At 42.0% G+C, this 72,089-nt stretch overlaps 1 long non-coding RNA gene and 1 pseudogene across 2 annotated transcripts; one reads left to right on the top strand and one right to left on the bottom strand.

Annotated features, from left to right (window-relative positions):
• Nucleotides 1–11,846: 11,846 nt before the first annotated feature.
• On the bottom strand, nucleotides 11,847–56,520 carry LOC134473906 (uncharacterized). 2 transcript variants are annotated; one of them, XR_010044387.1, is made up of 3 exons: nucleotides 56,340–56,520; nucleotides 36,802–36,929; nucleotides 11,847–12,049 (listed from the first exon to the last, which is right to left on the bottom strand). It is a non-coding gene; the product is annotated as an uncharacterized LOC134473906 (long non-coding RNA). The 2 variants fall into 2 exon arrangements; XR_010044388.1 differs by lacking the exon at nucleotides 11,847–12,049 and adding an exon at nucleotides 20,792–25,261.
• LOC134473886 (large ribosomal subunit protein eL39-like) lies at nucleotides 38,406–41,057 on the top strand (annotated as a pseudogene).
• Nucleotides 56,521–72,089: the final 15,569 nt, after the last annotated feature.

Genomic DNA, 72,089 nt, shown 5'->3' with positions numbered 1-72,089 from the left:
AGTTATTCAATGCTTTTTCCTTTATTCCTTCGGATACGGAAATTGGGAATGTAGTTCAGTGGTATAATGCTTGTCCAACATAGTCAAGACCCTGAGTTGGTTTCTCAGTACCATTTAAAAAAAAAGTAGAGATACAGAAACAAAAGGATTTTCCTGCCCTATAAAACCCATGAAGTCCAGATTTTCTTTATCTTTTTGATTGCTCCTTGAATTAAGTCAAGCTCAATTTAGCCTAGGTTTACTTCTCTTATATGTAGTAACAATGAGAAACAAAGTTAAATCCCAGTCATTCAAATTTTTTTCAAACTCCTCCTCTAGAGAAAAGACTTATCTTTTCCTCCATTTCTGAGGATCAAACACGGACAGATCCTTGTACATACTAGTCAGTACAGAATAGGAATTTTTTGTTTCTAGTACCAGGGATCAAACCAGGACCTTGTGCTTTCCAGGGAGGCACGATGCTGCTAAACTAAATCCCCAGCCCTAAAACGGGTATTCCTGGCCTAGGAATTCTGAAAACTGGAAATGAAGAAAAGGCAGAATAATGATGAAGTGCAGATTTCAAGCAAAGTTCCGGAAGTCAGTTTGATTCTATAGAGGCATTTTGGAACATAAGTTAGACCTTAGCTTTGTGCCATTTCAAAGCAAAGAAGCTGAGTTTCACAATCCTACAGTTGTCTTGACTATGGACTGCTCTTAGGGAGCAGTTAAACATCAGTGCATTTCCAACTTTGTGGTTATACAGCGATATATCCCCATCAGAGACAGAAGATCAGGGCATGGCAAAACTGACTGGACTGCTAGTTATGACCTGTTAATTACAAAATCTCAGAACATTTGTGTAGAACAGTTTCCAAAGCCCTGCACATGGACTTCTCATGAGAACTCCAGCAGGGTCCACCCCACAAGCAGTGTTTGAGAGGACGGCCTGGACCTGATAGTAGCTTGGTGAGTGGGTGCCACAGAAAGAGAAAGTCTCCATTAAGAGCTGGCTATCGTGCCTCTCCATGATAGCCCACCCTAACCTGCTGTAGGTTGTATTTTTATTCTTCTTCCCTTTTTCTGAAGCCCAAACTTGCTCTGTGGAGCCTGTTTTTCCCCTATACTTCTCTTTTATTATTCCTACCTCTAATAAATGGGAAACTTTGTCACTGTTTATTCTTGTGTCTTTCTATTCTTTGTTTGGGTCAGAAAGGACCTAGAAATTACCTTTAAATGTGACTCTAGGGGCTGGGGATTTAGCTCAGTGGCATAAGCACCTGCCTTGCAAGCAGGCAGTTGTGAGTTCAATCTCTGGTACCAATAAAAACAAAAAAGACAAAAAAAAAATGTAACTCCAGCACCCCAGAATCTGCCAACAGTGAGGCTGACCCATAACATGGGCTATTATATTCCTCTAGTTTTGCTATACAGTATTTCATACATTAATCAAGTTGTAAATATATGTCTCACATTTGTTCTTAAACCATTTTGCTAAGCATTTATTAATGTAGTTGGTTTCTTTATAGTCTTGTGTATTTTGCTTTATTTTATACATTTGAAAACATTGTCTGAAATAGGTTCCATAGCTTCATTAAATTGCCAACAGGGCATATGGCATTGAAAAAAGGAATTAATTTCTCACTGGAGAATTCAATAACTTGAATAGGCAAACCATCATCCAAATTATTTCAAATTATTTTATCAACTATTTGTCACTCTACATATTTGTGTTCATTTTTCTAGTTGTGAGCTTGTGTTTCCTTGCCTCTCACTGCTGATGCAGAGATGATATACAACTTTTGAGTTTTTAATATGGCAGCGCTCCATTTCAAGTTACCGGTGTTCTCTATTGGGTAAGGTAGAGCCATTGCAATCACAATCATAATCTCTAATCTTAGTGTCTTAGCACAATAGAAGCACATTTCACATTCAGGTAACAGTTCACACTGTGTTTGCGGTGTGTGCCTTTCCCAGGTGATCCTCCTGGGCAGCTGCTGCTCCAGTGATGATCAAGGTACCCATGTTCCTTCATGTTGTGAGTCCATCACCTCCATGCTTTCCCTGTCTAGAAAGAAAAAGAAGTTTGGCTAGAACTCAGTCACAGAACTACCTGACTGTGAAGCTGGGAAACGTAATAAAGCTGTGTGTGCCCAGAGAGGTGAAAAGGCTTTGGTGTACAAGTGCCAGATAAAAAAAGTTAAAATTTAATTTCAGATAATCTTTTTCAAGCACAAATATACCTCATATTATAATATGATGGGGCCCTGTGCTTTTATTTGCTAAATGTGGCAGCATTAGTTTGGCGATCATTTAATGGTTTCTGCCATAGGACAGATGTCAGATGGACTCTTTTGAACTGCCCAAGGCTTTGATTTTCTGGAAAATTCAGGGGGAGAAGGGAGCTTACTAGGTAGCTCTCAAATTTCCTGATAATGTGGGAATTATTTGGCGCTGTCCTAAGATCATATAATTGATAGGTTCTGCTTATTTTTCCAGCCAGTTTTGTTACCCCCTACCTCCTCTATTTCTTCCTTGTAGACACATAAATCTTCTAATTGTTTTTTTTTTTTTTTTTTTTTTTTGTCGGTACCAGGGTTCGAACTCACGACTGCACGCTTGCAAGGCAAGCACTTATGCCGCTGAGCTAAATCCCCAGCCCTAAATCTTTTAATTCTTTATATGGCATTATAGGAGTAGTGGTCTCTGTCTTTTATAGCTTTTCTAAACTGAAAGAGGTTCTAGCCCCGGTCTTTTAGAGACTGTGTATTTTCTATCTCTCTTGGGGTGTTGTGGCTCACTGTCTGGCTTTAAGAAAAAAAAACTTGTCAGAAAATAACAAGAAAAGAGTTAATGATGGTTGAGCTGCCTGTTTGATCGAAAAAAAGGAACTATTATTAGCCCAAATGTGAGGAAGAAGGTCAGATTTGTATCTTCCTGCAGACAACAATGTATGTTAGAGAGGTATGTCAGACAAATTACAGAGTCTGAGAGCTGTGGCCTTAGCAAGATTTTGTTTATTTATATCAGCACTAGAGTCTTGTTTTTCTGAAGAGAAATCTCAAGTCTTTCAGAGGCTCACAGGAGTAGCTTTTTCCTTTTGTGTGATCTGGTTAGACACTGTAGGTGGGACTAGCTTCAATCTAGAAAGGTGACTAATTTTCTATCTCTGCCACCTTTATTCCAGTGGATGTTGCAAGTGATTGAGTGATTTGTACTCAATTTAGAGCAGCACAGAATATTAAAAGAGAGGAGGAAAGAAATAAGAATGTTTAATGGTGGGGGGAAACAGAAGGAGTCATCACAGAGAAGGCTGTGGTGGATCTTCCTGCAGACAAAGGGAAGGTTCAGCCTGATATAGGTTCTGATGAGGGCTGGGCTCTGCGGACTGATGTGAGCTGATTTATTTCATGAGAATGCAGGGGACTGGGTAAATCTTTACATGCCTGAGCTTTGGCAGGCTTTGGGAGGGAGAAGCTATTGAGGCTATGCATTATCATGGCATAGCTTTGAACTGTTGCCATGATGATTGTGCTGTCTTTCAGATGGGGGACCTAATATTCCCATCTCTTTGGTGTTAGGGGGCACTGTGAAGTCTCTCAGGCTGCTTCCTGCTGAGAGGAGGCCTTGTTGGGGCCTAGGGCAGAAGGGAATGGGATTGAGGGATCCGTTCTGTCTGAGTTTGTGATGTCGAGATGTCACTCAGTAGTAGGATTTGTTTGGTAGTGAACACCTGTATTCTGACCTGGATAAACTTTGAGAGGAACCCAAAGGCACAGAGGTAAAAAGCAAAAAAAAAATGTTGTAATAATTAAGGGACCCATAACGGGCATTAAGATGGAGGCCCATGTGTCTAGGGAGCCCCACCATGATGACCAAAAGGTAGATTTTAAAAAGTGGTGCCTGCTTCATATATCATGTGCCAATTTTTTGAATTTTGTACCTGGTCTTTTACTATATCTGACTGGTTAACAAAATAGCAGCATTCTTCTCCCAACATGGCATAGTATCCTCCTTTTTCTTCTGTGAGGATATCGAGTGCCCTTCCTTGTTGGAGAACTACCATGGCCAGTGAGCTTATTTGATCTTGGAGTGAATTAACATTTTGGGAGACTGATTTTATCACTGTTTTTAAGTCATATGACATCTGATAGTAGTATGTGATGCTGGTTTTTAATCTGAGATGAGTAGGAGCTGTTGGATGTAAAGTCCATGAAGTCCCTTAAACATGTTTGGGATTGAGATTACCAGGCAGCGGATGATATCTCTTCATCTGGGTGATGTGAAACCAGCATGGGAATCCTTCTACCTTTACCGTGGTTGGAGTCTCAAGGTATACCAAGTGAGGTCTGTTTTCCTTAGATTGAAGAAGTTGAACCTGTGGGCTTAGGAATTTTAATATAGATTAAGTCTCCTGGAGAAAAAGGAGGATGTGGTGTGTGTCCCTTGCAGGGTTGAGGGAGGCAAAGATCTGTGTATTATTGAAGACGGTATCGGAGGAACTAGAGAACCAGAATGCAGTCAGCTAAGGGACGAAGATTTAAAGGTGAAGGCAAGTTGTGTAAGACAAATGGTCTACTGTACTTAAGTTGTAAGGGGCTTAACTGAGTAGTTGGCCTGGGGAGAACTCGGAGTTTTGTAGAGGCTAGAAGTTAGCAGTAGAGAGGAGAATCACGTGTGTGTGGGAAGGAAGCGTGAGTTAATTGAAAAGCATCTGTGCAGTCATGTAGAGGACTCATCTCTATATCTGTTGTAGGACTGGGCAATAGGGTGGCTGGACTGAGGGTGTTGCTGGCTGAGATTGGACAATGGGGTCTTGTATTAGAGTTAGATGTATTTGTTATAGCTGTGACAGGGTCATTAGAGCTAGGAGTATCTTGTGAGAAATTAGATTGACTAGATGGTGAGGTGAGTAGACTATGATTGTCTGTCCTAAAGTGAACTTCTTGGCTTCTTGTGTTGGTGTGGCTGTCACTGCTATCACCTGAAGGCAGGGAGGCCATCCTCTGATTGCAGCTGTTTTGAGAGGTAGGCTATGGCCTGGAATGAAGGTATTTTACTGTGTCCCAATATTGCCATCGCGTTATCTTATCTGTTGCAGTGTATAGAATAACGGGTATACTAGGATTAGGAAATGTAAGTGCGGGGGCTCTAAGAAGGGCCTCCTTAAGCTTTGTGACGGGAGTGTCACTTGGCATAGTAGGGGTCTGGGGGTTCTGAAAGAGACCCTTTAGAGGCTTGGTATAGTGGTTGAGCTAAGGAAGAAAGTTGGGGATCCAGAGGTGAAAAAAGTTTGATATGCCTAAGAAGGATACTATTTGTTGTTTGGTGATCAGTGTCTGTAAGAGATAGAAGGAGGAAGAAGAAGGGGGGAGAAAAGGGGAAAAAAGAGGAGGGGGCTTCCACACGAGCTATGGCTATAGCGGGGTGGAGGTATTTCTTTTATCAGGTCTGAGAAACACAAGAAAGCAGAGAGTCACAGTGGTGAGCTGATAAAGGAGGAGGACCTGTGAAGTGAGCCAAGAGAATCTGGGAGGCCTTGCGGGGTGCAGCATCTGGATGTAAAGCATTTACCCCCACTAGCCGGTTCAGTAGTGAAAGTTAAGTAAATCAGCCTCTTTGGCCCGAGAGCTTGTTTTAGCCCACGTGTACCTAAGTGCAGCCCAGAGGACTGGTTTTGTCTGGCAATGACTGATGATTACCCATGTGTTCAAATTAGAAAGATGAGCTGGGGTTTGAAGGGCTGGGAATCAGGGGAGAATCATCACCCTCTGGTGAGGCACACCCAACGATGACTTCGCTGGTCGTCACCAGAGGAGGCACGAGGAAGTCCTGAAGGATGCAGAGGTCCCAAAAGGACGTAGAGTAGTAGAGGGATGTTCTGACATGGCCACGACTTAGGACAGGCACCCCAAAGTAGAGGAGAGGGGAGGCTCACCTTGGACCTGACGAGATGAAGGCCAGTGTTGGATGTGGGCTAGAAACAGCAAGGCTGAGAAGTCCCTAGTCCGAGAAAAAGAGAGAGACAGAGAAAGAAGGAGGAGCAGAGAGGAAAGGTCTGTAGGCCAGATTGGGGCTCAGACTAGGGGACAGACACCCCCCCAGGAGCCACACAGCCTCCAACCACTGGAGTCAATGGCACTGGCTGATGAGTGATTTGTACTCAATCTAGAGCAGTGCAGAATATTAAAGAGAAGACGCAAGAAGATAAGAACGGAGTTTAGTAAGGGAGGAGGGCACAGAGGGAGTCACCACAAGGAAGGCTGTGGCGGCTCTCCCTGCAGACAAAGGGCATGTTCTGTCTGATACAGGCTCTGACAGGGGTGGGGCTCCGGTGGCTGGTGTGAGCTGATTTATTTTGTGAAAGTACAAGGGTTTGGGTAAACTTTTACATTCCTGAACTTTGGCAGACTTTTGGGAGGGAGAAGCTGCAGGGGCTTCTGGGAAGAAGAAGGTGTGCATTATCATGGCATAGCTTTGAGCCATTGCCATGACGTTTGTGCAGTCCGTCAGACGGAGGACCTAACAGTAAGGAGGTCTTTCCATTTTGGCTTTAACTGGTCTGTTGGTGTTTTCTCTCTCAAGTTTTTGCAAACACTTCGTCTAGGGTAGACACTAGGTGATGTCCCTGGGCTGGGAGCTGTCACGACTCACTTTTTGTACATGTAGACAGCCTGTTGTACTTGGCCCACACTGATAAGACATTGTAAGAGTCTCATAGTCTCTGGATTTATTATCACATCAGAGGATAGAAATGGCCTTTCATGTAACACTTCAAATGGCCTGAAACTTAGCCCAGGTTTGGGTACGTTATGAAACTTTGTGAGCATTATTGGCAGCAATCAGAGCCAGGACTCAGATGTCTCTTGACAAAATTTTGTCGGAGCTTGCTTTAGGATCTGGATGGCTCTGTCTATTTTTTTCAGATGACCGAGGCAGCCAAGTGAGATGAAGGTAGAGTTTTATTTTAAAAGCCTTTCCCACTCCTTGAGTTACTTGGGAAGTAAAAGGAAGTCCACTGTCACTCTGGAGAGACTGGGGTAATGTAAATTTGGGGATGATCTTTTTTAAGTAGCACCTTGACTACTTCAGTAACCTTTTCAGAACAGGCAGGAAAGGCTTTAATCTAGCCTGTAGAACTGTCAATTAGGGCCAAAACCTGTTTAAACATTCTAAATGGTGACATGTGGGTAAAGTCTAGTTGTTAGTCCTCTCCAGGATAGGTCCCTCTCCTCTGTATGGGCTTTATTTTATTTAATTTTTTGGTACAGGTTATAATAAAGGAGGCAATTTGGGCTTGCCTGAGTTGCTGTGTGCACAGAGTGGGATTTGTAAACCTGCTGGATGGTTGTCATTATCCTAGTGCAGTAAAAACTTGTGTGAACATTTTTAATGTAGCATCTTTTCCCACATGGAAGGAATCATGAAAAGTGTCCCTTGAGGAAAAACCACTTTGTTTTTAAAGTACCACCAGAGTCTCCTTTTAATTTTTCCCTGTCCCCACTGAAGCTCATTTATTTTTCTTAGGGATATAGACTGGTTTTAATGGTTTCCCAGGAACTGGGAATAAGCCAAAGGTTTTAAGGGGGCTGTGCCAGGTGTTCTTTCTGTTTTCTTATCAACCTTTTGATTTCCCAATGAGACTTCAAATATGTCTCTCTGGTGTCTTTTATAGTGCAAACGTGACCTGTTTGGGAAGATAGACTGTTTCTAGCAGTTGTAAAATTTTCTTTCTGTATTTTATAGATGGATTTTTTCTTTATTAATTAATAAACTTCTTCTCCTTTTCCTTCTCCTCTCCTTCTCCTTCTTTTCTGATTATTGTTCCTGAGGGAAGAGGTTTAGTGTTAATGACCTGACAACTGCATAATTTGCCTTTGATATCCTTCTTGGACAAAGCTATTTCCATCAATGAGCCACACCTTTAGGATCTTGGCAGAGTAGGTCACTGATATCTTGTCTACTAGTATAGTTCTGGGAGATTACTTATTTATGAGAGTTGTTAATGATAGAACTGTGGGGGACCGGCGGCAGCTGAAAAGATAAGAAGTATGAAATATAAATGACCTTTATTTTGAGAATGCGGGGAGAGACACCCTCGATCCCCTGGGGTGCAGCATCTCCCCCAGGGTCAGGGATCTCTTCGTGGAACACGTGGAGTGGGGGCATACATGTAGCTGAGGTTGGGGGTGGTGCCTGAGGGGGCATTAGGGATGCACAAGTAGCCCATTGGTATTCTTTTGGTGCCATAGGTAAATTCCTAGGGGTGGGGGAGATGGAGCTCCTTGGTTCCTCTTGAGGCTTTACCGGCTACAGTGTCCTGTCTGGGCCAAAACTCTTTCATATCCCGTCTTATGATTATTATTATTATGAAAAGGGGCGAAGACTCCTCTCTTTACTGCTTCCTGCTGGCAGGGGGTGCTGTACTGGGGTCTAGGGGAGTCAACAGGATGATGGTTGATGCCCAAGTAGAAGCTGGTGCCAGGTGTTTTAGCCAGGACAACTTCACTGGTGAATGCACATATGTTAGACTAGAAAAACAAAGAAACAAGATGTTATGAGGAGGCATGGCAATGTCATATTCAAGGACCCAGGTGAGGTAAAAGAGAAGGTGCCTTTGATTTAGACATGTCATTATATCAGGACCACGTTGAGGTAGGATCATTGTCATAGTGAGGTAGACTTCGGAAAAATAAGTGTGGAGTTAGAAGGAGTGAAATTATGAGAAGTGATTACTCCCCCATCTGAAAGCATAAAAGTTAAGAGGGTAGGTGGGTAAAACTTGTCTCTGGTATGGATGACATTGGAGTCTTTAGGAAATACTGTTAAGGATCCTGCTGTAAAAGGAATAAGAAATTAGAAACCAAATTGGATAACAAAACATGACAGCCTGAGAGTTGTGGCTTTGGGGCCTTGCCAAGGCAGAGATGAGTAGGCAAAAGGATGGTGAGCTCTAGGGCTGGAAGGGCACCACTTAGCCTGAGTGATGTGAAACCAGGATGGCAGTCTAGCAACTTTGATCACTGTTGAGGTTTCCAAGAATATCAGGTACGGGTCGCTGTAACCTGGTTGTAGTCCTTGGAATGATTTGCTGTAACAGGACTTTAGTAAGTATATCAGCAGTCTCCCTGGTTGTGTGAAAGGCTTTTATGTATCTTGAAAAAGTATAAACAAAGTGAGAAGACAAAATGTATCTCTCAGTCTTGACCAGGGTTATCTGAGAAATTGGTGAATAAGAAAATAAGGAGGTGGTCTTATATCACTGAGGAGAGGTTTAGTAGCGATAACAGGTGTAAGCTGTTGAGGCCTCAGTGTGTCTAAATCAGTTTGTATAAACACAAGGTCATAAAAAGCATTTTTAAGATTTAGGACTATAGAGTGAGTGGTGGAGGGAAGATTCGGCACCACTGGATGGATTGGGAAGAAGCAGTCTGGAACCTGCACGAAATAGGCCCTGTTTGTAAATGGCATAGGTTGACCCTCAATACCCCCTAGAGCTTGAGAACTTATTATAGTGGCCTGAAAACTCAGGAAGAACTCTGTACATATGGCCTCTATGTCCACAAGTATAGAGAATGTCTTACCTGAGACTTTTAGTGGGACTTGGGACCCTGAGACAGGCACCCATAAAGGGGGCTGTGGTTGGCCCTGAGCCCCGTCAGTCTTTGGCAGCAAGTTTAAGCAGATCTGTCAGCAATGAATCTGGCAGTTTTGGCATTTCCTGTGAGGGCTAGAAGTTAGGATGGCTTACCCACTCTCTTATAGCTAGGACAGTCCAGTAGCCCTGGGGTAAGGTCTCACAGAACACCAGGATGGGGCACTCTTTTGCCCAATGTCTTCTGCTGCATTTGAACATGGTCCATGGAGGGGGTGGCGCCCAGGAAGCCCACCTTGTGTTGGTTTACCTGTCTCAGAACTCCAAGTGTCACACGTGTTATTGTTATCTCTGTTGTTGAAAACATGAAAAGCCATGTTAAGGTCTCTATAAGGTTTGAAGGTCAAGTTTTGCCTTTTTGTTTAGGATCTGGACTACAGTAGAAGGTATCTGTAGAATCAAGTAAGTATGTAGGAGTCAAATATAATCAACAGGGTATTTATAATTTTAGTAATGGCTTCTCATAAGGAGGACAGGTCCAGAGAATTTTAGGAACTGACATGTCATTTATGTCATATATATAAGTATCTCTTTATGTTATTAAAATGTCTAATGCCATCTGATTTTTGGAGGATGGCCTGTTTAATTAATTTTTTATCTTTTTATTTAGGAGAGAAATCAGCTACAGTATGTTTTAATATCAGTTGAATATAGTTAATTATAGCTCGGTGGAGGGCTGAGCCAGGGCAGGCAGACAGGCTGGGAAAAGGTTTAAGTTTGGCTTCTGCCACAGTGTTGGTTTTGTTGTTTTGCATGTATCATACAACCCTTGTCTTGGAAAAGAGCTAGTGGTTCCCAGCAAAAGGAATATATAATTATTTTTTAAGGTCAGTGACAATACAGTATAATATAGGCAGTAAGCCCACCAACACAGAACACCACTGGTGGTTTATAGCAAAAGGAATTCATAAATATCTCTTAATTTTAGTTGTTAAACAGGAGATTACTGAAGGCTTTGATTGATAAACAAGGCTGGTAAAATTACCAGGTGGCCACTGTCCCGTTTATCAGCCAAAGTCTTTGTCTATTGCTGGCTTATTTAACCTTGATTAAATGGTTTGAGAATGTAAAAAAATAGCATCTCTGAGCTGAGCCACCAAGCTGCTGTTTATGTGTTTGTGTTCCAGTGCGCCAGCAGAGCATGCCCAGCATGGGGGCGGGGCACGCAGAGGGAAGGCGGGGTGAGCATCAGGACATAGAGCGTGGGGCGGGCTGGGCTGGGACTGCCCCCGGAAACGTGCACAGGGCGGCGGTGGCGATGGCAGCGGAGGCGGGCAGCACATGGGCGCGCGGTGCACGGGGGGCGGAGCTGGGAGGCAGAGTTGGGACCTTACACGCTGGTGGACCGATACGGAGTTGAGCTGCCATGTGGAGCCAAATCTGCTCACGGAGTGTGCGGATTAAGGTGTGGCATTAGAGCCGATCCTGGAGCGCTGCATGAGAGCTGAGATACCGTGCGGAGTTGGGGGATGGTGTGAAAGCCTAACGCAGTAGTAGCTTCCAACACTGGGCTGGAGCGCCCTTGAGAGATTAAAGCAGCCCGTGCATATCTCTCAACACTGTTTGGGCTCATTTTTTCCATCTCAGCGGGGAATGGATCAGCGCACACAGCGGGGGGAGGGAAGCAGGGAGGAAAGGAGATGCTGAGAAAGCTCTGAAAGGCTGCAGAGAAAGACGCTATTATCTCTTTAAGTGTGGCGAGAGGGAGGGATCCTGGAGGAGGGGAAAGGACACACATTCCCAAAACAAAGGCTTAAAGATAGTTTTGTAAACTTGTCATCAGTGTGATAAGCCACAGATAGGTATGGTTTTTTTGGGGGGAGGGGACAGGAAGTGGTCCCCAAGATAAAATCTGGTGTGGGGTCTGGCCCAAGGAGTTATAGCCAGATGAGGCAATAGACCGTGGTCTGCTAAGTTTAAAGTCGTCACTTTTTACTCTAGACTGATCAGTATTATATGGTTCCAAAACTCATAATAATTGGCTGTCACCAATATATGAGTGGATTTCACGTGGGTTTAGTAACAACTCTGCCCGTGAGAACCTAAAAAGCTCTGAAAGACGTGAGAGTCTCTCAGTGTGGACACAGGCTGGCCCAGGAAAACCCTGCCTTGGGCTATCTAAGGACGTGAGAGTGTCATGTGAACCCACGGAAAGGGGGAGAAACCCGCCTGGGGCCTGGCCCAGCAGCAATCTCCAGGGCTTGCTCACCTGTGGTAAATTGAGTTGGTGTTGTTTGCGAACCAGCAGTGGCAAGTTTACAGCTCCCAAGTGTAGAAGTGAGGAATTAATGCAGGATGCAGTCCGGTCCTGGTCCTGAACAGCAGGGGACTCAAACTGGGAAAGCCCCAGGAATCTCTCGTCTGTTGTTCCCGGTCAGGGAACCATATGATAGAACTGTGGGGGACTGGCAGTGGCTGAAAAGATAAGAAGTATGAAATATAAATGACCTTTATTTTGAGAATGTGGGGAGAGATACCACTGATCCCCTGGGGCACAGCATCTCCCCTGGGGTCGGCGATCTCTCCGTGGAACACGTGGAGTGGGGGCATACATGTAGCTGAGGTTGGGGGTGGTGCCTGAGGGGCATTAGGGATGCACGGGTAGCCCATTGGTATCCTTTTGGCACCATAGGTAAATTCCTAGGGGTGGGGAAGATACAGTCACAGGTAAATTTCTAGGGGTGGGGGAGATGGAGCTCCTTGGTTCTGCCTGAGGCTTTACTGGCTACAGTGTCCTGTCTGGGCCAAAACTCTTTCAGTTAACTTTTGGGCAGAAGAGAAATAAAGAAACTCCAATTAGGTTTCATCTTGATCCCCTATTATGGCTATAGATTCAGAGGAGTTTTTAGAGAAGGAAATCAAAACAGAATGAAGTAATTGAACTGATTCATCCGTAATATCCAGGGTATCCAGGGTTCCACAGAGAAGATGGTGATGTTTGTGAACAGGGGCCTTGTAGATTCCTTTGGGCCTTTTTAGTAAATGAAAATTTTGACTGGCCCAGCCCTTCTCTGTGAGCAGAGACAGTTAACCCTTTGGTGCCATGAGTCAGGTGCCATAACTGTCTCACCTATGAAGCATGAGCCTAGGTGAAGGCTTGGTGCATCTCTTGCCCAGTGTCTAGGTTTTTTGCATTTGATATAGGAACCCTTTTCTTAGTTGTCCTTATTTTCTTCTCCTTCTCCTCCTCTTCTTTCTCCTCCACTTCTTCCTCCTCCTCCGTCTTCCCCTTCTTGTTCTTCTTTAGATAACCTGGGTAGGTTTAAGGTATTACCAATTTTTTTTCTGGTACTGGGGTTCAAACTTCTGACCTCATGCTTGCCAGGCAGGTACTTGTGCCATCGAGCTAAACCCCCAGCAGCCAGACAATGAGACACCCTACAAGGCAGGAGGAATTTGGTAAATTTCCCAATTTGGGACCTGGGGTCTGTTCATACTCATGTAGGGGTAAACTGATTCCTAAAAATAACTGTTCCACTGATTGATGAGTTCTAAGTCAATCTGAGTCTTAGTGTTTGTTTCTGGACTGGGGAAAGGTCAGGAGGCAAAGGGGCACATAGGGAGTAAATGTAATAATTTTATGAGACCAGTTTCCTCATGTACGTAGTATACAGTAAGGTTGTGGTAACTACACAACCCTCAGCCACCCTGGCTGTGTCCTATATCATCCCTCTCTACATCCTCCTCTAACTGTCCCTGTGTAGGACAGGCAAGAAAGAGGGAGACCTGTGCTCCTTAAGGCAGGATCTCACACAGAAGGAGGAGACCTGATGCTTGTCTATTAGATGTGAACACTTTCTGTAAGGCTTTCACACATCTTTGTCCAACCTAGGACAATACTAATATCAAAAACACAAAAGCACAGGAAAAAACCCCATGAAGGCTTTTGTATCTATATTGGGGACCCATTAGCTTCTTAGGAATAAAGGGACTGAGCCACCTATTGGCCTGCTTAATCCTTTAATGCCCATGAGGTTCAAGCAAAGCTTTTTTAACCACTTAGTTGAATCCCCTTGATGGCCCAACTTATGATATATTTGAAGCCTCTTGATGGCTTAGCTAGTATCTCTCTTTCTTTCTCTCTCTCTGTTTTTTTTTTTTTTAATGGGTACCAAGATTCAGACTCAGGTCAAATCTGTTGCCTGTTCAGCCACAGTAAAACACATGGGAAAAACATCTCTTGTATTTACTCTGATGGAAAAAGTACTAAGTTCAGGGATGGTTCTATTTTTATATACTCACTGCCCCTGCGATTAACTTTTAAATGTTAAATATGTTTTGTGTAGGCATCAGGCATAGGCCTTTAATTTATCATAATTTAAAAGGGGGAGACACAGCCGGGCATGGTGGCTCATGCCTGTAATCCCAGAAACAAAGAGAGAGAGAGAGAGAGAGAGAGAGAGAGAGAGAGAGAGAGAGAGAGAGAGAATGAGCAGCTGGTGGTACATGCCCACATAAAAGTTAGGCAAGAAAAGATGGCTGCTGAGCACATGGCAAGTAACATTGTTACATGCTGGCCTAAGACACAAACAGAAGAAAAGAAATTTGTAAACTGGAGTAAGTGGAGACCAGGTCTTTTTTTTTTAAATGGTAGCGAAATACAGAACAAACAAAGGCACAGACAGCGAGGCATACCCACAGAGTGAATGCAAGTTTCCTGACTGCCTTGAAAAGAGTCCCCTGAATTCCTGGCCTACCTAAGGAATGAGACAGAGAAGGAGAAAACAAATCTTTCAGCATTTTCTTCAGAGAGAAACAAAAAAGGCGCCCATATGGGCCTTACCTTGGGTTCCTGCTACTTTACTTCTCTCTTGAGACTGGCTATGCCAAAAATGTTCTAAAAAGTGTCTTCTGGCTGGTTTGCCAAAAGTGACATTGGTGGGTTTGTTGTTGTTTTTTAGAAATAGCTCGCCAATTAAATGTATTCCAGGTCTTTTTTTTTCATACAAAGAATTGGATGACACAAGCTAAAAACAGTGCCAAAAGTTTATTTGAAAACTAAGAGGTGAAGGTGTAAGGGAAAAAAACTGGCTCTGCAGAGCAAACTTGGGCTGAACAAGAGAGAAAAAGAGCAAAAATAAAAGCACATGCTTTCTAAAGGACACAGAGTGGACTGTCATGAAGAGTCTCCATGGTGGGTTTCTCATGTCATTTGGGTCACATGCTCTCTGCCTCTCATGGGAGCTCATGACAAGTTTCGAGTTGAAATCTGATTGTTAATGTCTCTCTCCTGAAGTCTAGAGAGGTCATATAACAATTTAATCTCAGTTTGATGACCTGGAGCTTTGGCATGGGTCATGCTAATTTGTCGTCTAGATTCTTAGGGCCCAATGCAGAAACTTGTTCCACAATGGACCCTGTAATTTTTATTTTATTTTATATTTATTTATTTATTTATTTTTAAGACTAGTCAAGTGCAGTAGTGAGAAGGGGGGAAAGAGTAGAACAAGGAGTTCAATCTGTACTGACTGTGAACAATCAATTGAGGTAACTCACTACCTTCGGACCAGCCTATAATTTTTATTTTAATGTGGGAAATAATTTTTAAGACAATAGCAAGAAAAATTTTAAAAATTTAAAAATAAGACAATGGCTATAATCATGCTGGCAGATTAGACTATACGGTTAGGTAGAGATCCTTTAAAATCTCTGCTCATGTGGAGGAGAGCCTGGTGGTCTATGGCATGCCAGAGTTTGAAAAGAGATTACACTCTAAACCAAGCAGATAGACATTCAGATAAGCTGCAGAGATAGCTCAGTGGTAGTCCTCTTGCCTAGCATGTGCGAAGGCCTGAGTTCCTTTCACAGCACTACAAAACAAAAACAACCACCAAGCCTACAGTCAAAAAACTGGGCACATAAAAGTGATGGACAGAATATGGAGCAGAGAAGGCATGAATTTCTTTGTTATCCACATCCCCAGGGAGTTTTGAGTCAGGGACATATTTAAAAGGTAATATCTAAAATTCCTAACTCAGAATTCTACATTTTTAAAAAAAAAAATACCAGCATTCTTCTTAAAGCACTGACTGTTGCCAGGCTTGGTGTATGAGAAAATGCTAATCAACCTGACCCTCGGCAAACAACCAAGAACATGCCCATGTTACATCGCAATAGTCCATGAGAAAGTCTAGCCTCTGGTGAAAAGAAAAATTTCTAAAATTTATGAACATTATCTAGGGGTAACTTTCTACCCGCCAGGAAAGAAAGAAATAAGATTTTAACCAGGACACGTTGCTAAAGTTTTACAAGAGAGGCTGAAATTATGTCAATGTAGCACTTTTAGTGTCAATGTAGCACTACAGCGGTGTTCCCATGGAAGTTCCCTGAGAAGAAAGTGCCCTTATCACAAAGGAAATACTTACAAAATCTTAAAAGTACTGGGGATATATATTTTCCCATATAAAACTTAAGATATAATTATGTATAGTAAAACCCTTTACAATACTATACACTATGTACAGTTTTGGATTTTTTTTTTTTTTTTTTTACTATCAACGCAAGAGCAATGCCATCTGTCTCCAGTTAGTGTAGAGTCTTAGACACGTGTAAGGTTAAAATTAAACACAAGTTGGTTCTTGAGCTCCTGATAACCATCTCCATTGTCTTCCCTCTTCTTCAGTACCCTTTAAAAAAATGAGTCCCTTTGAAAATGTTACTAATTACCCACGGGTTCTTACATTATCTGTATAGAAACTACAGATTGACAAAATATATTTGTTTTAGTGGTTAGGTTGTGAATGCCAGGAACTGTCAGTTCTTTTAGTGTTAGCAGCTCTCCTTAACACCCAGAGCAAGCAATTACCATACCGCAGGTTCTTCTGGGTGTCAGAGGTGGCAGCTCCCTAAATTTTCTTGTATAGATTCCATTGTATTCCACTACCAACTGCCTTCATTGTTAGCGGAGTTGGCTGCTAATGGCTTTGGGCACCAGTGGCTTTTGGTATTACTAGTTTAGTTTGCCAGCTTAGCATCTTCTACTTGAGGTAGGAATCATTAACAGCAAACATATGGTATCCATACAGAGGACTTATTAGGAGTTATACTGCAGACAAGGGGGGACAGTGTATGGACTGAACCTGTGTAAGGACTACGGAGGTTGCTTATATAAGAAGAAAAGATGTGTTTGTGCATGTGCAATTCAGTCTTTCTGTCTGATTATAATTCTTCTCAACTTGGCTACAGAGGTACAGAATCATTCAGATAAGCTGAGGACAGTCATCTGGGATATTGCTACTTCTGACGCTTGCTGAAGCCAAACCAAATATCTCCCATGTGGCTATGGGGCACATGAAGGTGATTGGGGTAGCTCTAAAAAAAATAAAATGTATCTCTGACAGAACATCAGTCTCCTCCCTTCTGTCTCACATCTTCCCCACCCCAAAACTCTCCTATTTCTTTGTATCAACCCATTCCCTAACCTCAGCCCCTACATTCATTGATTTTCTTTTCTTTAGTAGTGGTGATGGAACCCAAGGCTTCACATTAAGCTTACATTCACAAGTCTGTTTTTTTTTTTTTTCTTTCATTGCTAAGACAAAATAGCTGACACCCAAAGTTTAAGGAGGAAAGATTTATTTAGGTCACAGTTTGTGGAGGTTTCAGTCCATAACTGGCTGGCTCCAAGGTAGGGTGGTGCACGGCAAAGAGGCAACCGTTCTTGGTAGCAGAAGACAGCAAAAGCCACAAAGGAGAGAGGAGAGACAGGCCTCTTTCTGTAACTTACATTGTATCCATTTTCCTGGGATTAGGGCAGTGCCAATCCAGTCAGTGGATTCCTTAGCCAGCAATTACTCACTCTTAATTCCAGCACCCTAATCCTAGCATTGGACCATGAATCAAGTACACACTCTAGATTCAGCCAACTCTGAAAAAACTCCTGAGGCTTCAGGGGAACATCTAGACATAAACCATAACATTCATACTGGGTTCAAACTCACAGTTTTCCCTGCCTCAGCCTCCCAGAATGATCTGTTTCCTGTCCCCTTAGTTTTACCTTTCTCAGGATATCATATAAATGGAATCATAAAGTATATTTCTATGAGTGAGTCTGGCTTGTTTTATTTAGGATAATGTTTTTGAGATTCATCCATATTTTTGTGTGCATTATGATTTTAGACCTTAAAACTCAAAAACAAAACAAAACTTTTGAGGATATAGAGAATCATCAAAGCTTTCTCATAAAAATATTTAAGAATGGACTCAAGAGAAAGTATAATCCTCAAATTTTGTTTTTAAAAAATGTCCTATACATTTAAAGGCTTTATTTCTTTATGAAAACTTAAGTCATCATAACATGTACAAGACCTTCTGTATCTCACACACAGACACACACACACACACACACACACACACACACGTGCATGTGTGCCCATCGTCAGACACTGTTCCTTTAATGAGGCGTGGAGAAGACAACCGCTTCAGGATTTTGGAATTAAGAATGCTAATTCAGCCAGGCTTGATGGCTCAGATCCTATACTTGTAGCATTTGGGAGGCTGAGGCAGGAGGATCACTACAAGTGCAAGACCAGACTGGACTCCATAGTGAGTTCAAGGCCTGTCTGAACTACACAGTGAGTCACTGTCCCACACACAAAAAAAGGATGTTAATTATGATGCAGGAAGAGAAAAACGAGTTCCTTCATACGAGCCATCAAAATCTACCCTAGGGGTATGTGTCAGGAGATTAGCAGTACAAGGGCCTGGTTCAATTCTCAGTACCAAAAACAAACGAACAAGCAAAATAACAACCACAAAACCACCCAAGAACCATACCTAGGGCCTTAGCTTACTGGAAATGTTAACCATGGTCCATAATTTTGTTTGAAAATGATCACCTAAGTGCCATTAGGCCAGAAGGAACTGTTCAGCTGTGACCATGATTTTGTTTGCTCTGGAAAAGATGAGTACAGTCATACGTTGTATGGTAATTTTTGAGAAATGTATCATTAGTCAATTTCCCCACTGGGTGAACATCATAGAGTGTATCTACATTCTCAGATGGCTTTGGCATAGCTGGAATTTGTGCCATTTGGGGCAGTCCTTCAATTTGCTGTCCTCCAACGTATTTGAACATGCAGTGCATATTTGGCAGCTAGAGTTCCTACCAAAAAATGTGCTGCCTGGAGCAGACTGCCCCCCACCTTACCCCACTTCCAGCTAAGCCACTGAATATCGCTAACTGGATAATCTCACAAGGCCACCGTCTTATATGTTGTCCATCTTTGACGGAAAGCTTGTTATGTGGTAACTGACTGAATTACAGAGAACTGCACAAACAAGAACCGTGAAAGCTAAGGAATATTTAGAAATTTTCAGGAAATGCTGACGCGGTGGCATCGCCCTGTAATTCCTGGCACTTTTAGCTCAGTCTGGCAATTTAGTGATTTAGTGAGACCTTGTCTCAAAATAATGAAGGAGATAGCTCAGTGCAATTGCCCTGCACTAAGATTCAGTACCATAAATTTATTTATTTATTTATTTAAGGAAACCAGAGAAGGAGCATCCTCAGACCATCTTCCTTCTCTTCATAGGCTAAAGAGCAGATAGGAGGAAGAAGAGGTCGGGGCTGGAATGCTTCCCAAATAACAGAAGACAGGTCGTATGGGTCCCTGCTCACATCCAAACTAGACGTTCTTCCCTTTGCTGCTGAAAGGATACAGACTGTCCGTTCTTGGAATCTCATGGCAGGAGCCAGGGAAAGTGGGAAGGAGGATCCATCAGTGTAAATACAGAGCTGTTCTTTTCCTTCTACAGGACCCAGAGATTCAGATTCTGAAGATGAGAGGTTTGGCTAGATATTCAGGCTAGAAAATCAATATATCCTTCTGTTTACAGCTAACATTGAAAAAGGCTTTACGTCACTGCCAACTAGTAACCTACCAGAATCCCAAGGAGAATAGAACTATTAGCCAAAGCTGTGGGTCCAGGAAATTGAAAATACCTGTGCACACCCTGGTTCTGAGATCCAAGGCCAGCTGCTGACCATGAGGTAGCCGTGCCTGTGGATGAAAGGAGCACTCTCCCAGCGCCTGGCAGAAGCCAGAATAAGGACTGGCTCAGCATTCTCTAAAGTCTACCTGCCATTTGATTGTCAGCTTCCATTTCAATTAAGAGCAAGAAACTTTCACACTGATTACCCTGGATTCCCTGGATACTCTTAACAGTCCTTTGCCATTGGAATCATGCGTCACACTCTGGGGAAAACAGCATGAACAGACCCCAAGCTCACAGACAAGAAATACAATCTCTGCTTACATGTAATTTTATAATAGCTTGTCATGTGTTGTCACACACTCTTCACAATGCTCCCCTTCATTTCTCATTCAATTAAATATTTGTTGAATGCTTACTGTGTATAAGACTTTATTGGGGGAGATCAAGTATGTGCATTAATACATTTTGTCCTAGTCACTTAAATCCCTAGCTCTGGATTTAGAAAGTACAAATCACAATGATCTGTTCAACAAATCATTCCATAATTTCTCTAAGAATTATTCAATGAGCCGGGTGTAGTAGTACATGCCTGTAATTCCAGCACTCAGGAGGCTGAGATAGGAGGATGTCTATGAGTTTAAAGCCAGCCTGGGCTACAGAGTGAGTTCAAGGCCAGCCTGAATTGCATACTGAAACCCTATCTAGAGGAAGAAAGAGAGAGAAGGAGAGAGAGAGTCATTAGTGTGAGAAGTTGAAAGAAACAACATATGTATATGGTATGTATATGTATATAAAAATAGTTAAGGTAGTTACACTACTGATTTTTCTGAGTTCACTGAAGAGAAAGATTTGTGCTGGTATTGTTCAGACAATTGAACACAGATGTCTTGTGCTCTAGTGAACGATTTGGGGATGGCAATTCACAATGTATGTACCACTGTTGCCCCCTGATTGATGTGTTTTGAAATTTTGTTTCAGTTTTTTTTCTTTTTCTCTTTGAAATAAAATGGATTGTAAAAGAGAGAGGAAGAGAGATTCACTAAAGATTTAAGAGTCTAGATGCGAAGTGTTACTGTCTTGATCACTTTCTTTGTCACTGACACACAATACCCAACACCCACAACTTGAAGGAAGAGATTTATTTTGGCTTAGTTTATAGGGGCCTCAGTCCATAGTCAGCTAGTTCCGAAGCAGGGCAGTACGGCGAGGGGCATGGCAGAGGAGAAGCTGCTTATAGCGTGACAGCCAAGTCAGAGAGAGAGTCCTGGAGGCCAGGAAGGCAGGTAAACCCCTCCACTCCTTCCCCCAGCAAGCAGCTGTACAGCTCCCGGATCCAGTCACTTCCCAAAGCCCCACCACTGGTCACATGAGCTTTGGGGAAGGGAGACATCTAGACCTAAAACATAGCATCCATGCACTGGAGTCGGCTGAGGGGATAAACAAAGGAATATGTGACTTGTTAAACGACAAAATAACACCAGTTTTATTTAGAGATCTTAATTGTCTTTATTTATTATTCTAGAAGCAGGGTAATTCTTCATTCCATAAAGCAGAGTAAGTGCCCTGACGGGTTAGCCATGTGTGATGTGCATGCCTCTAATCCCAGCCTTCAAGGGGGTGAGGCAGGGGGATCATTGTGAATTCAAGATCAGCCTGAACACAGGCCCTCTTACTACCTCCAAAATAAGTGTCCAGATAGGCAAAGAAAGGAGGTTAATTTTATAGGCAAAGAAGGGCTAAAAAAATAGAGACATATCAAACATTACAAAGTACCCCATTTATATATGATTTTTATGCTTTTGCGTATCAATTAACAATTTAAGTTGGGTGTAATGTTGCACACCTGCAGTCCCTCAGGAGGCTGAGGCAGGAGACTCACTATGAGTTTGAGGCTTGCCTAAGCTACAAAGGGAGTTCAAGGACAGCTTGAACTGCATAGTGAAATCTTGTGTCAAAAAATAAATAAAATAAATTTTAAAAAATTTAAAATTAAAGTGAGAAAAGTCAGAAACAAAGAACAAAAAGTTTCTTTCTTTGTAAAGTGAGGACAGAGGCACAGAATAGAAAATAATTGACTGGTTGACACCAGATTAATTCATATAACTTTTATAAGGATTAAAGGATGTAAAGATTAAAGCAGAGACAAGTTCTCACCAAGTTGTCTAGGTGGGACTTGAACTTGTAATCTTCTTGCCTCAGCCTTCTAGAGCACTGGAGTTACAGGCATGCATCACCGTGTTCAGGCTAAATAAATTACTGACATAGGAATACTATTCTGTCTTTCTTATCTCCTTGACTGCCAAAAAGTTCAAAGCCAAAGGATGTTCAGTGATAGTTATATGCTGGCTGCGGCAGCTGGCATGTGTTCACTATCCTGGACCTTATTTTATACTTCTATTTATATATATCATTATTATTTTATGTAAAGTTACTGAATTAGGGTTCTCTAGAGAAACAGAATCGATAAAGACATATGTATAATTATGCAAGGAAATTTCTTATGTAGGCGTACAGGATCAGAGACAGGGGAGTTCACAATGGCTGTCTATAGGGTCAGACAGAATATCCTGCAGTGGGTTGCATGGTTGGATGAGTCCATAGCTGCTCAGCCCAAGATGATGGAAGCCACAGAACAAGAAGGATCAGGATGCAGTTCCAGTCCAAGTTTGAAGGCTCACTGTAGAGTTGCTGTGTGAGCCTGCACTGGGAGACTGGAGAAACTGGGGACTGATGTCCAAAGATGATGGTAAAGACTGGGGCTCTTCCAAAATGAACACACTTCCCTCTTCTTTCGCTGTACCCCATCCAAGTCTGTTGGCTGGCGCCACCCATATCCAGGTTGGGTTTCCCACCTCTCGCTTTGCTGGCCTACAGGTCAATTGTTCACAGCCACAGTACTGTACCTCAATAATTTGTTAGATGGTTCATAATCCATTCAAATCGACATGTCGTGATTACTGCTCACAATCCACTCTTTGTCACTTGACGACTGGACATGTCTTCTTAAACTATGCTTAACTGCCAAATGCAATAACAAGCTTGTAAATACCCTTAACATGATATACCTACCCTGTCACAAATGGAAACAATTATTTCCTTCCCAGAATAGAAGGCAAAAATTTTCTTTGAGTGAAGCCTCTTGACATTCTGTAATTTAAATATTGTAAGACAGATTTAATAATACTTAAGTATCAGCATATTAAGACAACAATGTTTTCCTGGTGGGGTGACTCTACCTTCATCTCAAAGGTTCTGAGCCATTTGTCATCTTTCCTAGGTTAGGTTGTTGTAGTTCTCCACTGACTTTAGTGACAGTACATGGTAATAGTATGAGAGACACGTTAAGGGATATCCTGCACTCAACACATTTTCTCCCTTATCTCCCTGGTGGAGTAGTTATCCAAATTTCCCCTGGTAATATGGATTGATCCAACACCCTAACTCCCCTTTCAGCTTGTTAATTCAGAGGCATGAGAATCCCAAATGGCCAGGAGGAAGTTCTGGTTCTAGTTCAATGTGTTTTCTCCTTTCTGGAACTAAGACCTCTAGGCCAGCGGAGCATAAGATCATTAGAAGAGGAAGCAAAAAGTTTGTTTCACCAGGGTGAGTGGTAGGATATCAATTTTCACCCCTGGTTCCTGAACCCATGAATCCTGGCTAAGGGAGAAACTTACCATATATCGGACACTGATGCAGAGCATACACAGTTTTCTGGAAAACTTTGACCTAGTTCTGCAAGTGCCATCTAGCTGGCACTGTAATGGTATCTTCAAAAGGCCTTTCCACTGAAGTCAATCTTGCTGCTTCTGGATGGTGGCAAATATGGTAAATGAAGTGAATTCTGTGAGCATGAGCCTATTGTCACACTTCTTTGGCTATGAAATGCATTCCTTCATCAGAAACAGTGGTGCATGGAATACCATGATTGTCCACGAGGTATTCGTAAGTACATGGTTGGTAGTTTTGGCAGAAGAGATATGTCGAGGCAAATTTATACCTACAACAAGTATCTCTCCCTTTAAGAACAAAATGCTGCTCGGGGTTTAGCTCAGTGGCATAAATGCATGTTTGACAAGTGCAAGGTCATGAGTTTGATCCCTAGTTTAAAAAAAAAAAAAGGAAAGAACAAGATGCTGCCTTTTCCAGGGTGGAAGTGGTCCAACATAGCCTGCCTCCAGGTCACAGGCTGATTTACCTGGGAATGGTGCCATATCAGTTTGTCTCAGCTCCTAGCAGATTGGGTACTCAGCAGTAGCTGTAACTAGATCGCCCTTGGTGATTAGAAGCCCATGTTACTGAGCATATGCATTCTTGCCACCGTGATAACTTTGTTCATGAGTTCATTGGGCAATGACAGGGGTAGCTGGGGAAAGAGGTTGACTGATAGCCATAGAATGAGCCATCTTATCCAATTGTTTATTAATGTTCTCTTCTGTGGAGGTCATCTTTGGTGAGGATTTACATGGAATACACATCCTTTCCATTTGGAGAAATTATTTACCTATCTCTTCCCCAGTGTCTGTATTGCCAATTTTCCAATCACGTTCCTTCCATGTCCTTGAACATCCAACCAGACCATTGGCTGTAGCCCATCAGTTTGTATACAGTTGCATGTCTGACAATTTTTTCTTCCAAGCAGAATATATAACTAGACATTCTACTCAAAGTGTGGCCTGCTGTGAAGATTTCCCTTTATTATTGTCCTTTAGGGTTGCCCCAGAAAGGGCTTGTAGGATTGCAGCTGCCCACTTTTGGATGGTGCCTGCACAAGGCCCACAAGCATCTGTAAACTAGGCCTTAGTCTTCCTGTCTCCTGTCAAACAGTGAACTAGTATATGGAGGGCACCATAGGTACGTGCTGGGGTGACAGAAGGCAGTGTAGCAGGAGTAGGAACCATGGGTTTTTGGACCACTTCTTCATGTAATTTAGTTTTACCTTCAGAACTCACCTGAGCCCAGTCACCTACTACCATTTCCATTTGGTGATGGGTTGTTGCTATACATGTCCAAATTTATGATTCAGTGGATCAGAAAGCATACAGTTCACGACGACCATGATAACCTATTGTCCCATGGTCACACACTTAGTTTACACTTACACCTTGTAGCAGGCCAGAAGCCATTTCTCAAAGGGAGAGTATTTTATGTAGGTGATGTAAAGTTTTGCTCCAAATTTGAGGACTTCCATGGTGACTCATCTTAGAGTCTGCCAGAACCCAAAAGCATCTGTATCTGTCAGAGTTAAGTTCCATTGTGTCTGGACTGCATTCTTAAGTGACAGGGCAGCTTATTGAACCTCCCAGACTACTGCAGAGCCTTTTCTTCTTCCAGGCACCATTCAAAGCTAACAGCTTTGTGAGTTACTCAACAAACAGTCCAGAGTAACACACACAGGTGAGGAGGACACATGTTGCCTTCAAAATCCAAATAGGCCCACTAGGCATTGTGTCTCCTGGGTGTAGGAGGGACTAGATGCAGCAACGTATTCTTCACCTTAGAAGAAGCATCTCTTCATGACACACAGCACGGACTAGTGTAAATTTCATGGAGGTAGAAGGCCCTTGAATTTTGTTGGATATATTTCTCATCTCTGACATGCAAATGCTTTACCAAGAAGTCTAATGGTTGCTACTTCATGATCACTTGCTTCAATCAGTATAATGTCATTGGTGTAATGGACCAGTGTGATACCTTGTGGGAGAGAAGTTCAATCAAGATCTCTGTGAAATAAGTTGTGACACAGGGATGGAGAGTTGATATACCCTGAGGTAGAAGCGAATTGTTTCTGGGCCTGATAGATAAATAAGGATAAAGAGGCATTTGCCAAATCAATGGCTGCATATCGAGTACCAGGATATGTGTTAATTTTCTCAAACAAAGAAACCATACCTGGTACTGCAGACATGATTAAAGTCACCACTTGATTAAGTTTCTGATAATCTTCTATCGTTCTCCAAAATCCACCAGTTCTTTCTTTCTTTTCTCTATCTTTTTGAGACCAGGTCTCATCATGTAGTTCAGACTGGCCCTGAGCTCACCGTGCAGGCTAGTCTGGCCTTGGACTTGCAGCAATCCTCCTGCCTCAACTTTCCAAGTTGTGTACCACCACATTTGGCTATTTTATTTTTAAAAATTATTTATTTTTATTAGTGCACGTTTGCAGTTTATAATGTTTACATTCATCTTGGGGAGTTGGTACATGCATACAACACATTTTAATTCTTTTAACTTCTCCCTCCTCTCCCGCAGGCCAAATAGAAGAATTAAATGGGGATATGGCAGATACTATCACTCCATCTTTCAAGTCCTTGATGGTGGCAGTAATCTCTGCAACCCTTCCAGGAATATGATACTGCTTTCTGTTTACTATTTTGTCAGGTAGAGGTAAATCTAATGATTTCAATTTATCCTTCCCACCATGATATTCCTCACACTATGAGTTAAGAAACCAATATGAGTGTTCTGCCAAATACTGCCAAATTGTTATGGTTTATACTTAGATGTCCTTCTAAAGCCTTGTGGTCATAGGCAGCCCTTTTGGGAGATGGCTGACTCTTGCAGCGTCATGGAGGCATCATACTTACCAGTCTACTGAGGAGTTTAAGGCTAATGCGATGTTGGGAGATAAAACCCTGTGGGAGGAGGTGGGCCCCTGGGGGTGTGGTTTGGGAGGGTTTATCTTCCTCCCTCTTCTCCTGACCTCCTACCACCATTTCAAGAGCACTTTCTCCTCTGCCATGGCCCTCTGACATGACACCCTTCCCTGGGAACCAGCCCATTATAAACTAAAACCTTTACAAACTGTGAGCCAAAATAGACCTCTTCCTTTAATTATGGGTATCAGGTATTTGTCCAGCAATGAGAAAGTAACTGGAAGGTAACTAGATAATGACGTACATCTGTCTCAGTTATGCATCCTGCAACTGGGGAAATGAGCACAGAATGGATTTGGGTGGCTGCCTGACCCACTACAAGTTCGAATAAAACTGCATCACTCCACTGACCACCTCTTCTCCGTAGTCCCCTATTCTTACTGGCCACAATGGTGTTTAGGGTCTAGAATCAGCCTTAGTTAAGATCCAGCATCCAATAGGCCCTGAAGGCCTGCTCCTTTCCCTTTCCTATATGTACAATTACCCTGGTAAACAGTCTTATGTCCCTTTGGAAAAGGATAGGAGAAAAACTAATAGTATAACTTTTGGTAGTATATTACGGTCCTTCCTCAAGAGGAGCTGGCATCCCCTTTGTACAAGGAGTTTTGGGTCTGTAAACTGGTTTGAGTCTGGGAAATAGTTAAGCAGCTGTATTCTCTGTTTCTAGGATTGTAGTTTTTGTTTGTTTGCCCTAAAGTCCTTGTGTTTATAGAGGTCAGTAAAAATTTGATAGATTTCCTATCTATTTCACTTCTGAGAACACCACAATTAGCCAACACCATAGATCTGTACACATCAGACCATCCCTATCTTTGCTCATTTCTGCCCTCCATTATGGTAAAGTACACTGATCTTGCTTTTGGTGCCCACGCACCCCTACTTGGCTCCTGCCACTCCAGGATCAGTTATATCTATTGCATTTAAGTGCCCCAATGCAGTGACCACAATCTCTAGTACAAGGTCTGGCATATAGAAAAGAGCAACGGAGGAGTTTTTCAAGGATGCTGGTGCTCCTCTCGTGAAGTCCCCCCCCCCAATCTATTTCTTAAGGTATTAGTGAAGGGCACATAGTGAAGGAGCCTCTCGGTGTGAAGGATGGTTTTTACCTGGAAAATCCACTTTAGTCTTTCCATTTCCCTGAGCCTTTGAGTTCCCTTATCAACTGTAAACCAAGGATTGTCAGGGATCTCCAGCTTACTCACAGTAGACCATCTTTTCATCCATATTTCAGCACATCAACCAAATAAACTTAGTGACATTTTTTTTTGACTCCACAGGAGCTACAGCATTAGGTCTAGAGTCTCTGCATCAGGGGCCTCTACCAAGAAATTCAGTCTCATTTATATATTCATTTATTTCTTGAACCAGGAATCAAACTCAGGACCTTGTGCTTGCCAGGTGGGCGCTGTGCCACTGAGCTATATCCTTAGCCCAATTCAGTCTTACTTAGATTTATGTCCCTTTATTATTATCCTGCACTTTTTTATTTTGTACAGGGAATTGAACTCATGCTTGTCAGACAGGCACTGTGCCATTGAGCTATATTCCCCGTCCATGGACTACACTCTTAAAATCATTCTTAGACCTGTACCTTAGACGTCTGCTAATAGGAATTAGACAATTCAAGAAGCTGTTTGGGAGAAGCTGCTTAGCGTACCTCTTGGGTCATGCTGTGCACCTCACCTCTAGGAGCCTTCTGAAAATTAAGTATGGTTATAAGCCTAGAAGCAAAAGTGGATGGGAGGTGGGTCCGGAGGAGCAGCAACTTCTTATCTGGTAAACAGCATGAGGGAAATCATTACCATTTCCATATGCAAAGCAAGATAGTATTCCTTGGGCAGAGGCAAAAAGGCCAGGACTACAGAGGGTGGAAGTGGGTATGTCTGCCTCTAAGGATGAAGAAATCTCTCCCTCGGGAAAATAATCTCATCAGAATCTAGGAGTTTAATCCTGCCAGCTTTGTCACTTCCTTATAAATGTCTCCACTCTAATTTATAAGATTGCATTCTTTTCTAACCAGTGCCCTCATTTAACTGCAGGTACTCTTTGAGGCCAAGTGCTAAACTCCTGTGTAATCTAGCCAATCACATTACAAGAGCTTGTGTTTTGTTTTTTTGGCAACTTTGATACTAGGACTAAAGGAGAGAAGATTCTCTTTTAGGACATACTGAGAAGCCTTTAGTTGTTAAGTATCTGGAGCTCACTTCCTTTTTTCCTTTAGAAGATTGTCCAGGGATGCTAAGAGCAATCAGTCAGCACTAATATATTTCTTTCCAAAAATATTCAAAATTATTGTATATAGAGTTACTAAATTCCTTGCATCTCACAAGTGGCAAATCAGGAAAATCAAACAGATTTATGTTGGGTGTTATTTTATATAGTTCACATCATGGACTGTCATTATTCCATATTATCATAAGGTGGGACCATATGGAGCACCAATTACAGGAAACACTAAACCAATTAGAGAAATTATCCTTAAAATTCTATTTCTCTATAACGACTCCTGGTACCACAATCTGTGTTACTTAAGGCTCTCTAGAGAAACAAAATCAATAGAAAATATGTGTGTAATTATGCAAGAGGATTTAGTAGGCAGGTTTGTAGCACCAAAGACTGGAGAATCCATAGTGACTGTGGGGTGACAGGCAGAAGGATAAGAGTGACCATCTGCATGCTGGAGAGCCTGATGATCCAGGAGTTGCTGATCCCAAGTGATAAGATTATATCCAAAAGATGAGAAGTATAAAACAAAAGAGGCCTTTATTCTGAGAACACCTAGAGAGAAAACCAAAACACCCCCGACCGTTGGAGTTCGGCTTTCTCACTGGCGGACACGTGGCATCAGGGGTATGTAAGTAGCCTCGGTTTGGGGTGGAACCTAAAGGGGCATCAGGGATGCACAGGTAGCCCATTGGTCTTGGTTTGGTGCCATAGGTAAGTTCCCAAGGGCGGGGAAGATGGAGTCACAGGTAAATTCCTAGGGGTGGGGGAGATAGGAGCTCCTTGGTTCCGTCTCTAAGGCTTCACTGGTGACAGTGTCCTGTCTGGGCCAAAACCCTTTCATATCCCGTCTTATTATTATTATGAAAAGGGGTGAAGATTTCTCTCTTTAACTACTTCCTGCTGGCAGGGGGCACTGTACTGGAGTCTAGGGGAGTCGACAGGATGACGGTTGATGCCAGGGTAGACGCTGGTGCCAGGTGTTTTAGCCAGGACAACTTCACTAGTGAATGCACGTATGTTAGAATGGAAAAACAAAGGGACAAGATGTTATGAGGAGGCATGGCACTGTCATATGTAAGGACCCAGGTGAGGTAGAAGGAAAGGTGCTTTTTGATTTAGACATGTCATTATATCAGGACGACGTTGAGGTAGGAACATTTCCACGGTAAGGCAGAATTCTGAAAATTAAATGTGGAGTTAGGAGAAGTGAAGTTATGAGAGGTGATTACTCCCCCATCTGAAAGCATAAAAGTTAAAAGGGTAAGTCTTGTCTCTGGTTCAGGAGTTGAACTGGAAAAAATAGAGGGAGCAGGGAAGGCCATGGCTGTACCAGTATAGGGAAGGTAAGGGATTAGGCTTTCAGGGATGTCACATTTAACCAGACAGCTGAAGGTAGAAAGAACTGTGACAGTCATCGCATCTCCTGGGGATATGGGAGGATCTGGTTTGGCCTCTCCAGAGGGTTGTGGGAGGCAGAGATCAGCATGTTGTCACAACAAGTATCAGAGGAAAGAGAGGACTGACATAGTCAGCAAGGGGAGGGAGATTTTGGGGAGTAGGAAGATTCTGGAGTAAGAATGGCCTGCTGTACATAAGTTCAAAAGGACTTAAGAAAGTAGGATCCTGGGGAAGTGCCCTGAGCTTGGCTAAGGCTAAGGGCAAAAGTTGAGGCCAAGGTTGGTGTAGTTCTAAAGTGAGCTTTGTAAGGTGTGTCTTTATGAGGCCATTTGCCTTTTCTACTTTCCCTGAGGATTGTGGATGGTATGGGATGTGTAGGTGCCAGCTGATGTGTAAGCTTGAGGATACCTGTTGAGTGATCTGAGAAATAAAGGCAGGACCATTATCCGACTGAATACTCTGAGGTAGACCAAACCTTGGAATGATTTGTTGTAATATGACTTTGGTAACTACATCAGCAATTTCTCTGGTTGTGGGAAAGGCTTCTATCCATCCTGAAAAGATACAAACAAAGGTGAGAAGATATTTGAGAGTTCTGTGGTGGGGCATGTGTGTAAAATCTATCTGCCAGTCCTGACCAGGGGTGAGTCCTCGAAATTAATGGGTAGGAAAGGAAGGGGGTGCCATACATCCCTGAGGAGAGGTCCTAGCACAGAGATAACAGGTGTGAGTAATCTTAAGAATGATAGCTTTTAGAGAAGGGTGTGTGACCATTGGGACTAAGAGTTTGTACAGGGCCTGTAATCCTATATGAAAACAGTTGTGTAAGTCAGTGATGATGTCTAAGGCCTGTTGATGTGGGAGAACAAGTTTAGATCCCTGAAAAATCCATCCCTGAGTGTTTTTTGTGTAACCTGGTTTATGAAGTAGCTGTAACTGCTCTGGTGAATAATTAAGCTGCGGTAGACTGTTTGGGACTAACAGGAGAGGATGAGAAGGGCAGGGCGCTTGTGCAGCTAAGTTGGCTTGTGAATCTGCAAAGGCATTGCCTTGAGCAATAGGATCTGTAGAGTTTTGGTGTCCTCTACAATGAATCACTGCTGCCTGCTTTGGGAATTGGGCTGCCTCTAGAAGTTTAAGGATAAGGGGAGCATTAATGATGGGGATTCGCTGAGTGGTAATAAAACCCCATTCTTGCCAGATAGAGGCATGAGAGTGTAAAATGCTAAATGTATACTTTGAGTCGGTGTATATATTTATGATTTTGTCTTTTGCTAGTGTAAGAGCCCTTGTAAGGGCAATAAGTTCTGCCCTCTGTGACGAGGTGCCAGGTGGCAGTGGATTTGCCTCTATAACTTTTGATTGGTTAACTATCGCATATCCTGCCTTCTTTTGGTTGTCTGTATTTGTTGAACTGTGTGTCAAAGGCCAAAGAGAGAGGTGTGTTACTGATGTGAGGGAAAGAGGTGGGAGTCATCTGTAGGAACTCAATACAGTCATGATGAGGATGGCCCTCTGAGCGGGGAAGTAAGGTGGCTATATTAAGAGGACCACTAGTTGCAATAGAGATGCAAGGGTCTTGAAAGAGAGCTAAGTGTACCTGTTGAAGGCGAGAAGGGGGTATCAGAGCAGGGAGCACCTTATGGGAGATAAGTTCATGTAGGTGAGGAGGTGAGTGTAATGTAATAGATTGCCCTAATGTAAACTTGTTAGCTTCCTGTGTCAGGAGGGCTGCAGCTGCAAGGGCTCGGAGACAAGGAGCCCATCCTTTTACTGTGTGATCTAACTGTTTTTTTTTTATTTAAAGAGAAAGAAAAAAAAACATGGAGATAAAAAAGGGTAGAAATAATACAGAATTATAGAAAAATAAATGGTAAGAAATCACCAGTTGATAGGTTACATATTGTCATCTTAGAAATAGCTGTTCAGGTTACAAAATTAAAGTATATAAAATGACATTCAAATAGTGACACTGCCAACCATGCTGCTCAATGATCTAACAAGAATTTAGTAATATAGTTATCAGTCCTACACACTTGTTTTATATCTTAAAGAGGGTAAGATTAAACATATCAAAACAGAACAAAACAGTTAAAAAAAACAATTTAAAGAAATACAGATTTCAAAGCAAGTCCACTGGAGATCTTCATCGTCTATCTAATTGTCTCTAGTTTCTTCCAAATAGTTGTCCCCATCTTCACACCCATTAAATACATACTGCATATTATAGAACTAATCAAATCATTACAGGATGATAAAGGCTTTTTAGGTCTTCAAGATCTGACATTGGGGAAGCAATAATAACTACCATCGCATTTCTTATTCTCTTTGTAGTAGCTATCCTTATCTTTACATATGCTGATATTGAACTTAAGAAACTAGACTAATATCACTCTGATCAGTGAATAATAGTATTGCTAGATTTTATATCATAATGCTACAACATTAGCATTGGGTTTCTTAGTGTCTCTTCTTCTTCAGAGTATCTGTTCATTACATATTGCATTATATAATCTGTTCCCATAAATAGTTTTTAAAAAAAATCTTCTCATGCATGAATTTCTACATGTATATCTATCCTCTCTGTATTATAGGGGAAAACAAATCATAATGAGACAGCAAAACAAATTCCTAGAAAAACATGCAGTGAAAAAGACACATAAGACCACAATATTAGGTGATCTACCGTAGTTACTATGTTTTCTCTTGTTATTTTCCATAGTCTTGTCCACATCATCGGGCTTAATATTGTTGAACATAGTATTACCTAGCTATTTTTATAATAACACAACTTTGAAAACATTGTAGGACTTGAGAGCTGTTAATAATTAATTCTGGTATGATATCTTTTACATCATGTCATCTTCAGAGCAGTTGCCTCTACTTTTAGGGTTGATACTATCAAGCATAACAAATTCAAATAAAATTAGCCAAAACCACGGTCTTATGAATCAGATTCAAATAAGATCAGTCATAGTAAGACAATATAAGTAGTACAGGATTTCAGCTCAAGTTAATAGGAAATTAAGGATAGTTACCATGGTATAACCTGCTATGTTTGGGTCAAATGTCTGTGACCTCAAATCCAATATGAGTGGACAGACCAGAACAAATTAAATTCAAACTAAACAGGGTGATAAGACTACTGTGAATTTAAATCCTGATACACTATTAACAATGACCTCTGCCTTTTTTGGTAGTGTATCAAAGCTATCTATACTAAAGCCTATAGCTTACCGTCTCTGCCTCATGTCTGCTACTCCACTTTACTGCTATAATTTGTCCACCTTACTCCCTCTTTCCACTGTCTGCCCTGTTCATTGAGGACTCTCTGCCACTGTTGCTGGAATGCTGGTATCCCTTCTTCTCTTTCTCTGGAATGTCCTTCAGCACTCTCTTGTAGGGTTGGTTTGGTGGCCACGAACTCCCACAGTTCCTCCTTGTCTTGGAAGCATCTTATTTCTCCATTAATTTTGAGAGAGAGTTTTGATGGGTATATGAGTCTTGGTTGCATATTATTTTCTTTCAGGACTTGGAATATTTCTCCCCATTCCCTTCTTGATTTAAGAGTTTGTGTTGATAAGTCTGTTGTTATTTTGATAATTGTCCCATTGTAGGTAATCTGCTTTTTTTCTCTGGCTGCTTTTAATATTCTGTTCTTTTGGTGGATTTCTGGAATCTTGATTATTATTATATGTCTGGGTGTAGATCTGTTTTGGTTGTAGGTAGCTGGTGTTCTGTATGCCTCTTTTATCTGGATATCATTTCTTTTTGCTATACCTGGGAAATTTTGCTTTAATATATCTGTGAATATTCTTTGTATTTCATTTTTGGTTGCTCCTGCTTCCTCACTCACATTTTTTATTCTTAAGTTATGTATCCTTTTGTCATCTTCTAGCCTTTGAATTGTTTCTTTCTGGTTCCTTGTTATTTTTAAGAGGTCTTTTCTTTCACGATCATATATGTTAAATCTCTCTTCAAGTTTCAAAAGGCTGGCTTTAGTTTCTGTCAAGGCATTTTGCCAGTGTTCAATGGAGTTTTTAGTTTCCGGGTAATCTCTTTGGATCTGTTTCATGTATTCCAAGTTATGTTTAAACTCTTCTTTAGAAGTATCTCTTTCTTTTCTGGTTTCCTCAGTTCTTCCATCTGTGTTCTCTTGGGTGGGGATTGTCATTTCTTTAATTAATCTCTTTATATCTTGCTTCATTTGGATCAGGAGTACCGCTTTAAATTCATCTATGAGGTCATGGAGGTATTTTTTTTTTTATTTTGGCTGATGCTGTGTCCAGTATTGGATGGTTACTGTGCTTGTTCTCTTCAGTGTTTACTTCTCCTGGACTTATTGTCTCATGTTGGGCAGCTGGAGTTTTTTTTTTTATTTCTATCTCTTGTCATATTTCTGGTTTCTTTTAGACTGGAGTGTTCTGGGGGTCTGTGGCCCTCTCCGTATTGCTTAGGGCCTTTCAGAAATGTGTTGACTTGAGTTTTTTGCTGTCCTCCCCAATTTGTTGTTATCTGGGGTAGGCAGGGATGCAGAGACAGTGCAGGCTAGCCTCCAGCCTCTGTGTCAGTCAATCTGCAAATTAGGCTATACTTTGTGGGTGTCACAGAATCGTGACTATTTTGTATCTGCTTATTGGGTCCCGACCAGAGGCTTGGTTGAGCCCCAGCAGGTCCTGCCAGTTTGCTCTGTGCCAGAAGCAGCTGGCTAATGTCACTGTGGCACAGGGCTCTGCCCAATTCCCAGCTGTCCTCTTCCAGACCTCTATGTGCCAAGAGTGACTATGTAATGTCCCTGCGGCTGCGGGTCTGCCCAATTCCAAGATGTCCTCCACTAGTTCTCTCTATGATGCTGATGCCAATACAGTGCTGGGCTCTGCCCACTTTCAAGATGTCCTCCACCAGACCTCTCTATGCTAGGGGCGACTGTCTGATGTCACTGAGCCGTGCACTCTGCCCAACTCCAAGATGTCTTCCACCAGACTCTGCATGTTATTGATGTCTGTGCAATTTCAAGATGTCTTCCAGCCAGCCACAGCAGCCGTGGGACCCAGTCCTCCGTACTCACCAGGACTCAGTGCAGGTCTTCCTCTTGAGTCTACTGCACACTACACCGCTTGCCTTCACTGCGTTCCTGACACAGTGTGGAAGGGTCAGAAAACTGCACGGTGCCCGGCTTTGGAACTCCAGAGTTTCTCACAATCTCCTCCGGCACAGCCGGACAGCCCTGGCTGCTTCGCAGGGTCCCAGGTCTCAATTTCCAGCAGTCACCAAAAGCCAATACAATTTTTCCCCTTGGGTCCACTGGTCAGTTTGCTGCATTAAGGGCACGAGATTTGCAGACTCCCGTTATCAGCCATCGCAGTCTCAGCACGACCTTAAATCCTCCAGCCATGCTGTCTTGGTTAAAAAGAATCATTATCCATTTGTTTGGCCCTCTCCATGTTGTCATATTTTAGCATCTAATAGGATTTCTCTGGAGAGACTCTCTGCCCAATCCCCTAGCAAGCCACCATTTTTGAAACTCCTATCGAACTGTTTTGACAAGTAAGCTACTGCTTGAAAAGAAGGTCCCTTTTTGTGTCCTAGTACACCTATAGCATTGTGGCCTTGACAAGTAATGTATAGGATGAAAGGTTGTGTGGGATCAGGAAGGGTAAGAGCTGGAGTTTTTGGAGAGCCTCTTTTAATTTATGAAAGGAGGCATGTATGGGCAGTGTAGGGTCCAGGGGTTCTGATAAGGGACCCTTAGTGGTCTTGTAGAGGAGTTGAGCAAGGGCTGCAAAGTTAGGAATCAGAGATGAAAAAAATCTGCTAAACCTAGGAAAGATGTAACCTGTTGTTTAGTTGTGGGCACCTGGAGATCTCGAAGAATTGCCTTATGATCTGTGGTGATGGAACAAGTGGTGGGGGTGAGAGTGAGATCTAAGTATTTGACTTTTGGGGAGGCTATCTGTGCTTTAGCAGGAGAGACCCTGTATCCACGACTAGCAAGGAAATTAACAAGACTGGCTGAATGGTGTATGGCTAACATGTGGGATGGAGAACATAACAGAAGATCACCTATGTACTGAAGAAGAACACTAGGTTTGAGATCAAGTTCTGTGAGGTCAGTAGTGAGAGCCTGACTAAAGAAGTGAGGACTATCTCTGAACCCTTGGGGGAGCACTGTCCAAGTAAGTTGTTGAGACCTGAGAGTGTCTGGGTCAGTCCATGTAAACGCAAAGACGTTCTGGCAATCAGGGTGTAGGGGGATAGTAAAGAAGGCATCTTTAAGATCTATAACTGGAAAGTGAGTGGTGGAGGGAGGGATATGAGAGAGCACCACTGGGTGAGTCGGGGTAACAACACTGTTAATTACCCTAAGGTCATGTACCAGGCGATAGGACCTATCAGGCTTGAGTACTGGGAGAATGAGAGTATGGTGGGGTGAATGGGTAGGTTTAAGAAAACTGTTGTCTAAAAGGCACTTAATTATGGGTTTAAGTCCCCTTAAATTTTGAGGAGCTATGGGGTATTGGGGAATGCAGGGAAAAATTGAAGGATCCCTGAGATGGATTAAAACAGGCATGGCATGTGTAGCCAGAGTGGGATTGGATGTGTCCCAAACTATGGGGTCAACCAGAAAAGGAGAAAGGGGAGGGAATAGCTTTGTGATGTATTGTGAGGCTGTTTGGAGGATTAGGGCTCTGGGGAGAGAGAAAGTAAAGGAAAAATTAAGCTTTTGAAGAAGGTCTCTACCTAAAAGGGTTGTGGAACATGTTGGGATTACTAGGAAGCAATGGGTAAAGAAAAGAGTCTGGAATCGACATGGGATAGGCCCAGTTTTCAGAGGTTGTATAGGCTCACCTTCAATGCCTACAACAGAAATCACGGGCTTATTACAAGGTCCTGAAAATTCAGGAAGTACACTATAAGTTGCCCCCATATCTACAAGCAGAGATATTATCTTACCTGAGATCACCAGTGAGGGGCTCTGACAAGGTTACTGGAGTGGGGGCTGTGAGCCCTGAGCCCCATCAATCTTCCACAGCAAGTCCAAGCAGGCCAGTCAGTGACAAATCTGGCATTGATGGAGTCTCCTGTGAGGGAGAGTGATTAGAGGATGGCTTACCCACTTTCTGGCAGCTAGGACAGTCACTCTTCCAATGGCCCTTATCATTGCAGTATGGACAAGGTCCTAGAGGGATGCCAGGGTGGGGCAATCTTTGCCCAGTGTCCTTGTTTGCTACATTTAAAGCATGGTCCAGGCGGGAGTTGGGCAGCCACACCTTGTTTCAGATCTCTTGTCCTGGGATCCCCGAATGCCACTGCTAAGAGATCAGACTGATATTTAGCAAACTTTAATTTTTGAGCTTGCTTTTCCACTTTAAAAATTTTATCTCTATTGTTGAAGACACAGAAAGCTAATTTAAGAAGATCTCCCTGTGGAGTTTGAGGGCCATGTTCAACTTTTGAAATTTTGCATGAATATCAGGAGCACACTGGGAAATAAAATAAGAGTTAATAACAATTATCCCTTCATGAGAGTCTGGGTTTATATTAGTAAACTCAATTAAGGTTTCCCAAAGCCGATTTAGGAACACAGCTGGGTTTTCATTAGCCTCCTGGACCTGTTCTAAAAGTTTTTTATAGTTAGTATGTTTGTGAGCAATCTTATTAAGGCCCACAATTAGACATTCAATCATCTTATGTAATTTTTTTAACCTTCTCCCTTTTGATAGTTCCAGTTAAGAGCCTATTCTAGCACTGCAGTAGATCCAGGGTCATTTTCAGCAGTGTTTGCCTTATGTCTGCGATCAGCTTCTTCTTGAACTGCCTGCCACAGCTGAGTTCGCTCTTGTGAGCTGAGAGTGGTATTTAGAATCACATAAACATCCTTAAAATGTAAATCATAACAATTAGTTATAAGTTCAGATTGCCTAATGTAATTCTGTGGGTCAACAGAGAAGCTACCTAATTTATGGGTAATCTGAGATAAGTCAGAAGGGAGAAAGGCACATGTATATTAACAAGTCCCTCGGGGCCAGCTTGCTCCCAAAGTGGTAGCAGAGATTCAGGAGAAGATTTTGGAGTAGATGGCCATTGGGCAGTGAACCATCCAGTAGGCATGTGTGAGCAATTATCTGTAGATTGGCCACAAAGTGGCTGCCGGTTACCGTGGAACGAGGAAACACTGGCAGATGGCATCTCACTGTGTGCCTTGCAGGGATGAAATTGGTGTCCGTGACACAGTGAACCATCATGTGGTCTGCAACAGGGTGGCTGTTGCTGATCACAAGAGGAGCCACAAAGGGGCAGCCATTGACTGTGAGATCCATCCCAATATGGCAGCACCCTGTCACGTGGCAGAGGGCTGCAACATGGCAACTGTTCCTGGCACAAGCTGGAACAGTCACCAACCAAGACCTAGTATGGTAGGCTGGAGGTGAGATGCTATAAGGGACAGAGAATTCTCAGGAGCATAAGAAGTCAGAGACTGGAAGGAAGCACTAACAGAGGGTTTGGAGCCACTAGGAGAGTTATGGGCTCTGGGAGAGAGAGGGGAAAATGATCGCATGGCGAGAGATAACTGCGACACAGAGGGTTTAGAGCTGCTGGGAGAATTAGGGGTCGATGGAGGAGAAGATGATCACATGGTGGGAGGTAACAGCGAGGAATGATTTTGAGGGTACGCAGGCGGCGACTGATAAAAAATTGGGGGTATTTTATCGAGCAGATCATGAGGGTAGGAGGGGAGAGTTTGCAGTGCAGCAGAGTTAGCTAAAAGTACCTGGGTGGGAGTACAAGATTTAAGGAGAGACAGGCATGTTCTCATCACAAGGAAAGCTAGTACATAAGGGATCTCTGTTAACTTGTCGCCAGCCTGGCAGAAATCATACGGATTTTTGAGACTATAGGGGTCAAACGTCCCCTCTCTGGGCCAAGGGTTGCCAATAAGTGGGTAGGTTGGCCAAACCTCCTGGCAGTAAAAAGTTAATCATTTAGTTTTTATGTTGCTTTTAATCTTAAGAGTATGTAGATTGGAAATTAGGCATTGTAATGGCGTCTTTTGGGAATTAGAAAAAACATTTCCCATGACTAATTCAGGCAAGAAACAAGCTGTGGTCTGGAAGGCAAGCCGTCACTCGTTCCATGGCACCAAACGGTGGCTAGGGTTCCAAAAACTCATATATTCCAGTCATCACTGAGAGATTTACAAGTGGAGTCCATGTGGGGTCAGTAACAGTTCAGCCTGTGAGAGCGTGAAGCTCTGAGGGACGTGAGGGTCTCACAGTGTGGGTGGTCCAGAAAACTCTGCCTTGGGCTATCCGAACCCAAAGGATGTGAGACATTTTCGAGTGTGGACGCAAAAAGACCCTGCCCTGGGCTGTCTTAAGGACGTGAGAGCATCACAAATCCACGCGAAGGGGGAGAAAACTGGCCTGGGGCTGATCCCAGTGCCAAGAATTCTCTGGAGTTTGCTCACCTCAGATTAATCAGGCTGGTGTTGTGTGCGGGTGGTTGGTGACAAGTCAAGCAGGTCCTGGGAGAGGAAAAGTGGAGAAGTAATCCAGGATTTAATCCAGTTCGTGAATCGGCTTGGGACTCAACTAGGTGTGTCCCAGTAGTCAATCACCTGCCGATGGAGTCATGGCACCAAATGATAAGATTATATCCAAAAGATGAGAAGTGTAAAACAAAAGATGCCTTTATTCGGAGAACACGGAGAGAGAAAACCAAGACTCCCCCAACCACTGGAGTCCGGCTTTGTCTCTGGTGGACATGTGGCATCAGGGGTATGTAAGTAGCCTTGATTTGGGGTGGATCTAAAGGGGCATCAGGAATGCATGGGTAGCCCATTGCTCTTGGTTTGGCACCATAGGTAAATTCGTAGGGGGCGAGGAAGATGGAGTCACAGGTAAATTCCTAGGGGTGGGGGGATAGGAGCTCCTTGGTTCCAGCTCTAAAGCTTCACTGGCTACAGTGTCCTGTCTGGGCCAAAACCCTTTCACCAAGAAGATGGAAGCTGAAGAATAGAGTCAAAGATGCAGCACAAGACCAAGGCTGAAGACCTGGAAGCTCACTGTAGAGTCTCAGGTGCAAGGATGCATGGGGAGGCTGAAGAAACTGAAGACATGTCTAAAGATGATGGCAAAGACTAGGATCTTCCAAAACAGGCTCATTTCCTTCTTCTTATCCTTTTTGATCCATCTAGACTGAAGCTTATTGGTTGGTACCAACCACCACTTGGGTCTTCTCTCCTCAGGTGTTGGCCTACATATCAATCACCCAGAGATATTTCCAGAACTGTGCTTTACTAATCTATTAGGTCATTCTTAATCCATTCAAGTTGACATATTATGATTAATAGTCACAGTTACCATAAAATCCTTACTTAATAGCACAGGTGAATAAATAAGTATATAAATAATAAAGAAAGAAAGTATTCCTTTGCTTTCCTGGTAAAGTATAGAGCCACACACAAAATAATAAAATTGAAACTTGCTCTTGTCTGAATACTCCTCTCCAACCAAGGTCATGTGTTGAGAATTTAATCCCTAATGCAATTGTATTGAAAGTTAGGATGAGTGGGAAGTGTTAGATTTAATGGACTAATGTTGGTAGGATTTCAGGAGAGAGTTCTCTAGCTTTTCTGCTATGGAGGACACAGCATCCCCCCTCTCTGGAGGACATATCAACATGGCACCATCTTAGAAATGGAGACCCAGTCTTCTAGTACATTAGCTTTTGACTTCCTGGCCTCCAAACCTGTGAGATAAAAGATTTGTGTGGGGCAGAATAGGGACTGGAGATTGAAATCAGGGCCTTCACACTGACTATATCCTCTGCCCTTTTTACTACCTTTTGTTTTGAGACAGGGTCTGGTTAAATTACTATATCTCCCAGGCTGGGCTGGAACTTCCTCAGCCTTCCAGAGTTCCAGGATTATATCCATGTGCCATCATGTCCAGTTTAAATCTGTCTTTAGTAAATCACCTGTGCCTGCTCTCTCATTTTCTCCAGCATCAGGTTACATGCGGTTGACTCTGTTCCTTGTGTCTTCTCAGAAAACTTTCAGGATCAAGCAATTCCTCGACAAGAGACAAAAGCAAAATTGCCCCATTTCCTTGTGGATTTAGATAAAAACTGGTAATAAAATCAGGTGCAGCTTCAGGAGGAGATACCGGAGAACCAAGTTGTGTCTACAAGAATTACAAATGAGATGACACAAAAATTTATGTTGAATCAAGGTCATTACCATCTTATTATTGCTATGCTCTATGCTTATCACCCTAGTAACTGTTGTAGCCTGGTTCTAACCAATGTGCCTCTTTCCTGTTCTGTATGTGCCATTTCAATAGAGATTAAAATTCCATTTCCAGTAAAGACTTAAGTCTCAGCTCCTTGTAAATCCCCCTTCCCCTCCCCATTCTTTTTAGGTTAAGCCTCCATTTCCCATAAAAGCCTTAAGTTTCAGTTTCTTGTAATCTCCCCCCACCCCCTTCAGCCTATCTATAATAAAATGTGCTGTTCCTTAAGAAACGTTTAACTGGGACTGAGGATTTAGCTCAGCGGCATAAGCACCTGCCTTGCAAGCAGGTGTCGTGAGTTCGATCCCCGGTACGGATAAAAATGAAAAAGACAAAAAAAAAAAAAAAAAGAAAGAAAGAAAGAAAGAAATAAACGTTTAACTACAAGGAAGTTACAAGAGATACCAAGAAGCCCAGATGTTATCAAACTGTGTCAAAGTTCACAACGTTCCTGTGGTTTTCAGTTTTAAAAACCCAACCCTTTAGCTGTAAGGTGCGCAGTCTTCCATATTGGCTCCCAGAGGCTGTGTCACCAGGCCTGGGCTAAAATAAAGCCTTTGCTCACTAAATTTTAATTTCTTGCTTCCTTGGATTTTATTCCAGGGTCTGAACTATCACAATTGGGGCTCATTTGGGTTGGAAGCAAGACCCCCAACTCAATTCTGAACACCTAAAAGTAAGTACTCTGGAGGGACTAATTAGACCATGGTCTATTTGTACTTCGAGAGGGGACGCCCTCAATTTGGGGAGTGGGAACCTCCCAAGGACAGAGTCAATTGGTTTTTTGGATGAATTTTGTCTGTTTGTGACTCTGCCCTGGGTGGGGAACCACTCCATTGGGAGGGGATGCCCTCAATTTGGGGAGCGAGGACCTCCTGAGGACAGAGTCAGTTGGTTGTTTGGGACAAATCTCGTCCATTTGTGACTCTGTCCCGGGAGGGGATCCACTCCGTTGGTTAATGTTAATTCTTCCAGACCCCCAAAATTTGAGCAGTTTCAAAATTTGACCAATTTTTGAGCAAAGGTCATTTTTGCTGCACCTTGTCTTGTCTTGTATGTCTGTCTGTGTGTCCATTTAGTCTAACTGTTCTCCTTTTGGTTATCCCAAATCTAATATAACGTTTTCTCCTAGGAACCCCTTCTATGAGCCCAAAATGGACAAAGAGATTTAGATATGTATGTTCAGTGTTTTTGTACTTTAGAATTGTCTGCCTATTTGAATTTGTTACTAACTTAGGGGCTTGTTGCCCATTTCTGTTGCAGGATCCATATGGCGCTTTAGACTCAAGGTTCATAATAAAAAAATTATTTCTTTTAGCTCACCAAACTGTGCACAAAACAACCTTTGTTTGTGTCTTTAATGTTGTGGAGCCTTGTTTAATGTTTTAGTTTTCAATTGATTACTTGCAACCTCGGCATGTCTTTTAAAAAAAAAAGTATTTTTCTTTCTGGTTAAAATGTAAACATATGTGCATATATATATATATATATATATATATGCATATTTATGGTTTTTAAAATCATATCAATTTTACCAAGTAAAAACCAGGTCATACTGTAATTGAGCCAGTTAAAAAGGTTACAATTTTTTAAAATACAGCATTTTAATATGGTAAAAAGACATAAAATGATTAAATATGTTTTAGACTACTAAAAGGTCACTTCAAGGATTTTGTTAAAGGTTTTAATGTTGTCTAAAAAGCAAGAAAAAAGATAATTGACTGATAATAAGTAAAAAAGGGCGGTTTTGTCTTAAAGTAAAAATGTAAAAAGAGAAAATGTTTTCTGTGGCATGGCTATTGTCAGGGGCTCTTAAGCAGCTTTATGTTGCAAATCAAGAGCAAAGAGCCCAACAGGATAGTTTACAATACTGTGAGTTTGGAGGAGGAGAATTTCCAGGAATGTTATAGATTGTAAAGACAGAGTTGAGATTTTAATTGTAAAAAAAAAAAATCATCTGGTACTGGAAAAAGCCAATCTAAATTTAAACGAAATAACTATTGTGCCTAATGTGAGTGATTATAGAGATAAAATACAATTTCTTGCATGTGCTGTAGACATCTAGGAGATTATGTGGAACAATTGATTTTGTTACCCATGAAAAAGCCCTTTTTTGTTAAGTATATAATTTCAGTAAAACAATGGCCTGCCATGTAGCATCCTAGGACAAAAAGTGGTGTGCCATCCAGATGAAGCCTACTCTCTGATCCGGAATGCCAAAACCATGTTTTCCTTTTGTCCCACCCTGATTGGACAACCAGAGATAAGGAGGTTCCCCCAGTATCACCAGTTGTTCTCTTTGCAACTCATTCATCCCCACGTTTTAGACAAAATTGCAAAGGTTTGAGAGATTTGAGAAAATGCCCCTCAGCCAGTTTATAGAGATAGCACAAAAGGTCTTTGAGCACAGAGAAAATTTACAAGAAGCTACCAAGAAGAAGATAACTAAGGTGTTAGACTTGCTCTATGAGAGAGAAATTTAAAAAAAAACGTACAGGAGTTTCTGGGGGCAGTTGGATACTGTAGGCTATGGATTCTAAATTTTACTGAAACAGTTTGCTCCCTATAGGACTCCCTTAAGGGAGAAACTCAAAATTCGCTGAACTGGACTGATGAACGTGGACGGGTCTTCCAGCAGCTCAAGTGGGCCTTGACAGAAGCCCCAGCTGTGCGATTCCCTGATGTTACCAAGCTGTTCACCTTGTTGATAGATAAAACTCAAGGGCATTGCCAAAGGAGTCCCAAGCAAGGACACTGGCCCTTGGAAGAGGCCTATAGCCTACCTCCCCAAAAGACTTGATCCGGGAGGATGGCCCCCTGTCTGAGAATGCTAGCTGCTGTGGCAATGTCATTTAAAGAGGCTTAAAAAAAACTCACTTATGGACAAAAGGTTTCTGTGGTGACTTCCCGCAGTTTGGAGAGTCAAAACCCCTCCTTCTCTCGAATGCCAGAATTCTACACTACCAGGTCCTGCTTCTAGACCCAGAGTCAGTGGTATTCAAGACCTCTTTAGCCTTAAACCCAGCCACCCTTATGCCTGACGACAACCTGGAGGTTCAGAGTGCGCCTCTCCACGAGTGTGCTGACATCCTGGAACTGTAGCAGGACCTACGGGCTGATCTCACCAACCAGCCTTTAGGAAATCCCTAGAACTATTTCACCTATGGGAGCCGTTTCATCCAGGGTGGCAAACGAGAGGCTGGAGCAGCAGTGACCACCAAAAAAGAGGTACTCTGGGGTAGCAGTTAGAGCCTGGCACTTCTGCCCAAAGGGCAGAGCTCATTGCTTTTACTGAGGTGCTAAAGTTAGCTACGGGAAAGAGGGTAAATATCTATACTGACAGTAGATATGCTTTTGCTACTGTACATGTACATGGAGCCATCTATTAAGAACGAGGTCTCTTAACCTCAGCCGGGACTAAGATAAAAAATGCTCCACAGATCCTAGACTTGCTGGCAGCAGTCTGGCTGCCTCAGCGGGTTGCTAACTGTTATTCATTGCAAGGTTCATCAGACAGGAGATGACCCCATCACCCTAGGAAATAATTTGTCAGATCAGGCCACTCAAAAAATAGCCACTACACCAGAGGAGCCAACCTAGGAGGTAACTGCTCTGATGTTGGTTCCTCCCACTTTATCAGAACCAGTCTACACAAAGAAGTACCTGCAGTTAGCGTCTCAACTTGGAGCTAAGTCTCTCACTCCAGGAGGCTGCAATTACCATACAAGCGAGTGCTGTTACCTGAGGTATTAGGATGTGAGCTGCTACACCAGGCTCACCAAACCACCCATTTAGGGGGAATTAAACTTGCTGAATTGTTCAGAACTTGGTTTTTCATTCCAAGACTCTCCAAACTGACTGCCTCTTTGAGCTCCAGATGCCCGCAGTGCTTGTTAGTCAACCCGACCAAAAGCTCTCCATTGGAGACTACCTGGCACTGAGGAACTGCCTATGGAGAACACTGGGAAGTAGACTTTACAGATATGGTAAAATCTGGTTTACAAGGACACGGCTATCTCTTGGTATTAGTAGACACCTTCACTGGCTGGGTAGAGGCTTTCCCTACTAAGTCTGAGTCAGCCTTAGTGGTAGCCAGAAAGCTATTACATGAGATCATACCACGATTTGGCCTTCCATTATCAATGGGGTCCAATAATGACCTGGCTTTCATAGCCCAAGTCACCCAAAAGTTAGCCCAGGCATTAAACATTAATTGGAAACCCCACTGTGCCTATCGGCCACAAAGCTCAGGGCAAGTAGAATGTATGAACCGAACTCTCAAGGACACTTCAGTTAAGCTGTCTTTTAAAACTGGTGATAATTTGGTGAGCCTTCTTCCCTTTGCTCTGCTGCAAGCTAAATGTACTCCTTATGTTTCTGGAATTTCCCTGTTTGAGGCTATGTTCGGAAGGCCCCCTCCACTGGTCCCGAGACTGTCAGAGGACAAATTAGTTAAAATAACTAACCAAGATCTCATTAAATCCCTGCAGACACTCCAGCCTGTGTTGGCTTGGATCCACCAGCTGTTTAAACAAAAACATCTGGACCCGCCTTCAGAGATGCCACTCAAAGCACCAATCGAGCCAGGAACTTCTGTCCTGGTACAATGTCACCATCGAGACTCCCTTGAACCCTGCTGGGAAGGACCCTTCACTGTGGTGCTCAGTACCCCCACTGCCATCAAGGTAGCAGGAAAAACTGCGTGGATTCACCATACTCACGTAAAGCCCCTGGAAACAGCAGACAACAAGGGACATACTCAGTGGACTATACAACAGACTGGTAACCCCTTGAAGTTAAAACTGACTAGACATAGTTAGATTATACCAGTCACGAACTGCTTTAGCTTGCTTGCTTTTGCTCCTTCTATCCCACTGCTGGGGAATTTGAGAACATTGATGCCGACCTTGCACAGCGGCTTTGGTCCCCCTGTAAGCAAAGAACAGTTTTTAAGATCTTTGTATGGGAGTTCCTGTGATTGCGGAGGGGGATATACTAAAGGTGAAGACACCAGCTGCGGGGAATTATACATACAATAGGAAAAAGATCATGATCCTTCCCACATAAATGATAAATTATATACATATAGTCTTCGGACAGATTGTGGGGACAAGTTAGCATTCGTTGTTGCTATACACTCAGTTACAGGGTGTTTGACTCAAATATGAATGTGTAAGTTAAAGCCCCGCATGATGTGTGATGCCTAACAAAGGCAGCCAGGGCCATGAGCTCAGAATTGTTCTTATTATTCAGAAATGCATTCCTCCTGCTATTACTCTGTGCAAGAATGTAGAGGCATAGATAGCAAAACTTACTTCACTGCTGAGCTTATGAGGACATGGGCTGAAAGTGCTGGAGGCGATTGGTCCACCAATCTGACAGTAATAGAAAATTCAAAGTATGCCCAAGCCTCATGTCATGGCATGGTTGGTGAATCAGTGTGCTGGAGCAGGGTGGCTCCAATACGAGTGTCTGATGGGGGCAGCCCACAAGATAAGATCAGAGAACTCATGGTTGAGGAACGAGTCAAGTAGCTAATAAAAATAATGTTTCCCCAGATACAGTACCACCCCTTGATGCTGCCTAAATTGCGGGGAGTTGATCTGGATGTTCAAACTTCTGATATACTAGAAGCCACTCATAAAGCCTTAAATGCTTGCAACCCAACTTTGGCTGAAGATTGCTGGTAATGCTTCCAACCCAACTTTGGCTGAAGATTGCTGGTTACACATGGCACAGGGCTCCCCCATGCCCCTTGTGATCCCCACCAATGTTTCTCTGACCATGCTGGAGGAACAAGATTACTTAAATTGTAGTGCTGGTCCCCCCTTTAGAGTATAACCAGTAGGGTTCAAGGATTCTCTCTGTCTCCAAGGATGTTTTCATAACAATACCTCTGACATTGAAGTAGGGTTCGTTGCGTTTACTAATTGTAGTTCCATAGTTAACCAGACTACCTCCCTTTATCCCACCGAAGGACAAGTATTTATTTGTGGAGGAAATATGGCTTATACTTTCTTCCCAACTAACGGGACAGGGATATGTTTAACAGCTGTCCTATTGCCTGATATAGAGATATTAAATAACACCATAGCTGATTTCTCTCCTAAACAAAAAGATTAAAAAATTAATTAAACAGGCCATCCTCCAAAAATCCGATGGCATTAGACATTTTAATAACATAAAGAGATACTTATATATGACATAAATGGTATGTCAGTTCCTAAAATTCTCTGGACCTGTCCTCTTTATGAGAAGCCATTGCTAAACTCATAAATACCCTGTTGATTATATTTGATTCCTGCATACTTACTTAATTCTATAGATACCTTTTACTGTAGTCCAGATCCCAAGCAAAAAGGCAAAACTTGACCTTCAAACCTCATAGAGACCTTAATATGGCTTTTTGGGTTTTCAACAACAGAGATAACGATAACACTTGTGACACTTTGAGTTCTGAGACAGGTAAACCAACACAAGGTGGAGATGCCTGGGCCCCCCCCCCATGGACCATGCCTCAGATGCAGCAGAAGACACTGGGCAAGTGAGTGCCCCATCCTGGTGTTCTTTGAGACCTTACCCCAGGGCTACTGGACTGTCCTAGCCACCAGAGAGTGGGTAAGCCATCCTAACTTCCAGCCCTCACAGGAAATGCCAACACTACCAGATTCATTGCTGACAGATCTGCTTAAACTTGCTGCCAAAGACTGACGGGGCTCAGGGCCAACAACAGCCCCCTTTATGGGTGTCTGTCTCAGAGTCCAAGTCCCACTAAAAGTCTCAGGTAAGACATTCTCTATACTTGTGGACATAGAGGCCATGTGTACAGAGTTCTTCCTGAGCTTTCATGCCACTATAATAAGTTCTCAAACTCTAGGGGGTATTGAGAGTCAACCTATGCCATTTACAAACAGGCCCTATTTCATGCAGGTCTCAGACTACTTCTTCCCAATCCACCCAGTGGTGCCGAATCTTCCCTCCACCACTCACTCTACAGTCCTAAATCTTAAAAATGCTTTTTATTCCCTTGTGTTTATACAGGATGACCCAGACACTGAGGTCTCAACAGCTTACACCTGTCATCACTAGTAAACCTCTCCTCAGGGATATCCTACGCAGGGATGAGCCTGTCCCCATTCCTAGTTTAGATTACATTACAGGCCGCTCAAAGAGGGCAGTTCAATTTATTCCTTTATTGGTAGACCTAGGAATATCAAGAGCCTTAGGTATGGGGGCAGCAGGAGTAGGGGTTTTCTCCCCCTTTCCGCGGGTTTGTGTGATGCTCTCACATCCTTAGACAGCCCAAGGCAGAGACTTTCTGGACCACCCTGGGTTCACACTGAAAGGCTCTCATGTCCTTCAGAGCCTTAAGTTCTCACAGGCAGAGCTGTTACTAAAACCCACGAGAAATCCACTCGTGGATCTCTGTGATGACTGAGAAATATGAGCTCATTCCCCAAAATCCCTAAGTAACTGGCTAAAGATTTGGCCTCAGTCACAACATCAGAGGCAAATGTTGTAGCCTAGTTCTAACCAATGCGCCTCCTTCCTGTTCTGTATGCGTCGTTTCGATAAATATTAAAATTCCATTTTCAAAGTAAAGACTTAAGCCTCAGCTCCTTGTAAATCCCCCCTCCCCTCCCCATTCTTTTTAGGTTAAGTCTCCATTTCCCATAAAAGCCTTAAGTTTCAGTTTCTTGTAATCTTCCCTACCCCCTTCAGCCTATTTGTAATAAAATGTGCTGTTCCTTAAGAAATGTTTAACTACAAGGAAGTTACAAGAGATACCAAGAAGCCCAGATGTTATCAAACTGTGTCAAAGTTCACAATGTTCCTGTGGTTTTCAGTTTTAAAAACCCAACCCTTTAGCTGTAAGGCGTGCAGTCTTCCATATTGGCTCCCCGAGGCTGTGTCACCAGGCCGGCCCTAAAATAAAGCCTTTGCTCTCTAAATTTTAATTTCTTGCTTCCTTGGATTTTATTCCAGGGTCTGAGCTATCACAGTAACCATGTACCAGTACCTGGAGCACCGACCACATTATTATAAATTTGTTATAAATTAACTGACTGTGCCATCATGCTGTTCTGTAATGTATCTGTTATAACCTAAGCCCCACTAACTATCAGCGCCGAAGCCAGTGGCCCGTCACAAATTGTGTTAATTGCATTAGATTATATGAGATTGTACTATTCTTCACAAAAATAGCTTCGTTATATTTGTATCAGTGCAGTACCTGTAACTTGGCCTTACTGTCTGTGTTTTCCTATTCCCTTTGGATTACCTAATTGATATGTTAATCAATGCTCTCCTCTGTAAAGAATTGTAAAGTCTTACCTAATTGATATGTTAACCACTGTTGCCCTCTACAAATAACAGTTGTGGTGCTAAAGTAAGGTAACTAAAGTTAATGGCTGTTAGACTTCTCTGTTCTTTGCTAAGAAAAACAAGATTTCTTCTTATCTAAACTTGCTTGTATGCAGGGAAACTTGGAATTGCCGTTTCTGCTTTGTAGTGCGTCATACCTCCATCCTCTTCCTTACGTTGTGTGACCAGCAGCTGTTTGTGGATTTACAAGATAAAAGACCTGACTTTTAGCTGTCAGGTATGCAGTCTCCAAATTGGCTCCCAGAGACTTGTCACCAGGCCTGGAAATAAAGCCTTTGTTTCCCAAATTTTAATTTCTTGCTTCCTTGGATTTTATACTGGGGTCCGAGTTATCACAGTATCGTCCCCCCCCCACCTTAGTAACCTGTTTGCTGTGTCATTTTTTCCCCCTTGTAAGAGACAAATGATGCTGTGTCAACCATTGTTCCCTTTATGAGAGACAAATGTTCCTGGAATTGGCAGACCAAAGGCTATAAATTGACTAACCACCCACTGTAAAATGCCTCTGACCTCAAGCAAAGGCCTACAAAGGCCCACCTTGTTTCTGTTTCTCATCACTATGAACCTAATGATCAATGAGCTAATCATAAATAAACTATAAAAATCAGTCAAAATTCTAACTCAGTTGCACAGCTTTGCAAATTCCATCTGCACTGTGTTGCTGGGCCAACTAAAATAAAAGTGCTTCTTTTTTTTAAATTTTTATTTTGAAAGTATACAACAGAATAAGTCATAATAAAGCCAATTAAGATCGTACAGTGAAATTGGTACAGAACTTCACAGCAGGTTACCGGGATAACAGTAATATTATGTTATCTTTATAATAGTTGTTCTTTCAATCCCGTATATCAAAATGAGATGAAATATAGAACACTATAGAACTTATCAAAACAGAATATTAAATAGAGCAGTACCATTAATCAGAAAAGAACAAAACAGTAATAAAAATATTTGCCTTCAAAGAAATGGTAGAAGGAAGTCCCCCTTATTTGCTATGGTCAACCTCCTAGGAGATGCTCAGATTTCTGGTTCCCATTTGCTAATGGGCGGGGAGGAGGAGGAGAAGGAGGATATGGGAAGTGGGATAATTGACTCTAGCCCATGTAGCAGTAGGTTCACTGTTGCTAAGCAGGGAGGCAGAATGCTCATTTGTTTTCACAGCATCCTCTGTTCCAACATGGCGTGGATCTCAGGAGACACTGGTAGTTCTCCCCCTGGAAGGGCTGCAGTCTGCCACCCTGCCTCCACTTGCCAGGGAGGGGAGATGCTGGCTTGGCTTCCCAGAGTCCTCAGTTCCAACATGGCGTGGAAAAGTGCCTCTTTTAAAAAGACGTCTTGCCTCGTTTATCATCTCAGGGGTCTTGCCCCGTTTTTCATCATGGGGCCTTGTTTTTTGGGTGGGTTACAACACTATACTCACTGATTAGTTGGAAATGTTTTATTAAAAAATTATTTCTTTTTTCAGGCATGGAGATGCAGACAGATCAGCTTCTGTGCATCTCCCATTTCTCACCCCATTAGATTTGCTACCTGCAGCCAATGCAAGCAAGAAGACACGGCCAGATATGTACTGTATACCTGAAGGCTGCCATTGGAGACCTTTAGAGCCAACCTGGGGAATCAGACAAACACACCTCTGTGTGCCTGCTGCCATCAGGGGAGTCCCAGTGTAGATGCACAGGCTGAGAGAAGAAGCAGCCCCACCTCCACATACCACTGACCACTGGGGAAGCTTCATTGTAGCTTCACAGGTCTGGAGACACCTACCCCATGCCCTGCTATCTCCCTGGGAACCTAGGTTCAGAGAAACTATTTCCTTACATGACATGGAAGTACCTGGGACCCCATAACTGGCTTGTTGTGAGGAAACCAGGAGAATGTCAAAACAAAGGAGCAAAATGCAAGACCTGAAGCCTACCCAGAACAAGTCTGGGAGATACAGACATGGAAGAAAATGGAAGTCACACACCTGAAATCTCCAAAAGAATAGCAACTGAAGTAAAGAAATAATCTCATGAGGCTATAAAAATAATCATATCAGAAATAATGTCTCAGGTAAAAGAAGAAATCACAAACATAGGGCTAGGGATTTAGCTCAGTAGCTCAAGCAGTTTCCTGGTAAGTGCAAAGTCATGAGTTTGATCCCTGGTACCAACAACAACAACAACAACAACCAAGAAAAACCCCAACTAACTTTATATAAACATAATGAAAGCATTATCTAATGAAGACATAATTTTTTAAAAAGAGAAGCATAGAAAAATAATGGAAATCTTGAATGAATGATGCAAGAAGGAATTACAAAGTATGAAACAGATTCAAAGGGATAACCTAGAAATTAAAAAATTGAAAGCTGGCAAAACATTTTTAAAAAGACTGAAGATAGACTGTCAGACTGGAAGACACGATCACAGCTAGCAATCATGAAAGGAACAATCTTTGTAAAAATAACAAGGAACTAGGAAATAATTCAATGGCTGTAAGACAAAACAAAGAAAAATAATTTAAGAGTGATAGGTATCAGTGAAGAAGCAGGGTTCAACACAAATGAAATAAAAAGACTATCTACAAAAGTAATAGCACAAGATGGGAAAAGGACCTGGCATACAGATAAGTGAGGTATATAGAACTTCAACTAGCCATAATCAAAACAAATCTACACCCAGACATATAACACTCAAGATCCCAGAAATTCAGCACAAGAACAGAATAATAAAAGCTGTTAGAGAAAATAAACAGATCACCTGTAAAGGAAAATCGATCAGAATCATGGCAGACTTGTCAACACAAACCATCAAGTCCAGAAGTGTTTGGAGTGAAGGGTTCCAAATGCTGAAAAAAAACAACTTCCAACTCAGATTGATGCACACTGCAAAACTATCTTTCAAAATTGATGGAAAAATAAGATACTTCTATGACAAAGAACAGTTAAAGGAATTCATGACCAGCAAACCAACCCTACAGAGAGTGCTGAAGGACATTCTAGAGAGATAAAGATGACCATGGTTCCAGGAACAGCGGCAGAGAAGGATCACGAAACCAGACAGGCAATTGAAGGGAAAAACTGGAGAGCTAACAACAGGAGGACAGCATGGAAGAGATGAACCAGTGTATGCCGGTGGTAACCACTAATGTGGATGACCTCAATTCAGCAACAAAAGAAACACAGGGAGAGTGGATCAAGCAACACAATCCATCAATATACTGTATAAAAGAAACACATTTAACTCAAAAGAAAATAAATAGACTGAAAATTAAAGGTGAGAAAATAATTGTTCCATGCAACAGGACACAACAAAAAAGCAAAGGAGGCACGGTGTTTCATGCCTGTAATTCCAGCATTACAGACGCTGAGGCAGGAGGATCATTGCGAGTTCAAAACCAGACTGAGCTAAAAAGTGAGCCTCAAGACCAGCCTGAACTGCATAGTGACACCTTGTCTCAGAGACAGAGAGAGAGAGAGAGAGAGAGAGAGAGAGAGAGAAAGAGAGAGAGAAGCAAAGGTAACTTACTCACCAACTACAAAATGGATAAGAAAGATATGGTATTTTCATATAATGTAAAGCTTTTCATATAACGTAAAGTAGGTTAATCTTGAGGCTCTTGTAGGTAAATGAATGCAACTGGGGATCATGCTCAACAGTGAAATGCTTTGAACTCCTACATGTGAACACTGAGTTATCTTGCTAGCATGAAAAACTGAGGGAGTTAGTGAGATCCAAAAATAATACTTACTAGATAAGAAAGAGATAGGGGAAGAAATGCTTAAAAATGGAAAGTGGAAATGCTTAAAAATGGAAATTAACTTCTGTTAATTTCCTATTATCTTGTTTTGAATTCTTGTATCATTTTCATAATTTTGTTAGGTTTTGTTTTATTCTGTATCATTTCATTAGATTTTATTGTGTGTGATGGTATGGGCAGCTATTTTGAAGATAATGAGATGTTTTACTGTAACCATTGTTGGTTATATCTTGTTTAGTTGGTATCATCTTGTTTTGAAGTTTTGATTGGTTTTATTGTCTTGTTTTGATTTTATTATGTGTGATACTAGGGACAGCTATTTTGAAGAAAACAAGAGACATGGTAGCCATTGTTGATTTCCTATTATCTTCTTTTGAAGTCCTTTAATGCTTTCATTCTTTTGTTTTGATTAGTTTTGTTCTGTTTTGCTTGGTTTGATTTTACTGTATCTGATGGTGTGGACAACTATTTTGAAGAAAGCAAGAGACATGGTGGTAGCCATTGTTTATTTCTTGTTACCTTGTTTTGAAGCCCTGTATTGCTTGTGTTGTGCTGTTCTGTTCTGACTGGCTTTATTTTGTTTTGTTTTATTTTCTTTAAAATAAAAAATAACAATAAAATAAAAAGAAGTAAGAGAGAGAGAAAGAGAGAGAGAGAAAAAAATAATTTCTTGGAGAGTACCCGGAATCAAACTCAGGACCTCACACTTACTAGGCAGGCATTGTGTCTCTGAGCTATATCCCCAGCCCATATCCTATACTCTTGAAATCATTCCTATACCTCTTCCTCAGACCTCTGCTTATACGAATTAGGCAACTCAAGAAGGTCAGGAAAGTTTGAGGTGAGGGACTTTGCTTCTCAGGAGAGTGTATCTTGGCTGTCTCCTAAAAAAATAGGACATGAAAATGCTTACTATCAGGAAAATGAAAATCAAAGCCCATTGAGATATTACTTCAGACACACTGGGGTTGCCATAATAAAACAAAAGCAAATAGTAAATAAGGACGTAGAGAAATTGAAACTCTCATTCATAGCTGGTAAAAATGTGGCGTGGCAGTGTCCGTGGAAGTCAGTTGGGCAGTTCCGCAACAAATTGAATACAGAATTACCACAGGGTGCAACAATTCTACTCTAGCAATTACGTAGTCTCCCAAATGAAAAACAGGTGTTAAAACAAAGCTTGTGTAAAAATGTTTATAGCAGCACCCTTCACAACAGTCAGAAGGTAGAAACACCTAAATCTCCATCAACAAATGAATAAACAAAATGTAGTACATCTAAACAGTGGAAGAGTATATAGTTATAAAAATGAATGATACTGTACTCTGGATAAATCTTGAAAATATTATGCTAAGACAGAAAGTCATATAAATAGAATCTTGTATGATTCTATTTATATGACTGACCCAGAATAAGTAAATTTATAGAGTCACAAAGAAGATTAATGGTTACTAGAGGCTGGAGGGACCAAGGAATGGGTAGTAGGGTAGTACTTAACAGGCATAGGGTTTCTTTTTGAAGCAATAATAAGAGTTCTACAATTAAATAGTGTGATAGTTTACAACTTTATAGATATATTAAATGCCATTGAATTGCACACTTTAAAATGGTTAAAAGACTAATGTTTTTGATACACGTATTTTACCACAATAAAAAAGTGGTCTATCAATTCATGGAAGAATAAACAAATTGTAACATAGTAATATAAAGCCGTGTACTGTACTGGGTATCTGCTTGAATCAGCTTTATGGGTTCCATTTCTGTCCTATGCGGATCTTCCACAGTTTTCTTAAACTTGTCTATTTTTTTTGTCTGTGTGCTCTAATGTCACTAAGCATGGTGTGTATTTTGGTAATCTTTGTATTTATCTGAGAGATTATTTCTGATTTTATTTTTTCCAGAACCTCATTCAATTTACTGTTTTTACCTTACTGGTGGGGGTCTCGGATTGTTCCCACTTCATTGCTCCCTGGATTTGCCTTTGGTGAACTAGATGTCTGGGGTTACATTTTGCTTAAATGTCTTCTCATGTTATTTTCTCTTTCTTTTTAGTTTAATTCCTTGTGTGGTGCTTGTAAGTCGTCTATGGAGGGTTGCTTTATGGGTAGTATTTAAGACTCTTAGGTGATGATTACTTCTCTGAGCCATCTTCCAAGTATGGCTGGTTTTTGGGTTTTGAGTCTGTTGGGAGATCTTACCTCTTCAGTTTGTTGGAGATGAGAAATTGTCAATTGCTTGGCCTAGTCCCTCGTGCTTTGGCACTGTGCACAGTATTTTCTGTGACCCTTAGTTAATCTCAGTCATGGAACCAGGACCAACAGCTGTTTAGAACAATTATGCCAATTTAGGCTATAGTGGTACCGGTAACATCAATCACAGACTGGAAAATAACAACCTGAGCTAAGCTTCAGTTTGTAAGTTTTAACTGTATGAAATAGATTTATTATTATATAAAAAAGTAAAGCAAACCAAATAATTATATGCAATATATAAGTCCACAATGTGTCAAATTTGCCCTCTAGGCTTCAAACTTAAAATGGATTAAGAAAAAAATAGAGAAGTGAAAGAAAAGAGATGAGAAGCAGGGTTGGAGGACAAAGGGGAATCAGGCCAACCTGGAAAAATTTGTGCAGAAGACTAAAGTAAAAGAGAGATGGAAGAGATAAAAGGAAGAACAGAACAAAACTACACCCACAAATAGGATAGGAGCCAATTTCACACTTACATAAAAACAATGAAGGAGAAAGAAAATCAGACAGTCGACTTCCACGATTCTGAGTTCACCAGTAGACAGTCTGTGGAGGCAGAGCCCTGAAGCATGCTGATCTATCCCAGCAAACCAGCAGTTGATTTATGGGGGAGTAGTGGATAATCTCAGCAGGGCTGCCCTGAGAACAGACTCATTGGGCTTCTAGCAGTCCAAGCAATTTCCTCGTGTCTGGGACCAGCTGGGAGCTGCTAGAGGAAGCCAGCCACAGTTCTGGGTTCTGGGTTTATCTGGCTCATCTCCAAAATGGCTTCTAGCTAATTGCTCTCTCCCCATGGGAAGACCCAGTCCTCTGCACTTACCACCAGCCAGGGCAGTCTTCTTCCACATCTGCTGCTCCCCCCAACTGCAGCTTCTCTCTGCAGAAGCCTTCAGAGTGGCCAGCAGTCACATCACCGGGACCATGACCATGTATCTGCAGGTTTGAACAGCTCCTCTTGCACAGTGAGGCCCATCTCAGGGCAAAGGCACTGCCAGCTACCGCCTCCTTCTTCCTTGAAGTTTTTGCTTTCACTTTCTCCTTGGGTTTCAATTCACATGTCGGGTTGTTCCTCGGTCCAGGGGACCCACTTCCTTCCTTCTTGTCTACCTCATGATGCTATATTCCAGTGTCTGGACAGTGACCCTCAGAAAGAGGGTTTTTTCTGTTTTTTCTGCTGCATACCACTCTACCATCTTCCCAGAAGCCCCTAATTCTCAGCATCTTCAAAAACAAAAACTAAAAACAAAGTCCTAAAGATTTATAATAGGTTACCATTCATTATGAGTATTCCAAATAAAATTCCAGTAAATGGGGCATTGCTGGTGTAACATAAATTTTAGGTCTATTAAAATTCTACTAAAGGAATTCATTTAAAAAGTATGTTCTTAGGCTGGGCATGGTGGCACACTCCTGTAATCCCAGCACTCAGGAGGCTGAGGCAAGAGGATTGTTGCAAGTTTGAGAGCAGCATGGGCTACAAAGTGAGCCCAAGCCCAACCTGAACTGCATAGTGAGACTCTGTCTCAAAAAAAAGAGTATGCTCTTATTGTTAGAAATGTGGACCTCAAATATTGTATTCACCTCCAGTGAATTAAACTTTGGGCACAGATATATGATTTATAGCTAAAGCCTTGTAAGAAATAAGTAAATGATAAGGTCACAAACATGAAATGACTATATTCTTTTTCTTAAATATGAAAATTTATTTTTGTTGTGTTTTCATCATCAAAATTTCTCTTGATCTTTCCCTCTTGCTTTTGTGCAAGGCCAAAAAAGATTCACCAGCCACTTTCATGACCTTAAGTGGACTCCAGGAATGTAGCCTGATATTTGCTATCAAATCCAGCATGCGGAACATCACTACTTTCCTCACTAAAGTTCAGGCGTCCATCATCAAGCCTCACAGCTTTGATTTTCTTACCCTTCTTCATCAACTGGAGCTCAACAGACTTCCAGATGGCAGAATTTGGCTACTTTTTCCATCACAATTTCCTTTGCATGGGAAGCACCTCCAAAAGAGTTGGCCTCAGGACTGTGTCCATATGTCCTTCTCAGATTGCTTATCATTGTCATTTGTGGTCCCATCCGTGACCCTGGAGCTTCCTGGCCTGTAAAGGCTGCAGTGCTTGCCTATCTTGACAGCACCACAGGCCTGAGTGAAAAGTAGGGTGTTGCAGGAAGGAGCAACTGTATTCTTTAATTTGGGGATTGGGGTGATGGTGGTGAAGGACGCTGGTGACTGAACTCAGAGTCTCCGCTAACCGCCTGCTGTACCACTGAGTTGTACCCTCAGATCCTCTTTAATTTTATTTTTGGCAAAAGTATGTCAGGAACAAAATAATTAAAAACTAGCCAGAAAACAAATTCTATAACTTAAAGAATAAGCACTTGTATTTCTTATTTTTACTGGGACTCCTTAAGTGTAAATTTATTTCAAACAAGCTCCTTGCATCATTTACCTGCATGGCTGTGACCCTAGGTGTACAACTGGACTTTCTGGTTTTCTTTGGAGTTGTCAAAAGCCAGTAGTTTTTAAATGCCTCGTCCATACCTTACATGATTAAATTAGGTATTTTAAGTAATGATGCATTATTGCTGATTTTCACTTTCTATTCACTTTAAAATATACTCCAGAAACTTGTTAACATACTTTGAATTTTCCTTTCTAGGATGCTACTTTATGTACATGTGTATCACATATTTATTCTACTTTTAGCAAAAAAATCATTGTAATCCATCACATTTACACTGATTATAAGCAAGGCTCATAGCAAGATTTATTCTTTGACCTTGGTGGGGAGAGCTGCAAGGTTAGTCCCCATGTGGCTTCTCATCCCTTTCCTAGCTAGTCAAACTTCCTGACATTTTTCTAAAAGAACAACATAGAAAATGCCAAGAATCTGAAGGCACAGGCTGTGGAACTCACACAGCATCATTTCTGCTCCAGTCTACTGGTCAAAGCAATCATAAAACCTGCCCAGTTCTAGGAGGAGGAGTAAAATAACTCACTTTGCAAAGGGCTGCCATGCTTTGTTTAGAAGGAGGGATTATTATAAAGATTTACCCAGTTGGAGAGTACAAATTATCTTGCAATGTAAGTATTTGATAGACTAAAGATAAAATAAGCTCTAGAAATCAGTATTTTTCTTTTTAAATTGTAATCTAAACCGGGACATGGTGGCTCCCAGCACTCGGGAGGCTGAGGTTGGAGGATCGTTGCAAGTTCGAGACCAGCCTGGGCTACAAAGCGACCTCAAGGCCAGCCTGAACTACATAGCGAGACCCTGTCTCAAAAAGACAAAAATTAAATAAATAAATTGTAATCTAATAAATCTTTTATCAGAATATCATATAGCTCCAAACAAAATTGAACCATGTTTATGGTATCTGCAAAGGAAGGGTGCTAGAGGGTTCACCTAGTGAGTGGCAAGAATTTTGCATTTTTCCTGAGTTTTGTGTCTAGGTATAGGATATAAGCACTGTTAAGTACCATTAGAAAGCTAATTAAAGGGGACACTTATAAAGAGAGGAAAGGAGTGATTTGGGGTTTTTGGGTTTTTGTTTGTTTTTTTAAAATTTTATTTAAGGAGAAAAAAGAAAAAAAAACAAAAAGGGTACAAGTTATACAGACTTTCAGAAAAAATAAACAGTAGGAAATCACTAGTTAATTACATATTGTCATCTTAGAAATAGTTGTTGAAGTTACAAAATTAAAGCATATAGAGGGGACTTTCAAACAGTGAAACTGCAAACAGTTTTGTTCAATGATCCAACAAAACTCAGTAATAGGAAATCAAAGTGGGTTACTATAATATATCCTGCTATATAATATAAACAAAAACTTTTATAGACAAGGAGATTATACAGAAACCATTGTTCATTTTCTGTTAGTTGATTCTAAATACCCTGTAATACTGTCATTCTCTTGAATGGTTTTACATTGTCTTGATACATTTGGTGCTACAGTATACAAAGTTATACCCAAAGATTTTAAGGGAAGAGACACTATGGTAACTACTATTATGTCGAGATCATCTTGTGGTGAAACACTATTTTGCTTAAATGGCTATGTTTTGACCTGCACTGTTTTGTTGTTATGCCCTCTTTTTTTATCTTAATCTCCTTTTTATTATCTACTTTTTCATTTTATCCTTTTCTTTTCTGAGACAGGCTTTCATTTTGTAGTGCAGGCTGGCCTTGAACTCATTTATATAGCCCAGGCTAGTCTCACATTGCAGGGATCTTCTTGCCTCAGCCTCTGAGTGCTAGGGTTATAGGTCTGCACCACCATGCCTGGCCTGATTTTCATTCTTTATGAGGAAAAACTAGTATGAATTTTAAACCTATTTTAAACATTTTCCTGACACATTCATTTTTATTTTTTATTGAACATTTTGGCTCACTTTATACTTTTGATTTCTTAGGAACAATGCATGCATCTCTTTTGAGATGCTGATGAATTTCAATGTAATATTTAAAGCTTACTTTATAAGTCTCCCAGCACCTGCAGATGCTTCTGATTATTTCCTTGATTTATACTTCCATAAACTATAGCAAGGTGTTACTAAGCTTTGGGCAGCAAATTCAGTTTTAAGCTTTGTTGATTCAGATGAAGCTAAATTCCAGAAAAGAATGAAAACTTGTGCATTAAATATTTAGAAAATTATCTGAAAATTTAGAGGATAAGAAGGATTATAGGAATGTAATACCCATGAGGTATAACAACTAAGATATTTCTCTAGACTCTGACATTTCTTATGGTTTTTGTAGATTTTGTTTTTTCCTGTCTTTTCATTAATGGTGGGACATTAAATACACAAAAATATAAAGATTAGTTTCATCATCTACAAAAGGCAAGTTTGCACTAGATAGTCTCTTTGATTTTATGACTTGTTTTGTTTTGAGACAGAATCACTCTGTGTAGTTCAGGCTGGCCTTGAGCTCAAAAACTCCTACCTCCTCCTAATCACGATTCTGTAATTTTATTTGCCATCATGGGAAGCATTGGTGATTTGCCTAGGTGAGTTCTGATTTTAATATTGACACCAAAGGATGTTTTGTGAACAACTTTTTTTCATAACTTCAACTACAATAAGGTTATGGGATCCTTAGTATAAGATTCTAATTGTTAGGGCTAGGGATGTATCTCAGTGCTAAGCATGTGTGAAGCCCTAAGTTTGCCACCAGGACTGAAAATGGGATGGGAGGGAGGAGATTCTAATTCTCTTGTTTCCTTATGAAGTCGGGCTTGGTGGCATGTGACTGTAGGGGAGAAGGAAGCCCAAGATGGCCACACTTAGGTTCAGGCTGTGGAGGGAAGGGTTATTTCTGGTGGTTTTAAAATCCAGGTCAGCAAAATTTTGGGGCAAGTGCACCTCATCAATCTCAGCATAAATAACTGAGTGTAAAGATCAATGCTGTGTGGTGTAAATAACTTAAATAACTGAGGGCATTACTCATCCACTACTACTACTACTGTGTATTTTGGTACAAATGTAGACTGTCACAAGTGCCAGCAGGCCAAGGACTGCGGTGAGAATGGGTGAGCTAGAGGCCTCAGTAGCACCTGAGAATAAAGGCAAGTGCGGTCATTCCCGCAACTCGGTCTCTTCTCTGGGCTGCCTAAATCTCAAGAGAACTTCCCTTATCTGAACTGGTGACAAGATAATTGCACAGTCAGCAGAATACAGCATAGCCTGGGCCAAGGCAGAAGCCTTATTAAGAGGAGGTACTCACAGCAAAGAGTTAAAAAGAGACCAGCCCACAGCAGAGCATTGAAAGAAGAGATAGAGGCTGCTCATAAATCATGTCCAGAAAGAACACATGCTGCTGAGATAACAGAGTTCACCAGCACAGACAGCTTTGAGACTGGAGATCAAGCTGCTCCCTGCAGGAAGTCCTGTCAGGTGGGTAACACAGAAAACAAAGCAGCGAGATACAGTGCAGAGAGACCATAAAGATAAAGAGAAGTGGCAGTGCAGGTGGACTGGGGCCAACAGTCCACTCCTGGGGCTTCAAGCCCAAGTACCCATGCAGAATCTAAATCTGAATCCAAGTCAGAGCCAGAGGCAGGCCAGGGCCCAGGCCAGGCCACTACAAGGAAAGCAACAGGTGGCAGATCCTGCCCAAATGTTTGCATTATGGCTCTCAGGGAAGAAAATAGATTGGGTTATGGCAACAGCTCAGGTGTTCTAAAAAGACTCTGCCAGAGCCCATGAGGACACAGAACAGATGCATGCCATACAGAGGCTAAACATGGGACAGCCACTGTGTGGCAGAGGCAGCAGAAGCCCTTATCCAAAAGGGATTGGGAGGAGCTCGACCAAGGCTGCTGGGGCAGCTGAATTTGTCAGTCGCTGGGAGCCAAGAGGCAGATCTAGAGTTCGTAACAAATCCAAGGCCGGGTGGAGGAGGCAGCTACAGTGCATGTGAGAGCTGAGCAAGTTCAAGCTGTAAAGGAGCAGGAGCCCACGTAGACTGAGGACAGCCGAATCATTTGCTGATAACCTTTTGGAAACAGTTTTGCTCCAATCAACAGTTCTAAGAGGAAAGAGCTCCCCAGTGAAAGCAAATGGTTCAGGCTCAGGCCATAAAACTTGCAGGACTACCTGGCCTCCATGAATAATGCCAAGCAGGTATTTAACTTTGACTAGAGGCAGGGAAAAGATGCCTGGTTAGGGCAAACATCAGATGATTGGGAGCCTCAGATTGTGTTTTCTATTCTTTGGTCCTCCACAAATGTGTGTTGCGTGCTTGTGTTCATGAACAGCAGGACAAACTGTAATCTGATTTATAGCAATCCTGGTAAATTCCTGCTAAGGCAGCCTACACAGATGGCTATGAGGGACATACTGTCAGGGCAAAACTGGTGACCGTGACTCTAGGTATATGTTGTTTGCCTCCTGGAGGCTGCACCATGCACATCTCCCCATACCTGAGCACACCCTGGAGGAAGACATTCTGCAGGGGTTGTAATTATATACTGTGATGCTCGCTATGGACTTAGTTGCTGAGAGTGAAGAAAAGCTGGCCTTCATGTGAGAAAAGAAGGCAATGGGTCTTCACTGTGTTGCCATCGGGTTACTTGTACAACCTGACTGTTTGTCAGAGGCTGATGACAAAGAACTTGGCTGCATGGCCAGCCCAGTGGGACATACGGTTATTTCATTGTACTAATGATGTTATGATAGCCTCTGATTCTCTTGCAGGTCTGGAGCATGCACCTGGCAGCATGCAGAAGGGCTGCTGGCAAGACCGAGGTTTAGGGATCTAGGTTCAATGTCGTGTTTTTTGTTTTGTTTTGTTTTGTTTTGTTTTGTTTTGTTTTTGTCTCTTTGAGACAGGGTCTCTATGCAGTTCAGGCTGACCTTGAACTCACTTTATAGCCCAGGCTGGTCTCGAACTCGCAACAATCCTCCTGCCTCAGCCTCCTGGGTGCTGGGATTACACATGTGAGCCACCACACCCGGCTTCAATGTCAAATTTTTAAGAGTTGCCTCATTGTGTGGGACAGAGATAATACTAGAAGCTGTTACTGATGAAATGCAGAGGTATCCTCACCCTACCACAGTGAAACAGTTACAGACTTCCTCAGACTTCTGGAATGGTGGAGGGCTTTTATTCTCTACTTAGTTCAGATCCTAAAACCCTTGTACAACCAGAGTAAAAAGGGTGTAGCCTAAGATAGGACAGAAGTTGCCAACAAAGCAGGCAGATAGGGCAGAAAATGCCAAGCAGGCATTTAGGATGGCAAAGCAGGTTGTGCAGCAGGCACAAACCCTACAGGTGGGCGACCCCAGGCAACCATAGGAGCTAGATGCCCATGTAACTTACAGGAGCAATTACTTAATTGCCAATGCTGGCTACATAAAGAACATACTTACAGTAGCAAAGTGCAGAGCACAAGTTCTCTTTCTTCTGAGTTACAGTAGGTATTAGGGTCTGTGGAGAAAGGATGATTTTGCATCATCATCCCATCCACCCAAGGAGCCAGAGTAAAACATCTACTAGGAGATTCAATCACAGATCCAAGCAAGAGCCTGGTATCCAGAGAAGTCAAGCCATAGGACTACTGCAGTAGAAGGCTGTGGCCGTACAGCTGGAAACAGACAGTATTCAGTTTGATACTGATGCTGGACAGAGTAGTCAATGGGCTGAACCAAGGGCCATGATGATTACTCAAGAGGAGATTCCCTTACTACATGCACTGATAGTTGGGCAGTATACAGAGGCCTGATGTTGCAGCTGGCTGTGAGTCCACGTGGAGCCAAGTCACGTGGCAAGACCTATAAGAGGTAGGCCACACTGAAGAGGTAAACAGTAAGACAGCAAGGCCAGGGCATGGCCAGTTCTGGGCTCACAGAAAGGTCAGTAGTACTACAGGTTCTATACAGCATTGAGGTTCACAAAAACAGAAAAAAAATTGGGGTTTGCTCAGAGGGAAGAGCCACTTTTCTATTCTCCATAAAGGTGCTGTCCAGAGCAGGGAAAACCCACCAGGAGAAAGACCTTGTATTCAATTCCTTGGATTTGCCAGAGACCATGAATCTGGAAAAAGGGACCAGAAGAGCCATTTGCAAAGAGCTGGAGAGATAATTTGCCTCCCAGTCTTGCACCAGCTAAATGTGCATGCCAGCCTCATCCCCAAAGGTGACTGTGCACAGAGGAGTACAGGAGCAAGGAATTCTACTGCAGTGGCAAGCAGAAGCACCAAAACAACACCCGGGATTTGGAGGCAGATTTATTTATGTCAAAGAACACTGATCGGGATCATTCCCAGAATATCAGGCACCAATCTCTGAAGATGCAGGGCCTATATGAGGTAAGCAAGCAGAGAGTACAGAAGCAGAATCACCTGTCAGTTGGGGATTGGCTTATGCAATATGCATCGCTGGCCATTTCTAAGACAGGAGCAACTGCAACTAGAACAGGAACTATCACTTGCGCGATTAAGAAACAGAAGTATACAGGCTGGGAGGACCATTTGCTGTTACACTGTTATGACCTATAACAAGTTCTCCTGGAATTGCTGTTGTGACATGTAGGCACAAGGATTGGCCCTGTGGGCCCACACATCCTCTAAAAAGTCACACCCACAGCCTGAAGGGGGTGGATCATAGGGAAAAATGAGGTCTAAGATGTCTATACTTTGGCTCAGACTCTAAGGAAGGAGGGTGAATTAAGGTGACCATTAAGTCCAAGTCAACAAGATTTTTTAAATATACATAATTTTATTACAAACTTTAAAAATAGCCGGGTTTGGTGGCTCACATCTGTAATCCCAGCACTCGGGAGGCTGAGGCAGGAGGATCATTGAGTTCAAGACCAACCTGGGCTACAAAATGAACTCAAGGCCAGCCTGATCTGCATAACGAGACCTTGTCTCAAAAAGACAAAAATAAATAAGTAAATAAAAACAAAATGGGATATCCTAAAAAGCCCAAAACTTACCATTGGTACAGGTTCCTGCAAATTTGCTGTGCTACCATACACATGAAAGAAACCATTAAATATTTAGGAACGTTCAACATCAAAAGCTTTAAAATCTAACTGTAGTAGCTCCTCAAAAAGCTACAACCTGAACTTTCTTTTTTTAAAGAGAAAAAAGAAAAAACAGAAAAATCAGAAAACAAACAAACTGAAAAAACAACAATAAAAGCAAAAAAACAACAAAAACAAAAGAAAAAATAACTTTTTTAAAACAAGATGATAGGAATTTAACAATGGTCATGATACTACACATTGTTATCTTCAAAATAATTGCTCAGGTTACCTGACACAGGAATAAAACAAAACAGTAAAATGGAATAAAAGATTGGATTTCAAAAACAAGTCAAGAGGAAATCCCCCACGGCTGCCACAATGCACACTGCCATCCTATAAGTAGATGCCCAGACCACCAGCCCCAGCCAGGCCTGCAGAGTCAATGCAACAAGACAGCATCCAGCTCTTCCTGTCACCTCAGCTGCTATCTGCTCCCCGAGTCCCCCGAATCAGCCAGTTGCTTACCTGGGGCAGAGGAGATGCTCTTCTGGTTTCCCAGGCCGAGCACCAGCTGGCTCTTGCAAAGGTGTGGCTCTGATTCTTGCTGAGATTCTTCCTGATCTCCATGGTGCAGCCTCGTTCATGGGAAGGCATGGTTCTGCTTCTCCCAACTAGAGTGTTTTTAAAAGTGTTTTTTCTACAAAGAATTTTATCAGCTATCTGTGCAATTTTTAAACTTAAGCTTATGTTGAACTGCACTTGAATTCACATTGTTAGCAAACTAATTCACATATACTCCACATGCCATTACCGGACAGCCCCTTATGTCTCATCTTCATGTTCTTCTTCCTCATCTTCCTCTTCTTCCTCCTTGTCATCTTCTGGCTTCTTCTTCTCCTTCTTGTACTTCTTCTTCTCGTTCTTGTACTTCTTCTCCTTCTCTTCCTTATCTTCCTCCTCCTTTTTCTTCTTCTTTTTTGAGACAAGGTCTTGCTAAGCTAGCCTTGAGCTTACTTTGTAGCCAAGCTGGTCTCGAAATTGCAACAATCCTCTTGCCTCAGCCACCTGCGTGCTGGGATTACAGGCGTGCACCACCAAGGCCGACTTTCATTCTTTGAGCCTGTTGCCCTTTTAGGACCCTTTTGTCCTGCCTCACTTTTGCCCTTGGCATGATCTGCAATATCCTTTTCATATTTCTCCTTTAGCTTAGCTGCTTTTTGTTCATAAGGTTATCTTTGGTGAGTCAGCAACATTTTGGCACAAGCACACCTTGTCGGTCTCCGTGTAGCTGATATAGCCAAGGTTACTGTGTATTTTCGCACAGATGAAGACTGCTGCGAGTGCTGGGTGGGAGACAAAGGGAACAAGGGTGGGCGAGGGGCCTGAGCCGCACGTGAGAACAAATGTACGTTCAGACATTCCCATGACTCTGTGTCGCTTCTTCGTGTTGCCCAGTCCTCAAGTGAACCTCCCCAGACTGAACTGTGACAAGACAGTAATTACAGTCCCAGCTACTCGAAAGGCCTGAGGAGAATCCTTGAGCCCAGGTGTTTGAGACCAGCCTGAGAAATGCAGTGAGAATTCACCTTTAAAATTAGAAAGAAAGGAAGATTGTTACTATGAAGTGACAAATCTTCCTAAAGTTTCTTTGACACTAAAACTGGAATAGCAGAATGCCTTGTTCTCTACCCAGTGTGATTTCAGGGGTTCTGGAAAGTTTTTTCTACCAAAATAATGTTTTCTTGTTCCTTGTAGCAGTGGAAAACCCTGGAGACATGACTTCTCTCACTCTTACTGAGGTATAGGGTAAAAATTGACCTAGAAAATGCAATGCATTGACTGCAGTTCTTACTTGAGTGTAAAAGTCTAACACCGTGATGCTTTATTTATTTATTTGTTTTTGTCTTTTTGAGACAGGGTCTTGCCATGCAGTTCAGGCTGGCCTTGAGCTCACCTAGTAGCCCAGGCTGGTCTCGAACTCACAATAACCCTTTTGCCTCAATCTCCCGAATGCTGGGATTATAGGATTGTGCTACCACATCTAGTTTCATGATACATTTTGGTTTTTTTGAGACAAGATCTCACTAAATTTCCCAGTCTGGCCTCAAATATGTGATTCTCCTGCTCTCTACACTCCCAGCTGCTGGGATTATAGACATGTACTACCATGTTGGGCATCAATATGTATCCTAAAGTGGACACTGAAAAGCTGACACATTAGTTTAATCACCTGATATGTTCCAGAGGGTAGTTATAGAAGGAGCAAGCCTGAGCCATTTAGGGCGAGAAATATCACTCCTTTTGACCGCATGATGACATAGTCTGACCTTTCATCTGTTCAATATTTGCTTTCTCTATGTGTCAAGGTGCACTTACCAAATATGTAAAGCATAGGCCAGGACTCACAGATGTCTTGTTTGTCTCTAACTTCTATTTCAAACTGTCTTTGGCTGTACAAATCTAGACATGAAATTATGTGTCCTGTGAGTTACGGACATGTCATCCCAGTACACACTATTCTTGCATATAGATTGAGTATAGCATTTGAAAAGCAACAGCTGTAGAAAGGCTTCTGTGAAATGATTTTTATGTACTTGTAGCAAGCCATAAAATTTCTCTGGGAGTTTCAACATGCATCCTGTTGTGAGGAAACACACCTATAATTCCAGCATTCTGGGCCTGAGGCAGGAGGATCATAAATTCAGGACCAGCCTGGAAAATTTATGGTAATGTTTTAACAAAATCCTATCTCAAAATAAAAAAACTGCATAGCTCATCTTGAAGGCTCTGAATTCAGTCCCTAGTATGAGAGAGAGAGAGAGAGAGAGAGAGAGAATGAATAGTCTTCATCTCCACATTGTGGATTGACACTGCAAAGGGTCTATTGTGCTTTGGGCATGGTTGGATGTCCTCAAGGTCTATGTGTTGGGAACTTGGGGCTCAGGCTGGTGATCCTAGTAAGTCATGGAAACTTTAGGAGACAAGGCCCAATGAGAGGACTTGGAGTCACTGTGGACAGGGCCTCTGCAGGGATTATAGTAGTTCTCATGTAACCCCTTGGCAATCTTTGTCTTTGTGTTTTTCAGTAGTGGGTATTGAACCTGGGGCCTCTGTACTGAGTTACATTTCCCAGCCCTTTTATTTTTTATTTTGAGACAGTGCCTTGTGAAATTGCCTGGGCTGGGCTCAAACTTGCGATCCTCCTGCTTTAGCCTCCCAGGCTTTGAGAGGGTGGTGATAGAAGGAGCAAGTCTGGTCCCCTACTACTTCTCTCTCTGTCTCATCTTTTTTTTTATTTTATTTTTTTTTTTGCAGTATCAGGGATCGAACTCACGACTGCCTGCTTGCAAGGAAGGTGCTTATGCCACTGAGCTAAATCTCCCGCCCCATGTCTCTCTGTGTCTCTGTCTCTCTGTGTCTCTGTCTCTCTCTGTCTCTCTGTCATATATATATATATATTTGGTACCAGGAATTGAATTCAGGACCTTGCATTTGCCTCGCACTGTGCTGCTAAGCTATATCCCCAGGCCCTTGCTGCTTCTTGGCCTTCCTTGTTGAGTTGTAGTTGGTCCCTTTGCTCAATACACACACCTGCCATGACATGACAACATCTGCTGGTAGGCTATGGCCAGAGATCAAACCAATAGGGTTATACGATCTCGAACTTTGACATTCCAAGATTTTGAGCTAAATAAACATTTTCTTTGTAAGTTGGCATAAGTTAACCAGCCTCAAGTGTTTTTTATTATGATGATGATGATGATGATGAAAAGCTGCCTAATATAGGATCAATATAACCATTCTCGTCTATCAGCAGTCTCCCTTGGGATTTTCTGCCCCAGCCAGACTCTTGTATCATTTCTTTATAAATTTATCATTCTCTGTTTAAAATCATGAAAACATTCTGCTTCAGCCATTTATTTAGCTCCTCACTCTCTGATGAGGTTCTCTCTGATGACGGTCTCTCTACATATGTTAAAAAAAAAAAAAAAAGGAATAAAACTTGTATTTTCTCCTGAACTTGATCTAGGATTGGGGATGTAGCTCCATGGTAGAATCTGCCTAGCATTCAAAAGGCCCCGGGCTCAACCCCAACCACAACAAAAGCAAAAACAAAGCACAGATTTTATTAATCCGTCTCATGTCAGTTTGGTTCTTAGTACCAGTTGACAAACCCAATTAAGAACTAAAATGAATGGCGTGGTCCCTGACCTTGTTACCAGATGCTCAACTATTTTCTGCTGCTCTCCAAGAAACATGGAGATAGTCTTCACTAGGAAATGAGTAAAAAGAGCTGGACATAGTGGCGCATACCTGTAATCCCAGCACTCAGGAGGATTGTTGTGAGTTAGAGACCAGCCTGGGCTACAAAGTGAGCTCAAGACCAGCCTGAACTGCATAGTGAGACCCTGTCTCAAAAAAACACTAAATAAATAAATAAAAATAGAAGGTTTATTTAAAGCTAGCTCTGACTGGGCATGATAGTGCAGGCCTGTAATAGCCATGCTTGGAGGCTGAGACAGAAAGATCACCATGCGTTTGAGGCCAGTCTGGGCTTTATAGTGAGTTCAAGGCCAGCCTGAACTACATAGCAAGAAAGAAAGAAAGAAAGAAAGAAAGAAAGAAAGAAAACTCTGAAGGAGAAGGAGGGTCTCCATTGCCTCAAATCTCTATTCACTGTGTTTAGGTGTTCCATTTATACATGGAAGAGCGGGGAGGGAGAATACAGTGAGAAAATGGACGGAGCTCCCACACTGTTTTACAGTTTCCCATCACTATTTTGGGCTTCTTCTCTCTCTTATGGTAAGGAAACTGGACTCAGACCTCCAGGGGCCAGCATGTTTCTTTTACAGATAGGCTAGGGTTTTTTCCTTCTTTGAACAGAGCTGTTCTTTGTTTATCTGAGCTGAGCTGAGAGTCCCATGAGAAAGTTGGAAAGGTGGCCTGTCTCAGAAGGAAAAATTCCAAATTTATAAGGGTCCATTTTACCCGCTTGGTTATGGACTTCCCTATGATATGACAGGCAGAGGAGTTACAGGAGAACACCAGGTGTATTTTCAGGGTAGGAGAATACATTCCATTGCTTTCTCAAAAGGAAAGCTTGCCAGTGACACCTGAAAATAAGTTTTCAGAAAATAAGTTCATTTATTACAGTTTTGGCTACAATGTGTAGGCTTCCAAGAACTGAAAATAAAACTAATAAAAGCAAAATAATTAACATGAAATTTAGTAAAAACGACTGGAACCTCTAAGTACAAGATTACTAAGCACAAAAATGCATTACATTAAAAAATGTGAAGCCTTTTGGGAAATGCTAACTTGAGTTTTGTACTAGTATCATTACTGAAAAGACTTCATTAAGGTCTTAAGTCCTGGTATTCAAATCCAATGTCTCCCATTAACTACTTGAATGATACTGAGCAACCCAAAGAATCCTGTTTGTTTTCAGCTTTCTTGTTCATAGAATAAAAAGGTTGGGTGATCTCTGATATATTTAAGCAATATCATCCTGTGGTGTCATTCACCAGTCTTACCTTTAGCTCTAAATCCTGTCTTAGAATTTTAAATTTTATTAAACATTTTTTTCCCCCAGAACCAACTGGCTTGTGCATTTAATAAAATGACTTCTTGGGTTTTGCAATTGCATAAGCAAATTAAGAGATGGCAATTAATCTTTACTGATATATTTATGTGTCATTATTTCTATGAAGTTAGGAGCAGACTCACTCTTTTTAATTAGGATCACTGGCCCAAGGCAAGGCTTTCAGAGCTAAGCGGTTTATACAGTGACCTCTCACCTCTCTCTTTGCCTCCTTCTCCTTCCTGCTATTGCCTTTGTCCTAACCCCAAGTGTCCCTGCTTTCTCAACACTTTGAAGAAGCCCAACGCCCACCTCTTTCTAATACCCTCTTGTCATCTTTGTAACCACTCTTTAATACAGCGTCTCATTATTATTAAAATTCTTCCTTACTTACCTGTAAAAGTCAGTATATGTTCTTAAAGTTTCTGACTTAGTGGATATGCTGAAGAAAACTATTTGATTAAAAATTACTACTGCTGGGCATGATGGTACACACCCGTAATTCCAGCACTCTGGAGGCTGAGGCAAGGGAATCATTGCAAGTTCGAGACCAACCCGGGCTACATGGTGAGCTCAAGGCCAGCCTGAACTGCATAGCAAGACTGTCTCAAAAAGACAAAAACAGAGGGGCAGCCACCATGAGGAATGGGAGGAGAATCAAGAAGCCAAACCATGCCTTCCCCTGAGCTAGCTGGTGTGTGGGCTGGGAGACAACAAGAGCAACTCTTCTCTCCACTCTCTGGAAGTAACAGGCTGATATGTCAGGCTGACATAGCAATTGAAGTAAAAAAAAAAAAAGAAAGAAAGAAAGAAAAGAAAAAGAAAAAAACTTGGTGCTTGTATTGTTTGTTTGACTTTGCAAGCTTAAAGCTGGTAGTCTGGCCATCTATGAGAGGATCACAATATGCATGTAGGAACTGTGAGAGTTTTACTTCTGTCTTGTTTTTGTTTTTCGTTTTTCTTTTCTTTTTTCTTTTTGTACTGGGGCTTGAATTCACGACCTTGTGCTTGCCAGGCAGATGCTTGTGCCACTGAGCTAAAGCCCCCAGCCCTTCCATCCTGTTTTTGAAATCTCATGTTTTGTTCTGTTTTACTTTTTTGTTTCATTCCTATATCTGGTTACCTGAGCACTATTCTGAAGATACTGACATGCAATATAACAACCATTGACCAATTCCTATCATTGTGTTTTGAAAACTTATATAGCTATTGTTGTTCTTTGTTTTACTTTTGTTGTTTTTTTTTCATTTGTTTGCTTCTTGATTTTTCTATTATTTCATTTTTCTCTTTAAAATAAAATTAAAAAACAACACAAAAAGATGCACAAAAATGTAGCATTGAAAGGAAGTATAGCAGCTGGAAATTAGGAAACTATCCAGGATATACTGGTCCAGTAGTACAAGCAGAAGCCAATACTTGAATAAAGATTTCAATCCATGTGACCATCAAAACAGAGTACAACCATTAAACAAAATTTATCAGAGCGTAATTGTTATAAGTGCTACT

Source organism: Cavia porcellus, unplaced genomic scaffold (genome assembly GCF_034190915.1).
Source record: "Cavia porcellus strain 051 isolate PalLab524CR breed Dunkin Hartley unplaced genomic scaffold, mCavPor4.1 scaffold_29, whole genome shotgun sequence".
NCBI lineage: Eukaryota > Metazoa > Chordata > Mammalia > Rodentia > Caviidae > Cavia > Cavia porcellus.
This window is presented reverse-complemented; position numbering and strand designations above follow the sequence as displayed.